A 72,089-nucleotide genomic window follows, 5' to 3' on the forward strand; every position below is an offset into this window, starting at 1 on the left:
ATGTAATGGACATCACAGCATTGTGCTGATGCTTGCACATCCACCTGCCATTACTGCCGCGCTCTCCCAGTGCACATTGAGACGACTGTACTTCTTAAAGCCAGCAATCCATTTCAGAAGATTCCTGGATTGAAGGGGGTAGTGTGAGGGGTATTGTCCCCTTACACATTCAATGAAGAGAAGTTATTAATCTTGCAGCACAACTCTTGCTAAGAGCTCAGAAAAGGTCCCTGATTCTGTCACCAATCAGATACGTCACAACAGTGGTGAAATGCAACATGGAAAGCACCACCAGCCATGGCAGGAGGATTCAAGTGAAAAGCTACCCTGATCACTCATAGTAGGTCTAAATATTACATTGTAGGTTATCACTGTATCCACATACTTAAGTCTCACAGTTGCTTCATTTCCAGAAGGTAGGCAGGACACAGGACTGAAAGTAACCTCCTGGATCATCACGTCCAGTCCCCTGCTATTACAGGCAACACCGTCATATAATCCCAGGATTATTCAAATTAGCTGTTGACAACACCCGGCTCAGTTTTTCTCTTGGGGATTCCACATACCACATAAGATATTACAGAGCACACCAAGAATTCACAGTACACTTAACTAGTGACACTGATTCAGCCTCATGAGTAGTTATTCCCTGAGCTACTGCCTTCTTGTTGTTTGGAATGTCTCTTTCATTATGAGTGGAGTGTTTGCAATTATTTGTATTGAAACGTATTGTAAGTGTCCAGCTCCAAAGGATTGTCTTTTGCCGCTTACTAAAGTAACAATAATGTAGAGTAATCATCCCAGAGTGCCTCCTCATGGCAAGACCCAGCATTGCAGCCCCTCTGTCTGACCCTCCTCCTGCGGACTTTGGTGGTCTGTCCAGTGACTTAGCCCTCCAGTCACATCTCTCTATATGTAAGTCTAAATTGGTGTGCATGCCCCTGACGAGGATTGTGTCCATGCGGTCTCAAGCCAGGCAAACCCACCCCAAGAGTCCACATTTGCTGTGCTGGTCATGCATAGAACCCTGTGTCCTGCATCCACACTGCTGCTCCAAATATGCAGTTTTGGGGCTATGGTTTCAGGGGGAATATCCCAGAGTTCTTTGTGTCAGATGGAACCTCCCTAGGAACTGGTTTGTGGTGTGTTGTTGGTAGCACGTTCCTGTCCTTTCTGGACCTCTGTGCAGAAGAGAGACTTCCCCCACCTTCACGCTGGCCAGTGACTCTTCCAGATCAGGTCTCCCCTCACTTCTGTCTGTTCAAAACTGGGTCACAGCCATGGGATCCATTGAATGAGCTGATCCTGCTCTTTCTTGCAGGTGAAATGTTTGTGTAGTGGAGTATAAGCGTGGTAAGATGCTGGATTGTATTTCAGAAGCATTTTCTGAGCTGTTGAAGGCAGCAGGACCTGGGGGATGAGGACCATTAATTCATGGAAGACTGGACAGACACGATGAATACTGCTGTTGCCATGTGATACCCTTGGGTTTACTCTCACTGCTGGTGCGGGTGAACTAGCACAGTGTGGTGGGATCACATTGTTCTGCAGACTTAGGATGATTAGTAGGGGCTCCAGAATTTCTGCATGAGGAAACGGACCATCATGGATCTTCATGAGGAGCTTGCCCCAAGCCTCGGCTGCTAGAAAACTCAACTGAGGAATGCATTAGCGGTACAGAAGCAGGTTGCTATTTCCCTCTGGGGGTTGGCTACTCCAGAGAGCTACAGGCTCATAGCTGACCGGGACCATGGTGCTTGAACCCTGCTCTAGAGGGCTCTTTAGAGCTAGTAAGTTCCAAACTGCCATCTGCTAACAGTTGTCAGAATAGTTCTGAACTCTGACAGAGGACCCCAGTCCTGGTAGTTGATTGGCAGAACACTGGCAGTCCTGATTGGTTCACAGCTTCTATTTAAATCAAGCACAAGAACAGGACATTGTCCTGTTCTCCCTGCTTAGGATTGCTTTCCCTGCAATAGCTGCTCTTACTGCCGATCTTCTGGTAACCTGACCCTGGCTGACACACAACTCTCCGATTTCTCCCTGGCCTGCTGCAAACTCTGACCTCCTGTTATCTAACCCGGCCTGAGTCCCGAGCCCTGCTCTGACCACTAGATCAGACCACTCATGTCCCGGTCATGACAGTAGCACACCACTTTGGTGCTGGCAAGTCCACTGTTGGGGTCATGGTAGTGAAGGTTTGTGAGGCAATTAACCCTGTGATTTACACACAGGTGGTTGACATAAGAAATGTGCCTGAAATATTCCCTGGCTTTCAAAGGATGGGGTTCCCAAACTGCACTGCGGTCATAGTTTGCCAGTCAGAATGGGCACGTGAGTTTGTGAACCACAATGGATATCATCACATCATTCTTCAGGGCATGGCTGACCACAGAGGCAGGTTCATAAACACAGAAATGGAAAGCACAGGAAAAGTTCATGATGCAAAGGTTCTGAGGAGATCTGCCATGTACCTGAAGTGGGAAGCGGGGACTTTATTTCCCAACAAATGATCTTCTGCTGAAGATCTGCTACCATCTTCTCTGAGACAGGAGGAGCAGTGCCTCCAGTTCTGAAAGATTCACGTGAACCCCATTCAGCTGAATTTCCTGGGTGCAAAGAGGTAAAAATATGGTAAATCTTAAGGTGGTCTGAGTTACTGCCACAGGACAGCTGAACAAGGGAGGTTTCCTAACTGGGACAGAGACAGTCTCTGCTTGTTTGCTTTAAAAGAAAGTGAATGTACCATATGGGCAGCAATACTCCTTCCCTTTATGGATTAAGGTCCCATTGGGATTATGGCATGGTTAGAATTAAGCACATGCTTAAGTGCTGTGTAGACTCAGAGCCCAGGATGGATAGTTTATAATGTTTGACATTGTGTGTAGTCCTTGTGAGGCTCCCTGGAGCCTTCCTCCCATTGCTAAGAACACTCCAATCTCTGCCCAGCATCTCTCGCTACTTTTAGAAACCCTCCCTTCCCCCCTGCCCCTTTGCAAAAGATTTTCGGATCACAGTTAACAGGACATACTCCCATATATGTCAGGAACCTGCTACCATCAGACAGGCCTCCCCTATTGTAAACTGTAGCCCAGACAGGGTTTGGTAAGGTCGGATGACTTTTTGAATCAGCACTTCATTCCTTCTGATCTAAAATTAGGCTCCTTATCTACAATATAGAAGCTACACTATGATACTTACATAATGACCTGCGTTTGAGAGACTGTTTCAGGGAGGTCAAAGACAAATATGAATGAAAGGAATCTGAAAGAAATCCCCAGATATACTGATTTTTAAGGACATAAACATTTCTACCTACATAGAGGAGATTAGCTATATAAATGGACCCATTTCCACTGAGAAACTGACAGTTCCAAAACTGTTTTCATGAATGGATGTCAAAGGGTTTCAGGTAACAGCTGTTCTGCCTGCTGGTAGCCAGTGTGAGGCAGGGTAAACTTGTTTTTTCAGAAAGCTGTTGACTTGCAAGCTGCCAGAAGCCATTTTAAATATCCATTCTCGGAAACTGTTTCAGAAGGTGAGCACTTGAGTCGAAGCACTTGCCTACCTGCACTCGCGTTAGGGCACTAACCAGCAGGTACCTGGAGTCGAAAGAGGAAAGATACATCTGAAATACTGAGAAATGGTGAGTAACAAGCAGTTTTGCTGAGCGATATTTGGAAATCTGGGATTCTCTGGATAGCACCAGTAGCTTAAGTATTTGAGGAAAATATTCAGCTTGCACATTCCCACCTCATTTGGTGTTGTACAGGATTAACTGCTGCATGTTTATGTTAATACCACAACAGGTGTGTGCCTTCAGAAGTTGTTAACAATGGCAAATTTATATGAACAAGGAGCGTGAAAGGCAGACGATAGCGTCATAAGACAAATATAGTACGGTGTTTTCATATAGCTTTCTATTCCAGAATCTCAAAGTACTTAATGCATAATTATGCCTCACAGCCTTCCTGTAATATAGGTAATTATGGCTGCCAACACCCCAGTACAGGTAGGGAAAATGAAGCACAGATGTTAAGTAAATTGCTCAAGATCCAGTGGAACGGCCAAGGATAGAATTCAACTCTCCTGACTGTCTTCTGCTCTCATCACTAATCAATGCTCCCTCCCTATTGAAAAGGCAGCACTGAGAATAGAAAGTGCTGGAACACATTTACATTTTAATTCAGGTGTGCCACAGCTTGAATAACCCCATTTCCGCTCCCTGAAAGCCTGTCAGCACCAGCAAAGAGGAGAAAACTAACCTTTCTCTTGGCAAATCTCCAGGCACAGATTTCTCAAGCCCAGAGCAGTTCCTGGCAAAAGATGCCTTAGCCAAAGACCTTGTTTAGATGGGAAGTGAGAATATTTCCTGTGCTGACTAACACCATTCACATCATTTTCTCCATTGACTCTGCCACAATGATAGCCCTAAGAAGTGTAGAAATAAACAAGAATACCTCTATCGTTGGACTTTTTGCCCAAAGGGTCACCATAGAATCAGAGTGTTCTCAGACATTATTTCTTAATATTCCCTGTTAGAATATTACTTCCACTTACTTCCCTGGTCCTTCTCGCATGAACAGAGAGCAACAATACCCGAAGTCCAAAGGTGCAAACAATTCGATGTTTATTGGGGTGAACTTCCAGCAAGCATGATTCCAGTTTCCTTCCTTAGTGTCCCCCTTCCCAGCTCTGAAACCACAGAGCCTTACACCTGTGTCCCTGTTCCCATTCCACCCCCCCTTAGCAAAACATGATTCCAATTTCCCCACCCCCATTCCCTGTTCCCATTTCTTCCCCTTACTTTCTGATTGATGGCAGACTATATAGTGACAGGTTTCAGAGTAACAGCCGTGTTAGTCTGTATCCGCAAAAAGAAAAGGAGGACTTGTGGCACCTTAGAGACTAACCAATTTATTTGAACATAAGCTTTTGTGAGCTACAGCTCACTTCATCGTGTTGCATCCCGATGAAGTGAACTGTAGCTCATGAAAGCTTATGCTCAGATAAATTGGTTAGACTATATAGTAAAACTTGAGTTCTGCTTAGCTATACGTTAACCAATCATTTTCCTGAAATTTAACTAACCCATCCTGACATATTGTAACATGATTAGCCAACCAATTATATCCCACCACCTTAATTAGTTTACACCCAGCAAAATTAATTATACAGCAGACAGAAACAATCACAGAACCAGACAGAGACCATGCAAATAAACAATAGCAAAGTGGAAACTATAATGACAAAACAATACAGAAGTGAGGATTTCACAACTACATCTGTAAAGACATAAGGGTTTCCCAGCTGTGTCTATTGATAAGTGAGTTCTTACCGAACAGAAAACTATCAAACTAAACTTCCTTTTACATCCTCTAGGCTCTTCCCTTTCTCTGGAGGCGATAGGCACTATCAGGACAGGACTGTATTCCTACCAGCCCAATATTACCTTATTTCAGTGTGACTTGTTTGGAATGTGAGAATGTGACCGTTCACTTCCCAGCTTATGGCTGGCTCTGCTGCTTAGCCAAAGGCCTTGGCCTAAGAAGAGGGCCTCAGGCTGTCACAGTAAGAGAAGGCCCTTACACCAGCAGACAGTGATTTTGATTCTTTCTTTTATACCTCTATAACTAGCTAAGTGATAAGAATACGCCTAAATTAGAGTATAGGCCTTTACAGACAGGCCTAAATATCTATATCCTAACATTCACCATTAAATATATTTAACAATAATGTTACTTAGACCGCATAGCACTTGACAAAAGTAAAGTATCGCAGTCCCCATTCTATAGATGGGAAACTGAGGCAGAAAGTGCCTTTGCCCAAGGTCAAAAAGCAGTTCAGTGGCAGACCCAGGACTAGCACACAAGTCCCCTGACTGCTGGGCAGTGTCCTAGCTTCTAGACCATACTGCCAACATTACTAGCTCCTGTACATTTAAAACATACCAGTGACAGCTGGGTCCAAACCGAAACCTCAAATATGGACTTTCCTCCAACAAGTCTGGGTGAGGATGTCAAACCAGCCACAAAAATGAACCCCTCCTCCAACCTACATTTCAGAGTGCTGCTGTCAGATTTGAATTCCTGGTCCCAAACCCACCTATTGGTTTTGGTTTTGGGTTGGGTCAAAACCAGATGGGCCCTTCATTGACACTTCAGTAGGAATGTGGCTCAAGATGGCACAAATATCTTGAACAGATGATTGTGAGAGATTTATATCATTTGAAGCCAAGATCTCAAAGGAACTGCTCAAGATCTTGGAACCATCAAGCCACCACACTGGCTCATGTTAGTCCTCTAACCCAAACCTAAAGTTTGGCAGCTGGTGCTCACAAGGCACTTTTTACAGCACATCTACACTATAAACTTAAGTTGATCTATGTTAGGTTGACTTACAGGCACTGCAGCAGTTACTGCGGTGGTTCATGTCCACGCTGTCCTCCCTTCTGTTGGTGGTGTGCGTCCTCACCAGGGGTGCTTCCATTGACTTAAAAGGGGCAGTGGGGGACTGAGAGCCAGGGCTTTCAGCTCCATGCACAGATCCCCACCGGGAGCTGAGCTACCCCACACCTTCAGCTCCCCGCTGGGAACAGGGCATCCACACTGAGCTTCTCGGCTCCCCTCTGGGAACGGGGCAGCCAAATGGACGCCAGGCACAGATTTCCCTGCTGGAAGCCTGGCTCTTTCCGCTCCGGCTCTCAGCTCCTTGCTTCCCGCTGGGAGCATGGCAGCCAACTGGAATCTGGGTGCAGAGCTACCTGATGGACTCAGCCATGCTCCTAGTGGGGAGCAGGGAACCGAGAGCCCGGGGAGGTAGCCGGGCTCCCGGCGGGGAGATCCACGCCAAGTGTCTGGTCAGGTGCCCTGTTCATGGAGGGGAGCAGGAAGCTGAGAAGCCCAGTGTGGCTGTCCCATTCCTGGTGGGGACCAGGGAGCAGAGAGATCAAGGGGGCAGCTGGGCTCTTCATGGGAAAATCCTCACCCAGAGTCCAGTCAGCTGCCATGCTCCCAGCGGGTAGTGGGGAGCCAAGGGCCTGTGTGGCAGCCCGGCTGGGAATGGGGAGCTAGGACTCCAGGGGGGCATCAGGGCTCCTCTTGGGGAGTGGGGAGTCTCAGCAGCAGCCTGAGTCGGGAGCCTGGGTTGCAGCCTGGCTTGGAGTGGAGACTGGGCAGCAGCCCACCTGGGAAGCCGGGAGCCAGCTTTCTTGTCAATTTCTCCAGCAGAATTACAAGAATGACATCCAATAGATGTAAGTAGCGCAGTATCTATCGGGACACTGTGTTGCCCTAACTACACCGACATAAGCCCTATGCCTCTTGTGGAGGTGGAGTTATAATGTCAGTGAAGTAGGGCACTTACACTTGCCGGTAGCAAGGCTGTAGTGTAGACACTGACATAATTAGGTTGACATAAGTTGCTTGTGCAGTGATGGGAGGCGGGGCACAGACACATTCCATTACTGAGGGTGTGGGGTGGGGGCTGACTGAAAAAGTATGATGAGCACTACTGGGTTAGAGGGAAAGAAACCCTGACTGCAGGTCAATATTTAGGTACTGCGTTGCCGAAGGAATATTGATAGCTCTGTGCTCTGACTCATTTTGGATAAAATGCAAAGCAGTTTCAAGAACTGGTTCCATCGCCTACTCCTCTTAAAGCGAGAGATCACATTCCCTCAGTCACCCATCTCACAAAGATCCCGTTGAGCTACCAGCTGCTTTCTTTCAGACACTTGACACTGCCACTTCCTTTTGGCTCCAACTTCCCAGTCTCGTCCTGCAGGCACTAACGCTCCCTCCTGAACAAAGTACCCCCTTTTCACGCAGGTACGACTGGCTGATCGGCTGTTTCTCCTCACAGTCTAGGTTCCATCAATCAGACTGAAACTGAAAAACCATCAGATAACAGTACACCCCATACACACCTATACTTCTGGCCCAAAGACACAAAAATATGACCACAGGGTCTCTTGGCACACCTACCTCAATAAATTCACCAGGGCCCTCCATATTCTGTTGCCCTTGTCTGCTCCCACTCCATCCTAGCCAATAGGCTCCATTTCTCTTAGGATCTCTGAAGCAATGACCAGTTCAGCATCTGTGAACAATGCAGGGCACACTAGATAGTGGCCAAGCGTCCCACGTCAATGTATCCAGCTGAGGCATTCCCATTAACAGATTTTTTTGGGAGGCGGGGGAAATGGAGGTGTTTGGAAGGGGATACAACAATTGACCTCTCCTGTTGTATGTGGTTGGCTGTAGGATTCCATTGTTAAATCTGATTTTATGGTGTCCAGGAAGTTGATGCTGGTGGAGGAGTGTTCCAGAGAGAGTTTAATGGATGGGTGATGGTTGTTGAAGTTGTGGTAGGAATCTATGAAGGAGTTTAAGCCATCTGTCCAGAGAATAAAAATATCATGGATGTATCTCAGGTATATCATTGGTTTTGTGATGCATTTGTCCAGAAATTCTTCTTCAAGGCAGCTGTGGGGGGGCTCCCTGGACCCCGCACATCCAGTCCCACTGTCTGTTGTTTACCCTCTCTTCTCCTCTGGTTGGCAGTGCTTGAGGGAGCTTTGTCAGGGAAGCCACCCATAGGCAGAGGGTAGCTCCTCCTCATCTCTTCCCCTTGCAAGAGGGGAGGATCTGGCCGGCACAAAGACCAGTCTCCCAGGAAGCCCCCAGAGATTCAACTCTAAGGGCTCAGTCTCTCAGAGTCCATTGCCCTTAGCTGGGTTTACCTTCTACCCCTCTTCCTGGGACATATTGCTTTGTTGTCAGTAAGGACGGCTTCAGGAGTGGTGTGTCTCGCAGCTATCTCCTCCTCAGCTGGACTACCTCTGTTACCAGCAGTCTCTGGGTGGAGCAGCTTCTTCCTGTTCACCACTCTTTCCCTCTTTTAAGCTCCCCGCTCTCCAGGCTGAACAAATCTTGCAAGTGCATCTCATTAGCATGGAGCAGGTCCAAAGGAGCCCATGGAACAGACCCAAAGGAGCCCTTCACAATGGCCCATGAAGAGGATGGCATATTGGGGAGCCATTCTAGTACCCAGGGCTGTTCCCGTGGTTTGGACAAAGCGTTTGTTGTTGAATGTAAAATTGTTATGGGAGGATGAACTGGATGAGTTTGGTGATGTGTTTGGGGTGAATAGCAGAGGGTTGTCCATTGTCTTGTAAGTATTTGAGGCAGGCAGTGATGCTGTCATTGTGATGGATGTTGGTGTATAGGGAGGTGACATCCATGGTGACAAGGATGGTGTTCTGAGGGAGGTTGTTGATAATGTTGTGGGGTTTGTGGAGGAAGTCGGTTGTGTCCTAAAGGAAGCTGGCCCTTTGTGTGATGAGTGGTTTGAGAGTGGTTTCTATCAGTCCCGATGTTCCTTCAGTGCCATGGCCAGCAGGGCTGGCTCTACCCTTTTTGCCACCCCAAGCAGTGGGCCCAATTGCCGCCACTGCGAGTGGCTGAAGAAATAGAAGCTGCCGCCGAATTGCCGCGAGCGGCTGAAGAGATAGAAGCTGCTGCAGAGGATTGCCGCCGCTGCAAGCGGCTCAGGATAGAAGCTGCAGCCGAGGGCGGCTGAAGAGAGAGGCTGCTGCAGAACTGGCGCCGCCGTGGAAACGCCCTAACGGACCGCCGCCCCTCTTGCAGACTGCCGCCCCAAGCACCTGCTTGGAACGCTGGTGCCTGGAGCCGGCCCTGATGGCCAGCTATGATGGGTCTGCCTGGGTTCCCTTGTTTGTGTATCTTGGGAAGCATGTGGAAGGTCCCTGGGATGGGTCCGGGAAGTTTGTAGAATTTATCTTGGAGTTGTTAGGGAAGGAATTGATGATATCCTTAAGTTCCTGGGTAAATTGTGGTGAAGGGTCTTCTTTGAGTTCTTTATAGTTGGTGGCGTCAGAGTGTTGGCAGTTAGCCTTGGTAATGGCGTCGTCACAGTGGAGGACTACAATGGTGCCCCCTTCGTCTGCTGCTTTGATCTCTATCTGGTAGTTAGATTTCAGGGACTGTATGGCTATCCTCTCGGCAGTGGAGAGATTATGGTGGATGTGAGTAGACATTCAAAATCTTGTAAGGAAATGGGTGTCTTGCTGAGTTTCTGTGAACCCACCAAGTGACCGAGTTACCCTCTTCTGAACAGAATAGAGCAACTGTTCGATGGGTTTGGTCATGTGGGCAAATTCCCATGTGGATTAAATTGATTCCAGACTTTTTTCTGTTTGTGATATATGATAAGATCAATCCATGTATCCAGAGGAAAAAGGCTAGTACATTAACTCAGCTCCCTATACCCTCTATGGAAAAGCTGGTTTAGTGTACAGTAGTTTTTCCAGTTCGACCTGCTTTTGGAACTATTCCATAGATTCAACTACAGGGCTGCACTTATGTTGTTTTTATGCAGTTAAACCCCTCCAGTTATTTAAGACTCAGAAAGTGAGTGTGTTTCCAAATCAGATTCTAAGATCTGTGAAACAGGGACCATGGCTAGCCATGTGTTAGCATGTGACTTTAGTCTGCAATCAAAAAACAACCTGACTGTACATGCATTGGCATCCTAGAATTTGTTCATAGGCAGCTGGATTCATACAGGACTTAAATTAGCTCAGCTCTTGGAAAACCCCAGTGGGGAAATAAAATTATCTATCACTGGTAATCCACCTAATTAAACATGCTTAACCAGAAATCTTAGACACATCCCAATGAATAAGTGTATTGAAATAAGAGAGCACTTATTCTTTTATAAGTAGCTTATTGACTCTGGAATGTCATAAGAGGAACTTCATAACAAACCTGAGCATAGTCACACAGCAATGGTACCAGTTTCTTGCCTACACCATAATGGGTATAAAAAAGATGTTTGGTGATACAGATACAGATGGTTGGTTATCTTGCATTTCCTATATTTTTGAAGGGGAAGTGATTCATTTTCTTGCAGAAAATGCAAAAATCAGTCAATCTTGCTTGCATTCATTACAGGACATATCACATTTGTAGGATCTTGGCCATTAGAATGTAGATATCAGGACTAGCTCTGTGTGTGTAGAAGTGATCAGCGAACCTCAAAGTTTGCCGTTCAGATTTGGGTAAGGATCCAAAAGCTTATCCAAAGCTTATAAGATGGTTTATCCTCTGAACCCACTTGAGCTTGCAAAATGAGGCAGGAAATCTCATCGGAAGAAGCTCTCTTTCAGATTTCCAGAATCTCTCTCTCAGACAAATCCACAGCTGGTGTAAATAGGTGCCACTCCGCTGAAATCAATTGAACTACATTGATTTTACAGACTAACAAACAGATCCCATAAGCTAAGATAATTTAGATCCTTTCATTCATTTGCTCATGAAACAGTGAAGGATACCACTGAATGTACGCCTATGCCTATTTGCACCAACTGAGGATCAAGCCCTCCCTCTCTTCAGTTCTTCTGCAGCATCTATCATTTTAGCATCTAGAACCTTTGCTTTTGGCCAGAAACAGAAAAACTGCGGCAGTTGCTGCCCTGTCTCCTGGTCCTGTGATGCTGGTGGAGGAGATGAGAACTCTCTCTGAATACAACAAAGCTTTACAAAAGGTTCAGTGCAAATTTGGGTCTGGAATGACTCGAGAGGCTGCTTCACATTCCTGAGCCAGTGCTTTCAACCCATTATCTGCATTAGTCCCACGTGGAGATCCACCTCTAATCTTGTGTGTATGCCCCTGTATACTGCATGGAAAGCATTATCCAGGAGGTAGGCACTTTGCACTGGAAAGTTGCAGGTGGCAAACTGGCAGAAATGGCATATTTGAGTGCTCACTCCACATCCAAGTTCATCAATTGTAAGCAGCGGCCTCTCTGCAATTTAACTCGCAGAACTGGACCTTTAATGTCTACACTGCAACACCCATGGCTGACCCTGGTCAGCTGACATGGGCTTGTGGGACTCAACCTGCAAAGCTATAAATTGCAATGTAGATGTTCAGGCTCAGAGCCCAGACTCTGAGACCTTGTGAGGCCGGAGAGTCCAGGCTCCAGCCTAGGTTGGAATATCTTGTATTGCCCACAACCCAAGCTCTTGAGCCCAAGTCAGCTGACCTGAACCAGCCACAGCTGTGCCGTGAGTCTTTTACTGCAGTGTAGACATACCCAAAATTGCATACAGGTGCAGCTGCCTAATGACACTCAAATGAGTGCAGCAGCTGGGCAGAGAACAATGAACAGGAGACAGATTGGTAGAAGAAGGGGAAAACACCCAGGCTTTTCTTCACTTCTTCCACAAACCCTGTGTATCAGAGTTAGACTAAGCTTTTGGGGGCTGGGAAACAGTCATCTGCAAAGTTACACATTCTGCAAAGCTCCAGGTGCTATATGAATAATAAATGTGCTAAAATCTGACTTGAACTGAATCTTAAATGAATCCACATGTTTCATAGAATCTCTATGGATAGTAATTCCATGCTCTAACAAGAATATAACAGTAGGGATCTATTATCGACCAACTGACCAGGATAGTGATAGTGACGATGAAATGCTAAGGGAGATTAGAGAGGCTATCAAAATAAAGAACTCAATAATAGTGGGGGATTTCAATTATCCCCATATTGACAGGGTACATGTCACCTCAGGAAGAAATGCAGAGACAAAATTTCTTGATACTTTAGCTGACTGCTTCGGGGAGCAGCTGGTACAGGAACCCACAAGGGGAGAAGCAATTCTTGATCTAGTCCTGAGTGGAGCACAGGATCTGGTCCAAGAGGTAACTATAACAGGACTGCTTGGAAATAGTGACCATAATATAATAACATTTAACATTCCTGTGGTGGGAAGAACATCTCAATGGTCCAACACCGTGGCATTTAATTTCGGAAAGGGGAACTATGCAAAAATGAGGAGGTCAGTTAAACAAAAATTAAAAGGTACAGTGACTAGAGTGAAATCCCTGCAAGCTGCATGGACATTTTTCAAAGACACCATTATAGAGGCCCAACTTAAATCTTTACCCCAAATTAAAAAACACAGTAAAAGAACTAAAAAAGAGCCACCGTGGGTTAACAACCATGTAAAAGAAGCAGTGAGAGATAAAAAAGCATCTTCTAAAAAGTAGAAGTCAAATCCTAGTGAGGTAAATAGAAAGGAGCATAAACACTGCCAAATTAAGTGTAAAAATGTAATAAGAAAAGCCAAAAAGGAGTTTGAAGAACAGCTAGCCAAAAACTCCAAAGGTAATAACAAAATGTTTTTTAAGTACATCAGAAGCAGGAAGCCTGCTAAACAACCAGTGGGGCCCCTGGACGATCGAGATACAAAAGGAGCACTTAAAGACGATAAAGAGAAACTAAATGAATTCTTTGCTTCAGTCTTCACAACTGAGGATGTTAGGGAAATTCCCAAACCTGAGCCGGCTTTTGTAGGTGACAAATCTGAGGAATTGTCACAGATTGAAGTGTCACTAGAGGAGGTTTTGGAATTAATTGAGAAACTTAACAGTAACAAGTCACCCAAGAGTTCTGAAAGAACTCAAATGTGAAATTGCGGAACTATTAACGATGGTTTGTAATCTGTTCTTTAAATCAGTTTATGTACCTAATGACTGGAGGATAGCTAATGTAACGCCAATATTTAAAAAGGGCTCTAGAGGTGATCCCAGCAATTACAGACCGGTAAGTCTAATGTCAGTACCGGGCAAATTAGTTGAAACAATAGTAAAGAATAAAATTGTCAGACACATAGAAGAATATAAATTGTTGGGCAAAAGTCGACATGGCTTCTGTAAAGGGAAATCATGTCTTACTAATCTTTTAGAGTTCTTTGAAGGGGTCAACAAACGGGTGGACAAGGGGGATCTAGTGAATATAGTATACTTAGATTTTCAGAAAGCCTTTGACAAGGTCCCTCACAAAAGACTCTTATGTAAATTAAGTTGTCATGGGATAAGAGGGAAGTTACTTTCATAGATCGAGAACTGGTTAAAAAACAGGGAACAAAAGGTAGGAATAAATGGTAAATTTTCAGAATGGAGAGGGGTAACTAGTGGTGTTCCCCAAGGGTCAGTCCTAGCACCAATCCTATTCAACTTATTCATAAATGATCTGGAGAAAGGGGTAAACATTGAGGTGGCAAAGTTTGCAGATGATACTAAACTGCTCAAGATAGTTAAGACCAAAGCAGACTGTGAAGAACTTCAAAAAGATCTCACAAAACTAAGTGATTGGGCAGCAAAATGGCAAATGAAATTTAACGTGGATAAATGTAAAGTAATGCACATTGGAAAAAATAACCCCAACTATACATACAAGAGATAGAGAATAAGATGGAGAATATCTTATTGCCTTTATATAAATCCATGGTACGCCCACATCTTGAATACTGCATACAGATGTGGTCCCCTCAGCTCAAAAAAGATATACTGGCATTAGAAAAGGTTCAGAAAAGGGCAACTTTAAAATGATTAGGGGTTTGGAACGGGTCCCATATGAGGAGAGATTAAAGAGGCTAGGACTTTTCAGCTTGGAAAAGAGGAGATTAAGGGGGGATATGTAAGAGGTATACAAAAATCATGAGTGGTGTGGAGAAAGTGAATAAGGAAAAGTTATTTACTTGTTCCCATGATATAAGAACTAGGTGCCACCAAATGAAATGAATGGGTAGCAGGTTTAAAACAAATAAAAGGAAGTTCTTCTTTACACAGTGCACAGTCAACCTGTGGAACTCCTTGCCTGAGGAGGTTGGGAAGGCTAGGACTATAACAGGTTTTAAAAGAGAACTGGATAAATTCATGGAGGTTAAGTCCATTAATGGCTATTAGCCAGGATGGATAAGGAATGGTGATCCTAGCCTCTGTTTGTCAGAGGGTGGAGATGGATGGCAGGAGAGAGATCACTTGATCATTACCTCAAGTATCAGAGGGGTAGCTGTGTTAGTCTGGATCTGTAAAAGTGGCAAAGAGTCATGTTGCACCTTATAGACTAACAGACGTATTGGAGCATAAGCTTTCATGGGTGAATACCCACTTTGTCGGATGATCATTACCTGTTAGGTTCACTCCCTCTGGGGCACCTGGCATTGGCCACTGTTGGTAGACATGATACTGGGCTGGATGGACCTTTGGTCTGACCCAGTGTGGCCATTCTTATAATAGAATCATAGAATATCAGGGTTGGAAGGGACCTCAGGAGGTCATCTAGTCCAACCCTCTCCTCAAAGCAGGACCAATCCCCAATTTTTGCCCCAGATCCCTAAATGGCCCCCTCAAGGATTGAAATCACAACCCTGGGTTTTGCAGGCCAATGCTCAAACCACTGAGCTATATCCCCCCCAAGCACATTAGTCCTTTCTGGTGGCCTGTCATGGTACTCAGACCAAAAGCATTGTTGTCTGCCCCCAGCCCCTCATGGCTTCCTCTGAGCAAAGTGGGATGGAGGGAGGGGGCACAAAACTGGCAACAATAACTGTCATAGCCCATTCCTCCTCCATCCATTTCCTTCTGCTTGCATGTAGAACAGGACAGACAGAGGTGTGAAACAGCAGGAGACCCCATCTGGCAGGGCCAGAGGATCACGTCAGGCCAAAGGACAGAGCATGGGGACTCCAGGTCTTCCCCACTTCAAGAAGTCTCCAATTGGGTTGGTGCTTAGGAAAGCGGAAAAGCAACAAATGGATGTTATTAATCCCCTTGAGCACCCATCTGCCTTTCCCCCCTTGTTCCTCCTATGGGGCTTAATATACCTTCAGCCACCTCTCAGCTGTACCTCCTTTAGTCCTAAAGTTACCTACATTCCACACAAGGATCGCGTCCACCTACATTTGGAGGATAGATCCATGAATGACTATTAGCCAAGGTGGTCAGGGATGCAACTCTGTGCTCTGGGTGTCCCTAGCCTCTGATTGCCAGAAACTGGGACTAGACAATAGGGGATGGATCTCTCGATAACTGCCCTGTTTGGTTCCCTCTGGAGCATCTGGCATTGGTCACTGTTGGGTGACAGGATAGTGGGCTAGATGGACCATTGGTCTGACTCTTTCTTATCTTCTTCTGTACAAATTTGGTGCCACCTATTTAAGTTTATTTATCCCAACAATGTAGAATCCTGAGGCTGAGGTGGAGAGTGGAGAGTCATTTACACTGGGGATGGGGTGGGGATGACCCCAAATCGTAAGTTTCCTGCATAGATGGTATTGTTACATGTAAGGGGATACCAGCTCGATATGAAGTTCTCCTGGAATTATCTTCTCTATCAGCTGAGTGCCTTTGGTGCTCGCTGGACCCTTCTCTGCTCCGGGGCCCTGAAGATACGCACAACACTGTGAGAAAGTTGGGGGCCTGTTTTCCCAGCATGGGGCCCTGGACTGAGGAAGGGAGAAACTAACCAAACTATCTTTCCCGTCTGGACTCCCGCTTGCTGGGGAACGGCGTATGATGGGGCCCCATCGCCGCCCAAAGGTGCAGGGGGCGTGCGGGGCCAGCCACCCCCCAGGGAGCGGCAGAGGGGCCCCGCGGGCGGCTGCCCGCTGTTCTCTGCGGACAGGGTTATTTTTAGCCTAGTGCATCACTGTGATTTTCATCCCAAGGAAGATTTCTTATTTCTGAAACCTTTAATGTGATATTTTACATGGAACAGGATGAACAAAAAATGCCATTGAATGTTTTGAAAATTGTCCACTGCCTACCTTGGTAGCAATGGCAGGCAGGTGGGGGCACTGGGAAACCACTTACCCAGAAACTCACAGGTTTCAGAGTAACAGCCGTGTTAGTCTGTATTCGCAAAAAGAAAAGGAGTACTTGTGGACCTTAGAGACTAACCAATTTATTTGAGCATAAGCTTTCGTGAGCTACAGCTCACTTCATCGGATGCATACTGTGGAAAGTGTAGAAGATCTTTTTATATACACACAACGCATGAAAAAATACCTCCTCCCACCCCACTCTCCTGCTGGTAATAGCTTATCTAAAGTGATCACTCTCCTTACAATGTGTATGATAATCAAGTGGGCCATTTCCAGCACAAAACCATGCTTTGTGTGTATATAAAAAGATCTTCTACACTTTCCACAGTATGCATCCGATGAAGTGAGCTGTAGCTCACCAAAGCTTATGCTCAGATAAATTGGTTAGTCTCTAAGGTGCCACAAGTCCTCCTTTTCTTTTTACCCAGCAACTGTGAACTCTGGTGGTTGAGCGGAATCAGCATGTCCCAAGAGAAAGCACAGTAGGGCATGAAACCAGCCCGTGCACGTGGACCATGTAATTCCTTTTGCGGGAGAGAGGGTTCGTTTGTTTTTGTTTTAAGTTACTATGTAACTATTTGGGGAGGGAGCCATGGAGAAAGGGAGGCCGATGCTGGAGGGAGACGGACATCGTTCCACAGGGATATCGCCCATAAGGGACCCTAGCAAGGCAGGGAGGAAGGAGCTTTGGCTGTGTCTTGAGTGGGAATTTACACCGAGCGATGACAGCCTTGTGGCTAGGATATCACAACCAATTGCCCAGCGGATCAATCAGAATTCCGCTTTGGACAATCCGCGGCGATGACCTCACGGGGAGTATTGACCAATCCGTTTTGCCAGGTCCCCTCCTGTGTGGTACGCTCCGGTGCCTTGCAAGTGAGGATGAGAGTTTCGGGCAGCCGCCGGAGCCCAGCCCTGCTCCTGTCATGCAGCCCCACCTCCTGGCCTCTGCCCCGCGAGCCCCCGCTCCCCGGCGCGCGGAAATTCCGGGCTCCCCCTTCCCGCACCCCTCCGCTCTGGCCCAGCTGCGGGCGGAGTTCCCCAGCCAGTGGCCCGGTCCGCCCCCGCCCCCCATGCGCTGCTCGCTATATAGCCGCAGCACCGAGCTCCTCCAGCAGCGGTGGAGCAGAGTCACCCGCGGCAGGAGCGAGCGCGCGCGCCAGAGCCCCGCGAGCCAGCCTGGGACTGCAGGACAGAGTAAGTCACCCAGCGCGCCTTGTGCCTTCCAGCTGATCTAGCCCCCACTAGTGGGGTCGGGGTCTTCTCCAGGGTGCCCGGGCTCCAGCAATATTCAGGGCCCGGGGGCCCGGCTCCAACAATGTTTGGGGCCGGGTCTCCCCGCCTGCCGCCGCTCCCCCGGATGTCCCCTGGCCCCCACTTGCTGCCCCCGCTCACCTGCCCTGGCCCCGGAGCCTGCAGCTCACGCTGACTCTGCTCTGCCGGCTCCCCGCATCAACTGCTACCGTAGGGTCCTAGTGCCGCCCTTCACTAGTGGCAGGGCAGGCTGCCCTTCAGCTGTCCTTCTGCCCTAGCCCTGAGCCTCTCCAACGCCCCAAACCCCTCATCCCCAGCCAGAGCCCTCATCCCCCCACACCCTAATCCTCTGTCGCAGCCCTGAGCCCCTCCCAAACCCCTCATCCCCAGCCCCACAGCCCTCACCCCTGCACCTCCTTCTGCCCCCAAACTCCCTCCCAGAGCCTGCACCCCTGGCCCAGCCCGGAGCCTGCATCCAGCACCCAAACTCCCTCCCAGAGCCTGCACCCTGCACCCCTCCTGCACCCTAATCCCCAGGGATCCAACATGGGGCTCCAGATGGATTTTAGCAGTTTTGGTCCCGACTCTCAAATCATGCTAGGGAGAAAACAGTTCCTTCTAGTTCACTCCAAAAATCTGAACTGGTCCTGCCCTGCCGCATCGCAGCCCAATAACACTGGAAAGACATCCGGTGCCTGGATTCTGCCAGTTTTTATCCACAAAGGCCAGTTACGGTATTGCTGTATACTTCTGGACATACGCCAACACCTTGAACCTACCCCCTGATATTTTAGTCCCCTTTTGAAGGTGCAAAGGTAACTCCCATCCTGGAATTGCTCTACTTGGAGAGCCCATCTCACCCCAGAACATCTCCTATCTTGTGGAATCCCACCATATACCTAGGAAGTGATCCCTTCATCCCCTGCAATGGTTATCGGAGCAGTTAAGTGGATGATGTTTTCAACTCCAGCGTTAACTATCTTCTTAATGTTTGTAGAGAGGGCGTCTCCTTGATGCTGTTTAATGATCCTTTGATTAATGCATATGACTGAAAGTCACATCTGGTTCTGTTTCATCGTGCCCATGGAGAAATGGGGCACACATTTTATGGTCCAATGTTAAGAAATACTCATCACCCAGCAGCTCCTCTGGGATTCTCAATTAAGAGCTCAGCTCTTTTGAAAGTCTGGTCCCTTCATGTAAGGGTATGTCTTCAGTACCCACTGGATCAGCGGGCAGTGATTGATCCAGCAGGGATAGATTTATCGTGTCTAGTATAGATCGATTTCCCCCCCTTGGATAGCTGCTTCCAAGAGCTAAATTTTTTTGCAACAGGGTGAGCGATCCAGGCAAGGAAGATGCTGTGTAAGAACAAAGTATCGTTAGAACTCCATGTCTACATTAGAAGTTGCCTGTATCCTTCTCCCATTCTCTTTGTTTATTTCTTTTAATAAAAAGAAAAGGAGTACTTGTGGCACTTTAGAGACTAACAAATTTATTTGAGCATAAGCTTTGTGAGCTACAGCTCAGAATAAGTTTAGACAATGTTTCTAACTACATACTGAAGGAATGTCATGCAGATACACTAAGGAAGCTGTGTAGAAAAATAAAATGAATAATAATTTACCTTCTGCACACACACTGGTATTATTTATATAGAGTACTGAGTTATGGCAGGAGCCCAAAGTAAATCCATTACAGAAACCAATTTTTAAACAGCTAGCCAGTTGGCTAATATCCTGGGTCCAGATGGTGCTCACCGATATACATGTGCCTCTCCCACTAATGTCAATGGATTTGTGTTCAGGTCTGAGAGCACAATAATAGACTAGACACAATAAATCGATCTCCACCTGCCGAGCCAGACAGAAATCGATCCCTGCTGGATCGATCGCTGCCCGCCGATCCGGGCAGAAAGGGAGGTAGAAGAAATTTCAGCTACTACACTTTCCTGAGTCCCCTGGTACATTTTATGATTAATTTTTCTCCCCAATGCTTTTTGAAAAATCCTCATTAACAAGAGAAAGTGACTTAGATGCCTTAGTCACATACGGAAAAAATTTCAAAAGCACTTAAGTTCTATTTTCAGAGGTGATTTAGGAGCCCAAATCATTGGGACTTGCTCTCCTAAGTGCCTATGTCGCTTTTGAAAATAGGACTTAAGCACTTTGAGAACTTTACCCACAAGCTCCAATTCTGCAGTGAGATATGTGACACCTGCCATTTTGGTCGACATCAGGAAATGATCTGGGGACTTCCAGAGCTCAAGATTCCTAACTGGAACTGAGCAGATAAGTGATTTTTGGCTCGGTTGCGGAACCAAAAAATCCTGGGGGAAAAAATTAGGTTCGTTTCATATCAAAACTAGATGTTTCAGTTTTTCTGTTTCTGAGCAGATGGTCATTCCCAAATGTCACTTCAGTGAGAAAGTGTTGAAATGAACCATTTCAACTTTTCTTCTCCCCCCCAACTGAGTTTTTAATTCTGTTGAAACTATTTGCTGAGTTTGATCTGACTTTGCAAATAGTTTGGGTTGCCTCAAAACTGCATTTTTTCAGTAAATATATTAGTTACTGGAAAAGAATGTCACCCAGTTGTACTCACATCCTCTGTGGATCAGCAGATTTGGGGACCTGTAACACACACTCTCCAGGGGGTTGCACAGAGGTAAACAGACCCCTGTCCCTCTATGGAGCCCCATTGGAAGTTGACAGGAATACTTGCATGCTAAAACTTACATGTGTAAGTGCTTGTGAGATCGGGATCTGTCTACACTGCAGCAGTCAGCGAGCCTCCCAGCACAAGTAGACAGATGCACGCTAGCAGGACTTAAGCTAGCATGCTAATAGTAGTTGTCTGGCTATTGCGGTTTAGGCAGCAGCACGGGCTCCCAAGCCCACCTGAGCCCCTGGCTCTGAGTGTGGGTGGCTAGCGTGAGTCTGTGCCAGAACCACAACATGTACACTGAGCGTGCTAGTGTAACCCACACACCTTCTGGGTGTGGTGTTCATCCCATCTAGTGGCACTGAGACCCCTTAGAGAGAGAGAGTTAAATGAGTCTGCTCCACAGCCTTAGTTCAGAGCCAGCTGGCTTTTAGCTCATACACTAAGTTCCAGATGTCTCCGGTTCGATACTGCCTGCCGCCAACTGGGATCTGTTGGTGTTACTCTAGCTCAAACCACACTAGTGCCCATCTGTCTACTGGGGCTGGGAGGCTCCCTCCCAGCTGTAGTGTAGGTAATGAGCTAAGAGGTTATATTATAGGGGGGAAGTGAAACTGACTATACACAAAGTGCTGTTATATGCACAAAGGAAGCAGACAAATTGGATGGGATTTTCAAAAATGCTCAGCATTACTTTGACTCTGCTCCCACTAGAATTCATGGTAAAACTGATTTTGAGTTCAGGGGAAGCAGAGTCAGGCCAATGTTGAGTCTTTTTTTTTTTTTTTAATCCAACCTTCGTTGCAATGGAACAGAAAGTTGGTAGACAGCTTTTCAAAAGAGCTCAGCACCCAGCATGCTGAATTCTTCTCAAAGTGTCATGTGGCACTTGTATGTAAAACATGTCAGAGGTGTCTGCAGTGTTGTTGGTCCCAGGATATGAGAGACAACGTAAGTGAGGTAATAAATCTTGTTGGTCCAATGAAAGATATTATCTTACCTACCTTATCTCAGGCACATTTCAGACAGAAGGATACTAAGGCTGATGATGTCTCTTTTAAAGCCCAGAGTGTAGCAATATGGATTTGATAAATATGGTAGAGGTTAGAGGCACTGGGAAATTAATGCCCAGGCCAACTCACGAGAGAGGTCTTCAAACAAAAGCCTAACAAGATCCAATGGTTGGAAGATGTAGCTAGACAATTTCAGACTGGAAATAAGGAGCTAAGTTTTCACAGTGAGGGTAATTAACCACTGGAACAATTTACCCAGGATTGTGGTGGATTCTCCATCACTGAAAATTTCTTAATGAAGATTGGTGAGTATTTTTCTAAAAGATGCTTTAGTTCAAGCAAGAATTAATTCAAGGAAGTTCTATGGCCTATGCTATGCAGGAGGTCAGACTAGATCAGTGGTTTTCAACCAGAAGTACGCATACCCCTGGGGATACGCAGAGGTCTTCCAGAGGGTACATCACTTATCTAGATATTTGCCTAGTTTTACAACAGGCTACATAAAAAGTATGAGCAAAGTCCGTAAAAACTAAAATTTCATACAGACAATGACTTGTTTATACTGCTCTATATACTATACACTGAAATGTAAGTATGATATTTAATATTTGATTTAATGAGAAAGTAAGCTGTTTTTCAGTATTAGTGTACTCTGACACTTTTGTATTTTTATGTCTGATTTTGTAAGCAAGTAGGTTTTAAATGAAGTCAAACTTGGGAGTACGCAAGACAAATCAGACTCCTGGAAAGGTTGAGAGTCACTGGACTAGATGGTCACAATGGTCCCTTCTGGCCTTAGACTCTATGAATCGTTGGTGGTGGCTTCTAACGAAGCCGTGAAATCAGGTCTGAAGCTGTAGAGCTGGTCAACACTCAGGTTTGGCACCAATTTAACTAAAATCAATAGAAAAAGCAGTTTAGATGAAGGCTCGTTTACATGAGACTGGTTTCAGAGTAACAGCCGTGTTAGTCGGTATTCGCAAAAAGAAAAGGAGTACTTGTGGCACCTTAGAGACTAACCAATTTATTTGAGCATAAGCTTTCGTGAGCTACAGCTCACTTCATCGGATGCATACTGTGGAAAGTGTAGAAGATCTTTTTAAACACACAAAGCATGAAGAAATGGGTGTTTACCACTACAAAAGGTTTTCTCTCCCCCCACCCCACTCTCCTGCTGGTAATAGCTTATCTAAAGTGATCACTCTCCTTACAATGTGTATGATAATCAAGGTGGGCCATTTCCAGCACAAATCCAGGGTTTAACAAGAACGTCCGGGGGGGGGGGGGCATAGGAAAAAACAAGGGGAAATAGGTTACCTTGCATAATGACTTAGCCACTCCTAAGCCTAAGTTAATTGTATCCAATTTGCAAATGAATTCCAATTCAACAGTCTCTCGTGGGAGTCTGGTTTTGAAGTTTTTTTGTTGTAATATCGCAACTTTCATGTCTGTAATCGCGTGAGAGTCTGGTCACGCGATTACAGACATGAAAGTTGCGATATTACAACAAAAAAACTTCAAAACCAGACTCCCGTGAGAGACTGTTGAATTGGAATTCATTTGCAAATTGGATACAATTAACTTAGGCTTGGGAGTGGCTAAGTCATTATGCAAGGTAACCTATTTCCCCTTGTTTTTTCCTATGCCCCCCCCCCCCGGACGTTCTTGTTAAACCCTGGATTTGTGCTGGAAATGGCCCACCTTGATTATCATACACATTGTAAGGAGAGTGATCACTTTAGATAAGCTATTACCAGCAGGAGAGTGGGGTGGGGGGAGAGAAAACCTTTTGTAGTGGTAAACACCCATTTCTTCATGCTTTGTGTGTATATAAATCTCCTCACTGTATTTTCCACTTTATGCATCCGATGAAGTGAGCTGTAGCTCACGAAAGCTTATGCTCAAATAAATTGGTTAGTCTCTAAGGTGCCACAAGTACTCCTTTTCTTTTTACATGAGACTGTTTCACCAATTTAATTTAAGGTGAAAATCCAGTGAAAAAGGATTATTTTGGTTTAATAGTGGCTTACTTTGGTTTAAATCCATTAGGAACAGGATTAAGGTAAATAAGAGCATCTGTACAGCTTTTCCACCAGTTAAATTTTTTTTTTTTAAATCAATATCGTTAAACTGGTGCAATTTTCTCACGTAGACAAGACTTAAGCTGGTTTGAAGGGAAACCAGCTATACTCGTATAAACACTCTTATATTGGTAACTGCACCAACACTAGGGGATTGCACTGATTTAATTGTAACTGATTTTCTACTGATTTAGTTACATTGGTCAATATTCAGTTTTTGCACCAGCCCTTGACATGAATTCCTTAAAGTCAGGACTGTAAAGGAAAATGTAGATAGTCAGCAGAGTTTACTGTTGTAACTTATCTTGGGTTTCTGAACTCCTGTAGAATAGAGGTAAATGGATTTCTTTAAACAACAGAGATGCCATAAATCTCATCAAGCCTGTATCATCAATAGGCTGGAAGTAAACATGAAAATAAGACAAATTTGTGACAATACTTGCAGGCACCAATGTGGGAGGGGGGAAATAAGAAGGGGAGAGAGCCAAAAGAATCTTATAAGAAAACAAATCTTGCAGGCTTATTTTTCTGCTTACTAAGTCCTTTCTCTGGTTTGCCAGGGCTCATCCTAAATAAATGTGCTATAATAGCCATATGGCAGGAGTCAGATTACTAGTTTTCTGAAGGTTCTGTGTTTGTTTGGGTTGTTTTTTGGCAAGATAAAAGTGGTATAAGAGCCCTTTCCATGTGGTGTCCAGATCTTCAGAGTTTGTCCTCCGAGATCTATTTCAAGCATTTCCCCTGCCCTCCACTCACAACACACCACACCTCTTCCACTCCCCAAAACCTCAGTGTTGCTACGTTTCAGGAGCTGAGAAGTCTGAGGAACACAAAGCTATTTGCACAATCCAGAGAATCCAAACACTTTGATGATCAGTTGACTGTGTTCCTCAGCCACTAACACCAGTCAATAGCAATATTGATCCTAACCTTATTGTTACTTCATATGGAAAGGCAGAGGGTTCCATTTATGCTCCCGACTGTGATTCTGGCTATGATGGACCAAGTCAGAAATAATTATGCCCATGGATGTTTCCACGCATCACTGGGGCACCTTTTGAAATGGTGCCACTTGGAGATCTCTGTTACTAATGAAGTGGAGTCTATCTAGATTGCATGCTTCTAAGGGAAGTGGCATCAATTGCTGATTCCTGGGGTGGGAGAGAAGTTTGCTCCATTTCAGGGAAATGATTCAGTATTTCAGAACTTCTGTAGGTCGCTGGCTTTAGCCAGGAGGAGCTATAATACCACCAAATGCCACCTCACTGTTATACAATGCTTTTCAGCAGTGGACCTCTAACTGCTTTGCTAAAGAGGGAAACTGAGACACAGAGAGGAGAACTGACTTGCCCCAAGTTACCCCCAAACCAGTGGCAGAGCCAGGAACAGAACCCAAGTCTCCTAATGCCTAGTCTTGTGATATAGCCATTAATTTACACAGCTTCCCTTTGGTAAAGTGCAGTCAGGTGAAGTGTAACTGTGGTGCTGTATTTACTGAGCAGGGAAAACCAAACTACAGTGGAGAAGCAGGTGACAGTGTTCAGAGGCTCTTGGCTTGTCTGTTTAGCCTGGGGTAGGGGAGAGTGGAGTGGCCTGCATTCCAAGTTCACACAGGTGGCTGAGATGCCTTGGGGATTCCGGCAGCATAAATGAATGCAAAATCACTAAGAGCTGCACATTTTGATAACGACTGGGACTAGTGAAAGAGTCAAACATAATTGACTGTGCCCCCTAGCACTAAACAGTATTTACAAGTTTAGGGTAGACCTAGTTCTTGATATTTAATTACTTTTGTAATAATCATTTAGCCTTTTATAATCTTTAAAATCCCTGTATTTATATGGTTTATTCTGTATCACCCACTGCTGAAATGCAGCCCTCTGGGATAGAAGGCTGGAGCCGTAGGACTTTCCATTGTTTTGGTTTTTAACTTGGGCTTGTGCCCTTTTATGTTTGTTTATTATTTGTTGATTAGGTTTTTAAATTTTGCTTTTTTTTTTAACCTTAGAAATATCAGGAACATCAAGTCTGGTTCTCTCTGGAGGACTTGTTTATTGTCAGAACATTTTTCAGAGTAACAGCCGTGTTAGTCTGTATTCACAAAAAGAAAAGGAGTACTTGTGGCACCTTAGAGACTAACCAATTTATTTGAGCATGAGCTTTCGTGAGCTACAGCTCACTTCATCGGAACATTCTGCATGTTAGACCAAGCCCTTTAATTGAAGGACTGGAGAACTGCTAAATGTTTTCACAAGTCCACCCTTTATCCAAAATGCTGATTTGTCATTGAAGTTAAATATGTTATACAACCAAAGCTGTAGTCATTCTGACTACAAACTGTTCTCACATTTCCCTCTCTAGCCTTGTAATGCCATTTTGCTAGTTCTCAGCCCTCCGAGACAAAAGCAAGGTTTATTGTTGTCAAAACAAGTAAAATTATCTTCAAAATCTACCTTTCAAGTCTTCATCAAAACAATAAAAGTATAAGCCCCATTTTTTAATTTGCATGTCACCTTTGAGGACAGCAAATGGAGAAATGTCTTTATCCATTTAAAACAAGAGGACAGCTTGCTTGGAATGCCAGATGGGAGTGAGGTTACTCCTAACTAATTCTGCAGTTGAACAAACAGAAAAATACGTGTGTGTAAACCATATTTGTTCCTGATCTCATAGGAGGTATTAATTTGGCCCAGCAGATCTAGATACAAAGAAGTCTTTGTTCTGGAAAACAGAGAATAGGACAATAGCCTTCTGATAATATAACCACTGGGCATCTGTCTAGATTCTCTATTACAATGGCATCCTTTGAAATAAATGACAAATGAAAGGGGAAGATGTCTTACACCATAAAAACCATAAAATTGGAGTTGATGTACCTTATTGAGTCTAGCTATAGTGAATTGCAATGGTTATTTACCAAAAAATAAAAATTAAAAAAAATCCCCACGTTTCTTTTGATTCTAGAAGAGGAAATTGTATCTATTGTTTAAAGTCATAATTAGTATTATGTTAGCGATAATGACAACATCCTTAAGAGCCTGAGCATCAGACTTCCCATTTTCTCTCACTGTGTGAGTGATGCCACAACTGTCATGAAGACTGATTTGAAAGAACTCCTGTTCCAGCCCTCTGTTTCTGGCCATTGTGATGACATTCCTGCTGGCAGAAGAATCGGCAGATCTGCCCCTAGGATTTCCTAGAGTCATTCACTTATTCCTGTTCATTTGGAATGCTGCTCACCCGGCTTTAACTTTTAGCAAACCTTTGTGGTCACTTGCAAATGAATGAACCTGTTAAACAAGGTGTGCCTGGTAATTTTCATAAGCCAATTATCTTGGGTTGATTTCTGCATGTGTAGACTGGCAGTGGCACTGAATATAGCCAATGGGTTTTTTTCATTAATAAAATTATCATGTTTCTCGCATTCTCTAAAAGCAACCTGCATTATTTCTTCCAAATCCTGAATCTCGCCCCAGAGGTCAAAGCAGAGAAGGAATACTCCTCTGTAAAACCGAATGCTGTAAAGCTGCCCTTTCCCAAGTGCCTGTGAGTCATAAGCTTGTGTCATACAGTCACAGCAATCAATTTGACGTTCTAGAATAGTTATTTTTGGATGATGACAATGTCAGTTATCAGAATCAAAACAAAGCCATATTCTTCCAATTGACGTCCCTACACGTCAGTGCTTGTATCAATAGAAGCTGCATGTAGGGGGGTGATTACGCATATATCCAAGTATGTGGCCCTAAATCTTACAGCATAAACTGAAGAAGAGCATTGGGAGGGCTTGATATTATACGTTCATTTGTTAAGGGTGTGGTCTTAGGCAAATTCTTCCCCCACTTCTAACCATGCAGCTGCCCACTGTTCTGATGCTACAGTTTCACAGCATCACAGATGAAAAGTGGCCAGTCTGCCTATAGCAATGCATTAGCCATAACCTGCATGAGAGCCAAAGAGTGGTGTTGGTGGCAAGGGCTAGAAACTTAGCATTGGTTTGGGTTGCTGGTTTTTTTTAACTAATTATTTGTATTGCAGTAGTGTCTAGGAGCCCCAGTCAGGGACAAGGAACTTATTGTGCTAGGTGCTATACAAAAAGTTGATGGCTTTGGTGCCTCATTCACCAGAGAATGCTTCCTACTCACTGGTAGGGAGTGGATTTTTCAAATACTGGATATTTTACAGTACCAGACATTGCAGTGCTGATTCCAGTACCACTGGAAATTCCTGTATGGTTAGGGACCTGCCTATCTCAAGAAACTCCCCCTTTTCCCTGCCATAGGAGGATTCTCTCACTGTAGAAAATCCGAGTTGAATTTGCTTCCCATGCTATTTCAAGCTAGTGCCTGGAGGTCAGCATTTGTGCTATGTAAGGCCCATCTCTTCTGAGGGGGTGGGAGCTAGAGATTTGGTTTATTTGTGTGGGAATTTGACAACAGCCAAGCTGTATCTTTTTAGAGACTGTCACTGCACCAAGAGGCTTGCTGGAATGGAGGTCTTTTACATTCCAGAATACACTGAAAAGGGACCAAAATAGTCTATAGTGCATCAGTCATTGCAGGGATGGATCCTGCTCTGTTTGGACAGCATAGAGTACAAAGGGACCCTGACTCTGACCGGGGTCTTTGGTATTTAAGGGAGACTAGTAATAAATATTATCCTAATGCGGGAGAATTCATGCCCTGCAGACATTAATATTACTTGATAAGATTTTTTTCCCAGTACGTGCCTGAGTCTCCTATACATTATAAATGGGATTTTCAAAAAGCTCTCAACATGGGCTGAAGTCAGAGAGTTTTACTATTGACTTAATTGGGAGCAAAGTTGAACCTATCCCCGACTTCCCCCAACAAATGCATTTGCACACCTAGCTTGTCTGATTTTTATGATTGTGCTTACAAATCAGGTAACTGCATGTGCAAGCTGCCAGTGGCAACTGGTGTGTACCATCAAGAACAGATGTGCATGCATTTCTTTCTTCATAGAGATTAGAAGCAGGCCCAGATTAGGTGCAGGACTGGGCCCCAGGTGTCCCTATATTACAGACTGTGTGTACTAACCTCACTGAGTTCCTTGTTTCCACCACACTCTGGTGGAAAGACATGTACTTATGTATTTATACAGACTCCTGAAGATTTCCAATAAAGACAGCTCTGAATCATTGCTTTCAGGTTCCACAGGAGTAAATCCACCCACTTCGGTGTTATTAATGTCAACAAAGGTGTTGTCTTGGGCCCTATCTAATGTTCTGCAGATTGCCTGCTTCAATGCTCCCCCGCCTGGCGCATTCTTGGGCCATGTGCTCTAACTCTCTCAGTGCAGTCCACACATGTTTAACAGCAGATTACAGTAGCAATTTTCATTTAGGGGAATAGGCCTTAACTTTGTGTCACTGACGTGTTTGTTTGTTTTTTGTTTTTTATGCAAGCATTTGGACCTGACAACTCCTTACTCTAATTTACAGGCTTAAAAAAAGATGATAAAAATGATGCACTTTTTCAACAGCAGTCCTTTTGGGATGGATAAGATTTCTAAGGACTGCGTCACTGGAGTAAAGCTGCCTGGAAAACCTTCCACATCATCAGAATCCGAACCAGATATTGTGTCTATTGAATCAGCTGTGGAAGAGACCCAGCCAAAAGATCAGATGAAAACTGAAAGCCAAGGACAAGATTCTGCTCTCGGAGACTCACATGAACCTTCCACTGAAGCCAATGAGAGCTGTCCTCATTCATCTGAGTGCAGAGATAGTCCCAAAAAGAAAAAGAAGGGAATAAAGGGAAAACTAAAAGATGCCTTTTCCAATTTTTGGGGTGGTCAGAAGATAGAGAATCTAATAGAAAACGATGGAGTATTGACAGGTACAGTATGCCAGTTCTATCTACATATATGGCCACCCCACATCATTAGTGTATTTTATCCGCACAGTGCCCCTCAGGGGTGGGGAAGTATTATCCCCTTTTTACAGGTGAGGAATGGAGGCATAGGTCAGATTAAGTGACTTCCACTAGATTTCCTGTGAAGTCTGTGGTTGAGGCAGGAATTGGACCAAGGTCTCCCAAATCCACTAGACTATCCCTTCCTCCTTTTAAGCAATTAGTGTTGGGTAGTCTATCTCCAATGTAAATGTCCAACCCTGGTACAGATAACAAACAGGCTTGGCAAAATATGTGTGCGTCTGACCACCAGGATATATGTCTGGAGGCCAAGCAGGTAGGCTGGCCATTCTAGCATCCATACAGCCTCGAGGCTAGCTGGAAACCACCTGTTGTCAGCTGTTACTGGAAGCCACACCATCCCCAAAGCCAGGCTTCTGTAATGGATGTTGTAGCACTGGACAATGATGATTGACCTTTACTGGGAGGGGTATTCTAACATAGCGGCCTCTCCTGTCCAGAGTATAGTGCTTGAAGGAGGATTGGACACTTTGATGCTTACCTACTAGCACCAAGTATTTATATTCTCAGGGTTTGTCTATATGAACACTTAGTTTGTGGTGAGCTAGGGTGTAAATCTACCCCACACTAGCCTGCCATGTATGAAGTGTCTGTCTGCGTGGACCTTGCTAGTGTGCACTGTAAATTCCTTAATGCACATGCATTTTGACTTACCCCGCTTTGAAACGAGTGTCGATTCAAGCACATCCTGGAATTTTTAGTGTGCAGCAGCAGGGTCCACATGGACACTTAGTGCGCAGCAGCAGGAGAGATTTATACCTCAGCTTGCTGCACGCTCAGAGTTCTTGCAGACCAGCCTCAGGCATGGCATGGGATGAAAAATCAGTTTTCCCTGCGGTTTTTTGTTCTAGTGTCTGGCTCTTGGTACAACAGCGAGTACTAACAGCTGGACACTAGATTCTGTGTACTTGCCAACTGTTTCTATCCTTCTGATCCACAATCCTAGTGGAAATCTAAGTTCAGGAGCAACAACAGTTTGAATTTTTCTCTAATATTGGGACTTCATGTGCCAGGTTTTTTAGTTACTGTTGTATTCTGTTTGCTTATACTCGTTCTTCAAATGTCTTAGTATGCCCGTGATCCATGTGTCGAATTCCCAGTGACATCACTGGGTGTGACATGACTGGAATGAGCAGATTGCCTTCACTATTGGTCAGGGGTACTATTAATGGCCTTTGAATGATTTGTAGTCTTTCTGGTGACTAAGGTTTTGACATTTGTTCCCTCCAAAGTGATCTTTGAGGAGCAAGCGGACACGGGTGAGACCTGAGGATGTATTGTCTCGTTTCCACTCCTCCCCATCCCTTACACACACACACACACACTTTACAATAAAGAGCACAACTGGCTGAGCTTTTGGTGTGTCTGCATACACTTTCCCGTAATCGTCAGTGTTCCTGCTTTTAAGATGCAGGTACTGCTCAGTTTAGTAGCCTGGATCTTTTCTACTGCTAGATGGATGGCAGAGGGTAAAAAAAACTTCAAAACTCAACTGGGATATCTATATCTCTCTATCTATAAGCCCTTAGTAGAACCTCTAGTATTTTAGCATAAAACGGTTGGCAGCACATCCAACCCCTGGATTTGTAATACGTTGGCACAGCCTGAGTCACAGTCATGTCTTGCGAGAGAGATGGCAGGAATATTCAGAGATCTCTAAAAGTCACCTGAATGACGCTTTGCAGTGAAGTCTAAGAATCTGCATTAAAAGGGCTGTATAACTGAATGCACTGTAGTATTGTGGGGCCATTTTTGTAAAGAAGATGGGAGCCTCTGTCATAAAGCATTTGGGTACAAAAATTGTTCTTCTTTTGACAGCTGAACAAATCAGAGAGCACCTTGAAAGTGACCATTTCTTCGATGCCACACAACAGCTGATTGCTCTGGAGTGGGCCCTCTACAGCAACTTAAGTGGCAAGAGTGAAGAGGAATTGACAAGGGAGCAAAGTGAAGTGGAATCACTCTATGAACTACTGAGGTGTAAAGTCTTCAGCATCATAAAGAATTCGATAATCCTAGCACCAGCTAATCCAAAGTTACTACGGCATGCTGTGTACGCAATAGAAGAGCAGGAGGTGGAGGATGAGAAATACAAGTCAGAGAAGCCACCTGACAAGATCATGAGTTACAGACCCAGAAAATGGAGGGAGGTTTGGATGGACACAGTGAAGCAGTCTGTAGCTGATCGTATGAAAGACATCCAGCGCACTAGCTGTGCTGAGAACCTGTCTACAACTGCTCATTGCCTCCTGCACATGGGAAGGACAATGAAAGAGGATATGACAACAGTGGTGGAATGCATTAAACAACATTACCATGCGCAGTTTAACGTGTGCAGCACATATGCAGAATGTTACCACAGCTATTTCTCTTCTCAGCTGCAGCAGATTGCTGACTTTGAACTGGGAGAGAAGGACACATATCTCCTCCTCACTTGGGTGCAGAACCTTTATCCAAAGTAAGTGGTGATTATATCTATATGTTTCTCACTAGAGTTGACTGATCTGCATTCATGTATTCCCAGATCATACATGGATGGGGCCTATCATCACTTAGTCCATTATCTTTGGTGGTTTTGCCAATAGCAGATTTTGGATAGTAGATTCCAGAACTAGTCAGTAAAGGTGATTTCTCTCTCTGGACGTTTAGAGATGGTGTCTGAGCAAAGTGCATCCTAAGAAGAGAACACTTAGGCTTGGTTTAAACTTAAAAGTTATGTCAACACAGCTGAATCTGACAGGAGTGTGAAAAAACCACACTCCTCACCAACATAGCTATGCTGACAAAACCCCTATGTAGATTGAGCTATGTTGACAGAAGATGGCTTCTGTCGAGGCAGCGAACATTGTGCAGGGAGGTGGTATTCCTATACCAACCGAAAAAGTCCTTTAGTCCGTGTAGGCTGGGTGTACATGAGAGGGCTTTGCTGACACAGGCTGCATGGTGTAGACATAGCCATAGAATAGGGGATATTTATGGCAAAATCCTTCCCTTGCTGTAAGCAGGCACACGGGGAAGTGGGTATGTCTTAGGAATCCATCTGAAGGTGTATGAGCCATCCTGCCAGCGCAGGATGGGCAACGGCGGCTGGGAGACACACTACAGCATAATTTACTGCTGGTCCCAGAAAGGAGCAGGGTTCACCCACCTCTAGAGCAGGCTCCATGTTGCAGCATGTGTACAAGACACCTAGGGGTTACATCACACCCCATGCTAGCAGACCATACCGCTCTGCAGGCTGGTGAGAACTGGCAGGTGGGCCCTCTCCTAGTGCCTTGTGGCAAGTGCTGCCATATGGATGTGTGCACCCTCACGTGCCCCCATCAGTCACACCCGCATGGCCCAGGGCAGGAGTTTGCCTGCAGTGATTAGCAATGTACAGCATCAAGTACAATTTTTACAGTATCCAATTCAGAGAGTAATTTTGAAACTCAAACACCTCTTGGCTATCTTGACAGCCATGCCAGGTTATACACTGTAACTTAACAGCCTGCAGGTCACAGAAGATGCCTCTCTGTCTATGCTCTGTAGTGGATCATTTGCCACCATGTACAGTTACACTTTAACACCATGCTCCTGTGCACTGAGTCATGCCAATTACACTCCATTGCTCTTCAGCCGATTCAGCGGGCGTCTAAGTAGTCAGGGAGTCCCCTCACCTGTCCCTGTAGCTTAAATACATAGGATGGTATTTCCCAGGTCTTGTACTGTGTGGTCCTTGGGCCTGACACTCCACTGATGTAAATCAGCATAGCTCTGTTGGCTCCAACGATGCCCACATATTTATGTGTAAATTGGCTTCGCTCCACTGATGTCAAGTACATGGCTGATTTTTGGAATCAATGGTGCTATGCTGTTTTACCCCAGCTGAGGACCTGGCCTGAAATCAACACCTGCCGTTTATTCTAATCCCGTGGGGAGGATTTTTCACTTCCCCTCAGAGTGCCACAACAGCAATCTTTCAGCCCAGTGGGGCTGGAAGGGGGTCAAGTCCAGTGCTGCCACTGTTTAATCAAATAGCTCACTGCATCCAAAAGCCTGGAAAGGCTCCCTGTCCTGATCACCCCTCCAGCTGTGCGACTGAACTCTTCCAGATTCTCCTTCTCCAGCCCAGTCACCTCCTCCTGGGGCAGTGAAGGACCTCTTTTCCTTGTGGTCCCTCATTCAACTGCAGGCCTGTGCTCCTGAGAAACACTATGTGAAGTCATCTGGGAGGGTGGAGCATGTTGCTTAGGCATTACCTACAATCCCTGTGTACCTCCAGAGGGTATGTCTACACCGCAGCTGGGAGATGTAATACACAGCTCGGGTAGACATACATGGGCTAGCTCTGCTCGAACGAGCACCTAAAAGTAGCAGTGTGGCCGCAGCAGTGTGGGCAGTGGCTCAGATTAGCCACCTGAGTACAAGCCCACCCGGCCCCGGGGGTACAGCGCAGGCAGCTAGCCCATGCCACTGTTTGTGCCACCCTGGCCCCCGTGCTATTTTTAGCATACTAGCTTGAACAGCTTGTGCATGTGTGTCTAGCCACACTGGGAATCGCATCACCCAGCTACTTTGTAGACACTCCCTGAGTTAGGAGGGCAAGGACTGGAACCCAAGTCCAGCAGAGCATTAGCCAAAGGACTGTTATCAGGTCAAACCACCCCATGTTTTGTAAAACTCAACTCCTCTATAGCATTAGACAAACCAGTTGCTCTGCTGTTAGATATGTTTTGTGAAGAAGTCTTGTTTCTTATCACAAACTGTAAATACAAAAGCTGTGTTACTTTATTTTAAAACCCAAAAGTCTTTTCTTCCTAAGTGCTGCTTTGCTGTAAGATGATTGAATTGAGGTTGATTTTAGCATTTTTCCAAAAGCGCTGCTACACTCGGGCTCGAAATGTTGATAGGCTAGCCACGTTTTAACTACTTTCATAAGGTGCAACGTGTGATTAAATTGGTATTGCTAAATATGGATGAGAGACTTTGCAGACACCTTCCCTAAGACTGCAGAGACGGTCAGTGTTTCACGTCCAGCCTAACCTACTTCCCATGTTAAACACACCAACCGTGCAGTGGGGGAGGGTACACTGCGCAAGGCGCTTACCTACCACTGGTAAATGAGGATATGTGATGTCCCTGGGCATTTCCTAGAACACCACAGGATATGTACACCAGGGATGAATTTACCCCAGTGGGTTGAAATTCTAAAAGCAAGTCCGTTTTTCCATACACAAAACCCTCACCGTGTCCTATCACTCTGAGTGACTTTATTTGAATATATGGAGATGTAAACCAGATGACTGTAGATTTCCTCTGTGAAAGATTCTCCTCAAACCATGCCTCTCACCTAACAGCCTGAGTGAAACGTAGTGGTCACCTTTAGCAGAGGGCAGGCTTCTGGGCCCAGAGCCTGAGCTGATTCTAAGGAGTGCTCCGTGCAGCTGAGGAGAAGGAAGATGTAGACAGTTGGCCTTAAAGTCATCATTGTGCCTCCCCTCCCCCATGATTCTGGACACTGGTTGCTCCCCTCACAAAAGAGGTTTAAGTTAGTTGCCTATGGCCCCAAGGGGCCATTTCACCTGTCAGGGAACAGCAGAGTGGAGAGAATCCTTGGCCAGGCCTCCTGCAGCAGGCAATAGGAGATGCAGCAGCACGGGGAACCACAACAGTGATTCATGTTGCCTCGGGTTCCCCTTGCACTGGGTGAACCCTCCTGCAGCTGGCTACACAAGTTTTAGGGCAACTTTGCAACAGGGAAGCAGCACAGCTCTGATCCCTAGACGTTTAAAGGTGCAGCACACAGTGGGGGAAAAGAACAAACCATGCAAGCCTCCCTCAGCATATTGCATTCAGAAAAGTTCTGGCATAAGCCAAAATACGTGGCTTTGTTTTGAAAACCGATTGGGTGGTTTCAGGAGTAATTTGGGGAGGGGAGAATCAGACAATGTTGTTTCGGTGCTCCAAACCACTGGATTAGGGTAGTTATCTAGAACACTGGCTATTTTCTTATACAAATGCCCTATGAAGGATAAACCGTAGAACTGAGTGTACGTTTTTGACTGAACTTTTTTCAACAAAAAATGCAGATTCTGCACCTTGGTCATCTTCCCCACTCAGCTGTGCCTGACACAGCACTACTGCTGCTAAAGATCTGGCAACAAGTTTCTGAAGTTGTAGAAAAGCAGCCCATGGATTGTTGCTAGTGGTATTTGTGAAATGATGGTTCATCTATAAATGTGGACGTTGGGTAAATCACTAACATTACTCACTGCAGTTCAAAAGGGTAACGCCCAATTTGCAAAACCTGCCCTAAGTGTAAGTCTCCTTTGAGGCTGATGGAGTCATTCCACATTGACACCAGGGTAGCAGCCTATTTCTGCCTCCATGTCAAGCCATCAGTCCTCCCTTCAATAGGTATTTCACAGAAAGAATAATAGCAGGATATGAGACACCAAAAGCCAATCTTTTAGAGATTGAATTTTTAAAAACAACTGCTTGTCCAACATTACTTAATCACTAAAACCCAGTGTCCCATCAGATAATTCAGCTATTGAAGGAGGAAGGGTTGCTTTTATTTTCACTGCTTTGAATTCTCCCTTTCCCACCAGACCTCAACTGCTGGCACAAAACTCAACTCCTGGTTCCATTTAGGCTAGAACACTTCTGCACTGTTTGAATTCCCACAGCAAGCTGTGCCAGTGTCCGTTATTGTTTAGTGGCACGAACAAACTATAACTAGAAACTTGGGCTACAAAGCCTGGGCGCTGCCTCCTTTCCTCCAAGGCCTGCCTGCGTTTAACGGCAACACATTTTTACATCTGGTTTTCACTGATTTCTTTAGCAACGTTAGATTTATGTAAACCAACTGTCTTTAATTACACTGACTCTACGAAATGTGGTTGTTTGTTTGTTTGGCTTTTTCATTCCAGTGACATAAGAAAAAATTCCATTTTAGTGAAAGAGTTGGATGAAGCCAAACTGGGGAGCCTTTTGCCACCCAAAATGATCAAACAGCTTGAAGCTACATACTTGTATAATGAAGCGGTGAGAGTCTGTTCATTCCTTTCTTACCTTTATTTCTGTGACACACCTTAGTGAAGCTTTATTTTGTCCAGGGCACAGTTACTGTGCATTGCTCTGCTCTCTGCATCATTTTACATACCTTTCAAGATCAGACATGTTAGCTCAACCTCGCTAAGCGGGTGGGAAATGAATCATGTTCTCTCTTGCACAAAGACCTACATAACAAAATGCTATTGTCTTCATGCTCAGCCCAGCCTACGAGCCTTGGGGGCTGCATGGCTATTTACACAGTAAAACAATTATCCTAGCTCTGAAAGCCTTACCATAAGAGGGAATAAACAGTCAAAGATTTTTTTGGACCCAGTTTTAAGTAAAGCATGGAGAGAGGGCTCAGTTCTCCTCTCCTAGCCACGTATGTCCAGTGTAGCTCTAGTGGCATTACTCCTGACTTATGTGCTGTTCTCAGAGGAGACTCGTACCCACAGCATTTGTGAAAGCAGGTTGGGTGCATGCAAAGGTGTGCAACTGTGCAGACCTGCTTTTTGAAAACCTGGCCCTTAACTGTACTGAAGAATCTTTGCAGAAATGGCAGAGAGGCTGTTATTCTTAGGTTGTCCCCCCGCCCTCCCAAAAGACCTCAAATGGTGACCATTCTAGTAATCACAGTGCTTAGAACCTTTTGATCAGTCAAAAACATCAGGCTAGAATTCCTGGAGACTTGTAAGTAGAAAGGAAGTTCAGTCTGGAGTTCCAGTCTATAATCCCTTCCAGATGTGAGCTGGGACAGGCAAGTTGTTGAGCAAACAGAATGCAGCAGTAGCCTCTCGGTGCTAATTACTGTATGCACTGTGCAGCTCTGCAGTTATCCATGTCAGGAGCAGGAAGGGTCAGCGCTGAGAAGCAGCCACTATATGCAGCATGCTTCTCCTCCCAAACTGGCAGCTAGTCAGGTGCAGATGTGCCCAGAAGACTGTGCTGCTTTTTGTAGCATTAACTTCTGCACTCTGGGTGGTAGAGGAGCCATGAGGGAGACTGAGCAGGACCCACAGCACTGGAGCTTCCATTTCCCATTCCCCCGGGAATTGGGGGCAATATCCTGTACACCCTCCAAGCCTCTCCCTGACGAAACATTAATTGGAAACACTGCAATAATCTTCACGTTCCAGAGTTCTTGGATGCCCTCCCCTGAGCTAAGCACAGGAGGGTACAATATAGTCTTGAATAAAGACGGCAGGATTGGGCCTTACGGGTATAGGGTTTTTACATGGTACCGTCTGAGAGACTCGTGTAACTGGCAGAGAGTAGAGTTTCAAGTTCCTAGCAGGATTTGATGTAAAATTCCGTTAGGCCAGACAAATTACATGACTGACCAGTAAAATGTAGCCCACGAACTGTGAGCACTAAAAACCATGTACATGGGCTGTGGTAAATGTTGTTTCTTTTCCTTCATTCTGTCAAGGCTTCTGTCAAGAACTGGCTGGCCAAGAGTTTAGAAATGGAAGTAAAGAGGTGGACAGAAGAGAAAGAACCGGAAAAACTGGATGGACGTTTTCATAGTGAATTAGCCATAGATGTCATCCAGGTAACAGAAATGCACTGAAGTGCATTGTTTTACTTGATCCAGGATATATTTAAAATTAAATAACTGTCATGAAGGTATTAGGATTTGAAACTAAGTACAATCCAGTCAAGAAGCTCTAGATATCCAAATAAAGGGAAGACCATGTAATCCTATGGAAAAAATCTCTCTAGGTATTTATGACATAATTATAGTATCTCTGCACGTCCTAACTATCAATAGATTTTTATCCTCAATACCCCTGTGAGGTAGGGAAGTGCTGTTATCCCCATTTGACAGATGGGGACTGGAGGTACAGGGAGACTAAGTGAGTTGCCCAAGGTCTCACAGGGAGGCTATACCTGAGCAGGGAATTGAACCCAGCTCTCCCACAGCCCAGACCAATGTCCTATCCACTAGGCTTGCCTCAGTAAGAGGCTGTGGGTTGATTGCATGGGTGGTTATCCATTAGGGACTAGCGGGTCCCTCTGCTCTGCAGTCCTGGGAAACTCCTCTTCCCCACACCTCAAACATGTTGAGGGGGAAAATCCTGCCGTTGTTTGACATGACAAAAGGGAATGCATGTGTGTAACCAAAACTGAACCAGTAGGACCTCTTGTACACAAATGAGCAAAATAGCAGTTATTTGTTGAGGAACTTGGCTGAGTTTCAGGTTGTGTTAGACAAATCAACTCTTGTCCTTCATCTTTTCTTGGGTAAGACTCTCTCTCCCCCCCCACCCCCCCAGAGATGATTAGAAGATATTTTTCAAAAAGTGTGTGTGTGTGTGTATTATTTTTTATATATATATAAAAAATATCATTTGACACTCTGTTCACACTTTTTCTTCCTCTGAATTGCTATTTAGTGTCTCCTTCCTCTTCATCTATGTTTTTGATTGAAATCAGAGGGTGCAAATATTGCATTATTGTCCAAAATAAGTACAGTTCCATTGCTTATTCCTAGGACTGGCAGTGTGGTCCAGCAGCTAGGACCCTGTGCTGGGACTCAGGAGAGACCAGCATTCTGTTCCAAGCTCTGTTGTGTGACTTTGGACAAGTCACGGCACCTCTCCCACTTCTCCACCATCTTTAGTTATAGGCAGCTAAAGCAGGCAGCTGCCACTGGCTCTTGCTTTGTGTTTGTGCAGTGCCTATCGCATTGAGAACTAAACTCTTCTAACACCAATGACTAATAAGAAATCCGCATCAGCCACCTTAGCAACTCTCCTGTGGGTTGTTTTTGGCGGGAGAGGGTTGTTGTAGAAGTTTGAAGTTGACCAATGTTCAATTTTATGTCTTAGACTATTCATGGAGGACAAAAGCGAGCTGCAGAAATTACACCTGAACTGGGCAACCAACTGTCCATTGTACTGTTGGTGGAGCTGTCAACATTTTTGAAAAGGTACAATAACAAGCTGTTGCAGGATACAGCTTTCTAAGCGCAAGAGTGACATCCAGTTGCAAAGTTACTGATCATGATTTCTTCTTTCAATCTCTCCCTTTAGCTACAAGAAAGCCTTAGAAGAATTTAAAGAGAAAAACAAGCAGCATGGCTATTTCAAGGCTATGATAATTGCAAATATTAACAACTGCATGAATTTTAGGTAAGAGTCACAATGAAAATGCTTAACTTGTTGCTTTGTAATTAATCCGGGTGACTGTAGCTTTTGGAGGTAAAGAGCATTACAGCAGCAAACACACTGAAACCTTTAATTGTATTTAATATTTATATACAGATTTAGAGAGAGAGAAGCTACAGTGCAACTTCCAGTAGCTAATATCCAAAATGCTTAATCAAATATTTACATTATATACTTGTCACCCTAATTATTTAGCTAGTGTAAATTAGCATTGCTCTAGGGAACTCATTCATGTGTCATTTTGGAGCAGCTGAGAACCCCACCCAAAGATTTTCGGCTCATAAAATAGTCCTATTATTCCAGATTTCAAATGTTCCTACTGAGTGCAAATTCTGACAACATAGGGGTCATGGAATCAGAATACCAGGGTTTCATTCTTTGTTCTTATACTGATTGATCATGGACAAGTCATGAGTCTCCAAGTACCCATCTGTAGAACAGATATGCACTTGGGTTAAAAGAAAAGTGCCATTTGATTATTTAGGAACAAGCAGTTTCATGCTATTAGTTTCCACAACTGCATTTTCCTTTATCCAAGCTGTGCATCATTAAATATTTTGCTACAAAACTAAGGTACCTTCTGGCTCTCCTAACAGAGTGGAGATATTATCTGTTATTTTCATGAAATAACTGAAAAACAATAGACTGAATCCTGCGTGAGAGGTCAGAGCCTGAGTCAAACTGTTCAAAAGGCATAAGGACATAGGTGCCGAGTTTCTATTCTGCTGGGGGATGCTGCCCCTGGCTCCGCCCAGGCCCTGCCCCCACTCCACTCCTTCCACCAATGCCCCACCCCTGCCCTGCCTCTTCCCACCCAGTTCTGCCCCCTCCGCAAGCGCACTGCACCCTGGCTCCTCTCCCCTCCCCGCCAGTATCTCCCAACGCCACAAAACAGCTGATCTGTGGGAGGTGCTGATCTGTGAAGCTGCAGGTGGATGGGAGGCGCTGGGGGAAGGAGAGGTGTCGATTGGGGGGGCTGCCAGTGAGTGCTAAGCCCTCACCATTTTTTCCCCCAGGGGTGCTCCAGCCCCAGAGCATCCATGGAATCGGCACCTATGCACAAGGCTGAGGAACTGAATCCTACGGCCCAGCCTGTAGTAGCCAGTGTCCACCAGGGCCACAGGAAGGAGCATCAGATATTGCCTGTTGCCACTCATTTCATGAGGGTTTGAGTCCATGTATCTGCACTGTGTGCCCCATGAACCTGCTACAGCTCAGCTCACCCACAACTTCATTCCTGCACTCCTATGCCAAGAACTGCCATCAAGCTGGCAAGGAGGTATGGAGTTCCTGCAGTGGCCAAGTCCCATGTAGCAGGGGATGTCATTTCCACTGCAGTTTGGCCTTTACGTGGGGCAATGGCAGGGCTTGTTGAATCTGCCCTTTTGCCATCCACATATGCAGTGATAATTTACATGCACATCCAATAATAGAACAATTGCCAGACAGACAAATTAAAAAGTCATCATCATGTAATCAGTATCCCTCCCACTAACACTGACCATCACTTCTACTCTAAAACATAGAAGCCACTCAGAATTCTAGTTTACTTTTTGGGTAATGACAAAAACTTGATGTCCTGGTGCTAAGTTGCATTTACAGACCTATTAACATCTGCTTCTCCCACTAGCGTTCCTCTTTTTGTGTAACGAATCTCTTCCTGCATCTTGTTTCAGAGACCACACGGAGAAAACCACGACATCAGCACAAGACAGCACCAGATTGAAAATACTTGCTACGCTTCGTGAAATAGAGAACAGTGGCTATGATGAACTGCTTCAAGATTTGTTTCTGGAGTTAAAGGTAACCTGTGTGAAGTACATGAATAAATACCAAGCATCTAGGGATGTAATTGTCTCCTATGAAATAGTCCTGTAGAGGAAAAGTCTAATATGGTACTGATTTGATTTGGGACAAAAGTAGGGTCAACATAATTTTCCCAGAATACTTTTTTTGGGGGGGATGGAGGGAGGGAGGGGTGTGAAACACACGGCAACCCAGTATTCCAGGGTTTGTACTGCACATCAGAGTATCTGAGCACATTACTTCGCTGAGGTCGTCATCATCATGCTGTCTTTATCAAAGCAATGAATACACACCAGGTTGGTTGATTTAACTGAATGGGAAGTTTACAGTCTAAAGAAAAATCTGAGCTTTTCTCAGCTATTAGAGGGGGTCCACAACCGATCACGCCCAAACTTGGGAAGAGATCAGAGCCAGATCTGAACTTCAAGTCTCAGCCCCCACCTTCATTATTTAAAACTCAGTTGGTTCCCAGTGTTTTAGTTCTCAATCCCGAAAACAAATGTAACTTAACGAGCCTGAGTACTGTAGTCCCATTGAACTAACGGGGATTCCTCACATGTGCAACATTACTTACATACTTGTCTGCAGCAGCAGGGCCTTTTCCTGTAAATTCCTGGGGATAGGACACATATCTAAAGATGATCTGTGAAGCATTTAAAATTGGACTTATTCACTTTTTGGCTTCTGGGCTCTTCCTTTCTTTGAAATAAAAGGCTTTTCTCCACTTCTTGTTTCTAATTAAAGAAACATCAGAATTGTCAAATCTCATCTTCCCTGCTTTTCCTCAATGACCTCTTGGGAGGTCTCAGGGATGTTCATTGTGAACTCAAACCTTAACTGAGAGGACCAAGGAGGGTGGACTCTTAAGGAAGACAACCTCTCTCCAGTGTCATTATTGGTTTTTTTTTTGGGGGGTAAATATCTATTTAACTTCCAACAAAATACAATTTCTGATTAAAATCTCTTCCCTCAACTTTCATTCCCTTGGAACTCAATGTCATCAGTCCTTATCAGTCATCATAGAGTAGACAAGATGCAAAATTCTAATTTAAGAAATGGAAACAGAAAGATTGTTTTTAATTTAAGCCCTTTAGGACCTCTATCCTGTTCATCAGAAGGAAGCAAAGAAGGGCACAAGTCCCATTCACCTCTTCTCCTTTAGCAGGCCATCTTTAATTTCTCTGTACAGCACCATGCACACCTGTTGTATAAGATGTTAAATCTCTACGTACATATTTGCATTTAGACTTTGCTTTGCAGAAGCTGAACAGCATGTTTTTTCCTCAGCCTATTTTTAGAAAGTTCACACAAAGTAAATGGCTTTCGTGCAGTGAAACGATGGATGAAATCATTCAGGTCACCAGCAACCACCTTTCAGAATTCAAGACTCTCCTCGACCCCTTTTACCAGGTAAGGTCAAAGGGAGACATTGAAAGAATTCGAGGAAATCCAAGCTTGGCTTGTCAACTAGGGACCATTGTGACGCTCAGCTATATGGACTCACTTCGGTTTGGCAAGGGGACTGGGTGGGCATGTTGGCAAGTGCCAGCTTAACCCCATTTAAACTGGAGAGTTTTCACAATTGCGAATCCCACCCCCAAGGAGGGATTTCCATTACTGTGCAGATTACCTAAATCATGCCAACTCCTATCCATCAAAGCCAGATTCACGTAGCTCCTTCTTACCCTGGTTTCTTCAGCATGATGGCCAAACACATTAGAGAGGCTTCAGTGTTCAGGCAGCTCTTCAGAATAAGGCCTTGTCTACACCAAGGATCTTGGCTGTTGGTCCTCCAGCCCCAGCATGGCTGCACATGTGCAAATTAGTTTAGAGTGGCTTTGATAATCCTAAGTATTTGCAGGGATGATTGCAACAGGAGCCAATCTCAAGAACAGGCCAGGTCTAGATGCTGTGATTTGCAGTGCAAGCTTCTATCCTCAGCCACATCCAAGGCAATTTTAAGTGTCCAAGTCCATATTTCTTGTGGTTATTCAGCAAGCCTCAAATAGGACTATGTACAGTCCCCATGTAAGAATTCTGTTTCCTGCTTTTGTCTCACTAATATCTGAACAAATTCAGTAATATATGTAATCAAATAGGGGACCAGGAGGAGTTGAGGCATATTCCTGTTTCCCTACGATATTTCTACCTCTCATGCTTCATTTTTCAAGCATCACTCATTGCCAATAGGAAATCCCCATTCTGGGAAAGAGCCAATTCCCAGACATCATTGGCTTTGCTTACGAGGGGCTGGGAGGGTTTGTGCACTGGGTAGAACAGGACTCTAGACCAGCCAGTAATAGGGAGGTGAGTGAGTACTTCGGAACTAATGAGACTCCAGCATGGCTGTCCAGGTGTAACTGAGGGTGGGAATTTGGCACACCGTGTTTTAGCATCGGGACCATATTGCCTTCGATCCACATGTACAAACAGGGGCTTAACGCTGTTCAAAGGTGTCGCAAACAAAAATTCGAAACAGACCCCACCCTTTCCCAGGTTCACCTATGCTAAAAATTCAAAACAGATCCCACCCTTTCCCTGAGTTCCCTTATGCTAGCCCAGGCCATCCTCTCGTCCTGTGGTGAATGTCCCCTCCATTCCCTTTCTTTCCTCCCCTAACTCATCCAGTTCCAAGACTGCTCTTGGCTGTTCCTTGGTGGCTGGCCTTAGAAAGAGGCTGCACATCTGCAAGTCCTCTGGGTGAGTGGGCAGGAGATGTTACCTTCTCCAGGTGTTCGCCTCCTGCATCAGCTCCACCAGGGACAACTGTAGAACTTAGGACTGGGAGCAACCGAAAAGAAATTCCCCAAGGTTGTCCTCTCTGTGACAACAGTGGGAGCAAGTCTATTAGAGGTGAGGGAGGATTGTCCCTCTGTTGCTACTCTTTGGAACCATCTGAGTCTCTATTCCCTGCCCATTCCTCCTGTCAAGTCAAAGGCGAGTGCTTGGTGCTTCATTGTAACTCCACTTCTTCCCCAGTTGCAGGGCTCAGCCCCTGTGTCCCCACCCCTCACCAGCACTGGACTTGGATACACAATAGGAGGGGGCTATGGGGCCCTGTATGTAAGTGCCATTGAGATAAGGGGCAACTCTATGCCAGATGTCAGACATCTGGCATAATCTGTAGCCCTCGCAGTGGGTTCCATGCATATGATCCTACTGAATTAATTCCCATTTCCCCTCCCCAACAGGGCATTATGGAGAAGATTCATAGTCACTTGGTGAGAGAATACATTGTGAGGCTAATGAAGAAGAAAGTCAGCTTGAAAACCCCAGAACTACAGCAAAACTTGTCAAAACTCATTTCAGCTCATGCCTCCCACTTGCAGAGCTTCTGCAAAGAAAAGGTTAGTGTTGGCTCATCATGTCCACTTTAGAACTTAGTCCTATGAACTTCTGAAAGGAGTTTTCTTCAGCCTCTAGAATTAATTCTTCAAATGCTATTTAGTTTTTGCAAGTGGATGTTAGACTGAAGGGGAGTTTTCCGAGACTAGGGGTGGGTCAAGTTGGAATATATGCCTGGGGACTGAAGGTCACACAGTTTACAAGGAGCAGCAAAAGGGCTGCCAAGTACAATGCTGATTTCCCACTTTCTCCTGATTTCATGCAATTGGTTCCTTTCCTGTTATGCTCAGTTTACACAGATTTAAGTTTCTTTATCTAATAGTTCTCTATTGTAATACCAAGGTGCTTCAGTTCTGTGGCATAAATACATACACTGGGTATGTTTTGCATGCAACTTTCCCCTTTATTTCCCTGGACTCTGTTGCTTTTAGTCTAGGCTGGGTCTGGAAATGCCAGTATTTGTTTTCAGAACAGTGTATTGGGTAAGGGAATTAATGATCAACTCACACTTGTTTAATCTCAATCCTATCCCTCCTTTCATGGCTCTGCAGTGAACCCAGGTGGCAGGGGGGATGGTGACTATGAAAAGCAGGTGGTGTGGGAGGGAGGTCCAGACTCTTCATAGGTAGGGTTTCCAGCAACTGGAAAGCAGGTCTGCTTCGGGCTTTTTTTTCCAGGGGAATAAGGGAAGGGGTTTAGCAGATAGTAGAGAAGTCAAAGATCTGGCATACATCCACGGATGCAACATGCATCTGCCACGTAGGTTAGGTCACTGCATATCTCCAAGGGTAACCAGCAGATTAAGTAGCTGAGAAGAAAATCATACTGGGGAGTAGCAGGTAGGCCAGCAGCTAGGGAAGAGTGATCTGAGTACAGCTTAGAGAACAAAAATCTAGCTAAATAAGTTTTTCAGAGTCTGGGCACGGCTAAATCCAGTTTAGAACAATGTCTCTGAAAACTATAGGGCATCATTTCTAATTACTGCTTAGTTCCTTCCTTGATAGCCAACCCAACTGTGTTAGAAACTGGTTTAGCTGGTTTAGCATATTTAAACAGCGTTTCTTGATTATGTCCCCATCCCATGCAGATGAGGTTTTGTATTCCCAATGGACCTGTATTACAGACTGTTTACTCTAGTTACTTTTTTCTAATAGGGGTCTAAGGCCACATGGTTGGATTCTGCACTCCCAAAACTGGCTGAAATAATCATACTTCAGGATTCAAGTGCCATTAAAATAGAAGTTGCTATACTTGCTAATACATACCCAGATATCAGGTAAGAGGTACTGAAGAATATTTGTGAACATTAATAGGAACGTCCACAGTAGTTCCATGAAGATACTTGAGTATTAGATGAAAAGCAGCTAGTTTGTGAGTACCAGCTTTTCTAGATCAGGTTCAAGCACTTCAAGGCCTGCTACAAAGAGAGCAGAGAGTTCATCATCCATGCTGAGTGCCTAGGAACACCACTGTACGTTGGGTAACAACTCCCCTTTTTAGCAAGGTACAGTTCAGAGATCTTGATAGGAGGTATTTTTTTCCCCCTAAATGTTCCTGATCTCTTTTCCAAAAGACAGATCCAAGTTCCATAATTCAGCGGTGCCACCACTGATTTTATAGGTCCGACTAGGTGTCCTCCACTCCACCCTTCAACATGTAATTTTTTGTGACTGTTTGTTTGGCTGGTGACCCATCAGCTGAAATAAGCTGCGTTAAGCAAGACACCATCTAGAATCTACACATTCTGAGCCAGGTATCTGGGGGGGTAGCCGTGTTAGTCTGTATCCACAAAAAACAACAAGGAGTCCTCTGCCACTTTAAAGACTAACAGATTTATTTGGGCATATCTGAAGAAGTGAGGTTTTTACCCACAAAAGCTTATGCCCAAATAAATCTGTTAGTCTTTAAGGTGCCACCAGACTCCTTGCTGATTCTGAGCCAGGTCTCTCCTCTTCGTGTCAGCTGAGGGTGGGGGATGGTGCAGTGGTCAGGGTGCTAGCCTGGGACTTGGGAGACCTGGATTATATTCCCTGCTCTGCCACAGACTTCCTGTGTAACCTTGGGCAAGTCACTTAGCTTCTCCATGTCTCAGTTACGATCTACAGAATTGAGATTGAATTATTTGTATTACCGTAGTACTTAGAAGTCTCACTCATGGAGCAGAACCGCATTTTGCTAGGTGCTGTATAAACACAGAACAAAAAGACAGGCCAGCACTTCCCCTACCACACAGAGGTATTATGAGGATAAGGACAAAGGACATTAAAGACTTTTAGGTGCTCAGATGATGGGGCCACATAAAAACCTAAGATAGTGCCACTCTGTGTATCTAACACTGGATCTTTTCTGTTCCCTAGCAAAAAGCACCTTGCTGCCATCTTGTACATCAAGGGAAACTTGCCGAACAGTGAAGTAAGAAGCATCCTGAGCATCCTGGATATCAGCACAAAGTCCACCACTTCCTGTGAACCACTGTTCTCAGCTATAAGGATTTCCTAGGCTTGATCCCAGCACTCATACTCTATGGGACTATTTGCTAAACTAGTAAAAGTCACAGCATGGGGCCAGATTCAGCAGGCCTCATGCATGGGCCATGCAGCTAACCAGTGCATCAGCATTTCTCTGCTGAAGTCCTTTTTTGTCATTGTAAGACTGACTCCCCTGTGGGAAGAGATTTGCTCTGTGCTTAGCTACAAAGGGATGGAATCTGATAGAGGGGTTGTGGCCTAGTTCTCTGAACAGCAAACAGAGCTCTCAAATCGGACACTGACTCCCTCTGAGGTCTCAGGCATATCCCACTATGCCTCAGTTTCCCCCTGGGTACAGTAGTACTCCACTCACTTCCCAGGAGCATTGCAAGTATTACCTAGCTAACTAATTATTTAGATAAGATCTATAAAGCATGGCTTGTCCTCTGTGGAGGAAGAGGCTCTTTACATTTCATTTTTTTCTTCCAAAAACTTAGCAAAGTGATTGGGAAAAAAATAATTTCAGAGCATGCTCAGTAGACATCTGCTAGGTTTTCTTTTTAATCAGAGGCTACGAAGCTGCATTTTCTATTAGATCAGTAAGATGTGGTGAAGGGGTCAGGAAGGAACAAAGTCTGTCCTCAGGCTAGCTTGCAGGAACAGTTTGGATAAGGAAAGTTTTAAAGGGTCTCATTGAAAGTTGTGACTGCATGTGTTTCAAAAAGTGAAATTGCCTTATCATGGACAAGAGAAAAGTCACAGCACAGAAAGCTGCCAATCTTGGGACTTCAGGAGCTTTCTGCATTTTGTAAAATCCAAATTTTAATTTTTTTAAAAATCTAGGTTTCTGCACCTTCCTTTTGTGAGGCTACAGTCAGCACAGTGTAAACTGATGGGCTGCTTCCCAGCTAAGCAAGCCTTGCAGAAAGCATTCCCTAGCTACACCATAGCAGCCAGCCAAAGGTGGGACTTTATCACTCCTATACCCCATTCACCTCCATGAGGTGTGAATTTCTAAGCCTGCTTGGCAAATTAGCATCCAGTCCTGCAAGTGCTTTGCACGCAGAGCTCCTATCCGAGTTCTGCATAGGATTGGGATTTTAAGTGCTCACATTTCTGACTTTCTCCTGTTTATATTCAGTAGTTTTCCAGTGCTATAGATTAAGGGTTTCTATAGCTAATTATACATTGTAATAGTTGTAGCCTAAGGCCCCCATTCAGCAAAGCACTTACCTTGCTTACATCCACAACATTCAGCAAAGCATGCATTTCAGTTCTGTTGCTTTCAATGGGATTTGAACATGTGCTTTAAGTGTTCAGGGGCCTAACTGCATAAATGCAACACACATTTTGTGTTGTTTTATATAAAATCTCTCTCTCTCAGTTGCCCTCTATCCTGCTGTTGTTGGTCTAGACTAGATCTGGAGATACTAATCTTGAGTATGTTTTGAAAGCAAGTTTGTTTTCAAGACAATCTTTTAGCCAGAGAATTACCTAAATATCCAAGTTGTTGAATCCCAAGACCTTTACCCTCTGTAGCAAACTGTAGAAAGCTCATCTGCGAGGAGGATGAATGACTATGGAAACTGTGAAATGGCAGTTGCAGACAAAGCATACTAGCATTAACGTCCCTATAAAACCACCTTTAAATGTGACCACAATTTGTGTATGCCGCATGTAAGCTTCTGCTTTCTAACCCTGAGGTTGTATTCCCACAGGTGCTTGTAGGTCACTGGTGTATTTTAGAATCCAATTTTACTTTCTCTAATTAGTTATCTTTGTATGTAATATTTATATTTAAACAATTTTAAAATTATGCTGGAAATGTAGCTGACTTACCTCTGGTTGTGTGTATGTACCATAGGCATGGGTAACCCTATGGTATTCCTTCAGAGATGATTCCCCTACTACTTGCACCCTGATGAATGTTAGGTTAGGGTTGCCAACTTTCTAATTGCAGAAAATCCCACCCCTTCTCAGAGGCCCCGCCCGTACTCAATCCCTGCTTCCTCTGTCACTCGCTCTCCCCCACCATCACTCGCTGGCTCATTTTCACCAGGCTGGAGCAAGGGTGTGGGAGGGGGTAAGAGTTCTGGCTGGAGGTGCAGGCTCTGAGGTGGGGCCAGGGAAGAGGGATTCAGAATGCAGGAGGAGGATTGGGGCTGGGGTAAGGGTGCAGGAGGGGGTGTGGGGTGCAGGTTCTGGGCCGCGCTGACCTCAGGTGGCCCCAGCATTTCCCAGTGATGGAGGAAGTACACGTGGCTCCTGGTAAGCAGTGGCATGTCTCTCCAGCTCCTAGGCAGATGGGCAGCCAGGAGGCTGTACACCGCCCCCACCCACAGGCACTGCCCCAAGTGCCGGCTCTACAGCTCCCATTGGCCATGGTGTTCCTGGCCAATGGCAGCTGTGGAGCTGATGGTCGGGGCAGCACACAGAGCCCCCTTCACCGCCCCTCCACCTAGGAGCCAGAGGCACATACCGGCCACTTCCTGGGAGCCACGCAGAGCCAGGCACGGAGCCTGCCTGCTCAGGGTACCCAACCAGACTTTTAGCGTCCCTGTCAGCTGTGCTGACTGGAGTTGCCAGCATTCCTTTTCGACCGGGCATTCCGGTCAAAAACCGGATGCCTGGCAACCCTATGTTGGAGTCAAGTGCCTAGTACATTGAGGGTACTACTGGAATACAAATAAAAGAAGCTGGTATTGCAGGGCCACATGCTATGTGTGTGTATTGTTAGTGCATACTCTGCCTTATTCATTTGATACCGTAGCCTGGCTTCCTATGGTCTTGGGAGTAGGGACTGTCATTTCCTGTATGTTTGTGTAGGACCTAGCACAGTGGTGCCCAGCCTAGGTGTAACTGAACTATAAGCGTTGAATAATAAAGACAGATCAGTATATTTTCTGAGGATACATTTGTGACAGGTTGGACCCCCTTAAGATGCCACCTGATATGCTGAGATAGCACTGAGCCTGCCTCTTATGCCAGCTTGGGCACCCTTTTTACCTGTCTTGCTGAGCTAGGCTATTAAGCCTCCTCCAGCAAACACACAGGCAGGGCCACACCCAACTACAGAACGAAACAAACAGTTCTGGGAAGGATCATCTTAAGGGACTTGCCTCAGCACACAGGTGTCCACCTCCCTGGGAATGCAGACCCAAAGATATATTATGAAATCTGCCCCCTCCCTCAGTGTGGAGGAAGGTATGCACAACTTCTCGTGTCCCCCCCTGGTTAGACATCACACAAACTGGGTTTAATAATAAACAAAAACAATTTTAACTGTAAAAGGCAGATTTTTAAGTGGTTAAAGAGATAGCAAACAGAACAAAGCAGATTACTAAGCAAATGAAACCAAACACGCAAACTAAACTAGTTTCACTAAAGAAATTGGTTACCAATAATATTTCTCACCCTAGATATTGTTGCAGGCAGATTACAGAAAGTCTTGAAAGGCAGCTGCACTGGTCTCCCTCTTGAGACCTCAGGTATTATTACTCACAAGCTAGGTGCCCTTCCAGCTTGGGTTCAACCCTTCTCCCCTCAGTTCAGTTTTTGCTTCCAGGTCTTTTTCAGTGTCTCTTTTGCAGGGGGGGAGGCAGAGGAGAACCATGATGATGTCACTCCTCTGCCTTATATAGCTCTTGTGTAAGGCGGGATCCCTTTGTCTTCTAGTGGAAAACCACTGGCATTCCAAAAGGGGAGGAGGGGTATCCAGGACCAGGTGACTTGGACCCTGGTCTCTGCATGGCTGTGGCAGCCATTGCTTGTAGGCTGTCTCCACTGTCCACAGGAAGACTAAGCTCTTTCACAGTCCATTGTCTCTGCTAATTGCCCATGAGCCCTGTCTGGCTTTTCCATTGTTGTACCTGAAGTGGTAGCAGTGGGCATCACGCAAAGTACAATCGTTGAAATAGAGATACATAATCAATATTCCTAACTTCAGATACAGAAATGATACAGACATACAAATTGGATAATCAAATTCAGTAAATTATAACCTTTCCAATGATACCTTACAAGACCCATCTTGCATAAAGTACATTTCAGTTATGTCATATCATAAGCACATTTTCATAAAAAATATGGAGGGAAACATCACAACACTTAATTCTTGTTATTCATGCACCCCCATATTTCCAATTTGTATTCTTGTGTGGCTGAAAGTACAGTTCACCACATATTGACAGGTTTCAGAGTAGCAGCCGTGTTAGTCTGTATTCGCAAAAAGAAAAGTACTTGTGGCACCTTAGAGACTAACCAATTTATCTGAGCATAAGCTTTTGTGAGCTACAGCCCACAAAAGCTTATGCTCAAATAAATTGGTTAGTCTCTAAGGTGCCATTAGTACTTCTTTTCTTTTCACCACATATTGTCATTTGTGCTCCTAGGCCCAACCTCCATGCTGAGGTTGCTAAACTTCCATGGAAGCAGTCTCTGACTCCCTAGTTACTGTCAAAAAGAAGATACACTGAAAGATGAAAAGTTGGCTAGAGGGATCAGCCACCATTTCACTGCCACAATTTACAACTGCCCCTCCCTAGAGATGGCAGTCACGTGCCTGACTGATCCTAAAGGACTAAACACCATGGGTCAATCAGGCTCTCAGTAACAGACACAATTCCAATTGAAACCGATGGGAGTTATATCCATTTTAATAGCAAACATCAGGTCCCAGAGAGCTGGACCAGCCATTACTGAATGTTGTTAACATGGCTGAAAAAGCAACACCATAAAAAATTTCAAATGCTGTGACAGTTTTTGGGGCAGTCAGGACTGTCACCCCCTGCCACCAGTGTGCGGGAGTCTTGCCTGGGCCTGGCTGGGTGTCAGCTCCCTACTACCAGCACCCTTTTGGCTACTCAAACACTCTCCTCTGGGCTATGCTATCCCTGTCTTCACCTTGCAGGTTAACAATAGATGCCCCCCCATCCCTGAGTCCCTTTGAATCATTCCCCTGTGAACTCCATCCCCTGACACTGGCTACTCACAGAAGTACCAGCTCCTGCACACCCAAAGGTGCAGTTTACCCCAATTCACAGTTTTATCTTAAACCACCACTCCTGTAAACTACATAGCACTTACAATCAAACCAAAGTAGGTTTATTTAAGACAATGTAAAGATTTAACTAGAATTGAGAGTAAGTCATGGAAACAAATGGTTACAATACAAGGCAAAAAATCAAAGACTGTGAATCTGGATCTACACTTATCAATAGTTCCCTTTCCTACCTCATAAAGTACGGTGTTTCCCTCCTCCCCCAAAGTTCAGGCTGTTGAAAAGTTGGCTGGTTTCCCAAGAAGCAGGATATTCATGAAACACCGCCCCTCCACAAGGGGGTTTCTCAGTGAAGAGTGCTTCGCCCACCTCTACGTTATACTGAAAACAGCCTTTTGTTTCTATTCACAGACAGGGTGAACCCTTGGCTTACTGTAAAGTTCCCTTTTTAGCTTCAGATGGTTTTGGTTGTTTGCATTTACCTCTGATGGTCTCCTAGGAAAGTCCTAGTACTGTGCAAGGCGAAACATTGAGCCTTGCACTGCATCACCAACCAACCAGGGTGATAACTCCAAACGTGATGGAATGGACCATCACTAAGACACATTATCCCTGGTGACTATTTTTACTCCAAGTGCATAAAACATACTTTCAATATAAATACATTATTTCTTAACTATTACCTGTACATATGTTCACAATTATTACAAATCTTGACAAGTTATGAGCTTTCTGTAGATACCTTGCATATTACTCTTTATGCATAAATATCCTGTAAGATGTATTTGGTGAAATGAGTTTATCAGGTCTGAGGTGAGAGTTGATTGCAACTCAATGTACCTACTTACATATCAAAATCTGGGTGCAGTACTGACTTTTTAACATTCAAGCACGAATGCTCATAGCATCTATTAGCCGTTATATGGAAGTTTATACCCCACTTAGCCAAAGAATGTTTTACTTGATGTAAACAATTTTTTGCAGTGCTTGATGCTGTCCAAGTTTTGGTTTACAGCTCTGTTAGTAACTAACAAACATGTCAACTGTTATGTTGGCCTTAAAAGTAAATATTCCACTTAAATAAATGCTTAAAGGAAAATAACAAATCTAAACATCTGAAGGGAAGGAACAAATGATCTCTCGCACACATTTCATATGGCATGAGCAATTGCCTTGTACGAGTCCCCTTATAAAAAACTTCATTTTCACCTTTAGCGAGCCCAGGAACAAAAGAGTCTTTTAATCTTATTGTCTGACCTGATACTTATAATGGCATTATTTATATGTAGCATACTTCATACACATTTTTCAAGGCACACTTATGAGGATAGGTGAGTGGCTTGATTAGATATTATCACAAATAAACCAGCGCTCTTATAAGCTAAATAAAATCAACTTCTGTGGTCAGTAACGTGGCTTGTTTAATTACCATAGGAGTCTATTGATACTGGCATCTACCCACACTTGGACATATCAGTTGATCATTAAGATTAGATAAAGTAGCATTTCTCTTCTGAAAAACTGACTGGGGGAAAAAGTATGTTCCTTGACCCATGGCACTGTATTCCCATGCCACAGATTCTCCTAAGGCAGAGGGAAGAAATGAAAAAACATGCTTAAGAAGGAGTGGGCTGGGGAGAACTCAACCTTTGTGGAAGTACGGGCAGACACTGGGAGACACCCAAGGGAAAAGAAACTTGGAGCAGATTAAATGCCGGTTTTATTATTTCACATTGTTAACAGTATCATTTACAATGATTTCTTGTTAAAAAGCATAAATCATAGATGAGGAGGGAAGCACTGCCTGTTCTCTGGAGCTCCTAAGTAGTGAGATCTAAACACCAACCTTGATCCAGAGCCTAATACATTCCTCACTAGATCCTACTGAACATGGGACATGCAGAAACATTTAAAAAAATACAACAGCTCAATTCAACAGGCCTCTATAAGCAACGCTCACATTAAAATCAATGGGAGTTCTGCTAAAATAAAGATCATTGACTCTGGCCCCAACTGGTTCCTGACTCTTAGAAAGTCTCTCCAAAGCTAAGGAAAGTCAGCAAGGTCTCTGGAGCTGCTGCCAAATCTAAGAAGTTTGTGATGAAATTAACGATTGTGTGTTTGAGATTTCTGGGTAGCTGAACAATGAGTTGTTAAAGCATGTTTCTGATGAGAAGGCATAAAAAAAAAATAGAGAATGCTTTGTCAGATCCAGTCAAGGCACTTATGGGCTCTGGAGCCTAGAAATAATGGTTAGAAGCCAGAACCTTTGAATTTTCCCATCACCAGACTAGACTGCTTTGCCAAGTTTCGTTATGACTTGGTAGGATTCTCTCTTGCCAGATTTAAGTCTATATGATTTATTCAGATATAACCCTAAGCTTACTACCAGGCAAATTGGTTGAAATTTAGTAAAGAACAGAATTATCAGATACCTAGATAAACAGGATACGTTGGAGAAGTGTCAACACGACTTTTGTAAAGGGAAATCATGCCTCACCAATCTATTAGAATTCTTTGAAGGTGTCAACAAGCAGTGGCCAGGAGTGACCCAGTTGATATCATGTACCTGGACTTTCAGGAAGCCTTCACCAAAGGCTCTTAAGCAAAGTAAGCAGTCATGGGATAAAAGGAAAGGTCCTCTCATAGATCAGTAACTGGTTAAAAGATAGGAAACAAAGGGTAGAAATAAATGGTCATTTTTCAGAATGGAGAGAGGTTAAATAGCCGGGGGGAGAAAAAAAAAAGGGGGGGGGGAAGTCCCTCCATGATCTGCACTGGGACCAGCGCAGTTCAACATGTTTATAAATGACCTGGAAAAAGGGACAAACAGTGAGGTGACAAGTTTGCAGACGATGCTAAATTACTCAGGATAGTGAAGTCCAAAGCGGACTATAAAGAGATGTAAAGGGACCTCACAAAACTGGGTGACTGGGCAACAAAATGGTAGAAGAAATTTAATGTTGATAAGTGCAAAATAATGCACATTGGAAAACATAATCCCAACAATACAAACTGATGGGGTCTAAATCAGCTGTTACCACATAGTGGAGTCATAGTGGATAGTTCTCTGAAAAGGAGCATTCATAAAAGCTAACAGAATGTAAGGAACCATTAGAAAAGGGATAGATAATAAGACAGAAAATATCATAATGCTGCTATATAAATCCGTGGTATTCCCACACCTTGAATACTGCATGTATTTCTGTTCACCCCATCTCAAAAAGGATATATTAGAATTGGAAAAGGAACAGAGAAGGGCAAGAAAAATGATTGAGGGTATGGAACGGCTTCCATATGAGGAGAGATTAAAAAGAGTGGGACTATTCAGCTTGGAAAAGAGACGACTAAGGGTGGGGATCTGACATCAGTCTAGAAATCATGGAGCGTGGGGAGAAAGTGACGAAGGAAGTGCTATTCACCCTTTCACATAACACAAGAACCAGAGGTCACCCGATGAAATTAATAGGCAGCAGGATTAAAACAAACAAAAGGAAGTACTTCTTCATACAACGCTCAGTCAACCTGTGGAACTTGTTGCTAGGGGATGTTGTGAAGGCCAAAAGTATTACTCAGTCAAAAAAAGAACTAGATAAGTTCATGGAGGGTCGGTCCATCAATGGCTATTAGCTAAGATGATCAGGGATGCAACCCCATGCTCTGGGTTTCCCTAGCTTCTGACTGCCAGAAGCTGGGAGTGGATGACAGGGGATGGATCACTCAATAATTGCTCTGTTCTGTTCATTCCCTCTAAGCATCTAGCACCAGCCATTGTCAGAAGACAGGATCCTGGGCTAGACGGACCATTGTGTGACACACTATGGCCTTTCTTATGTTCTAAAATTAAAAAATGAGTGTGGCACTGGCAAACAAGGTGCCTGCTCATGCCAAGCTCCCCACGTCTCACTTGCATACTGAACACCACATAGCTGGAATCAGTCAGGTTCACCTACGTATTAGTACTGCCAAAACAGGCATAAGCAGCGAGTTATATGGGCCCGGGGTGCCCGGCTCCAGCAATATTCAGAGCCCGGGGGCGCAGCTCCACCAATGTTCAGGGCTGGGTCTCTCCCCTGGCCCCACCTGCCGCCCCCCCTGCACCTCCCCCGAGTGTCCCCCGGCCTCCCCTTGCTGCCCTGGATCCCCAGGAGTGCAGCATCCCTGTCTCTCCCCAGCACCTCCATGCTGCCTCCCTGCATTAACTATCGCCGCAGGGTCCTAGTGCCCAGCACCCAAAACTGCCAGAACAGACTGACCCTGAGCCTGCCCTTCCCCCGCGGACTCTTTCATTTTCCAACGGGACCCTCCACTAGCACAGGGGGCCCCTCCACCCACAGTCACCGCTCCTGCCCCATGCTGGACAAGGGGCAGCCCCACCCCCAGTGAAGCTACAGTGAAGGGCAGCAGCAGGGGAGGAGATGCACATGTGATGGCAGCCCCCACCCCCATGACAAGAAAGGGGGCTTCCTGTACCTGAGAGGGGGCCTAGGAGCACGTGCAATGGCAGTGGTGCGAGGTGAGTGTGGTGCAAGGGGGATGTGGGGGGGGGGGCTCCCTCAGAGCTCACTGCTGCCTGCGGGGAGAGGGCTGGGGGAATCCTCCTCTCTAGCCCTCTCTGGCCCTTGCCCCGGGGCAGCCTGTCTGCACCCCAAACCCCTCATCCCCAGCCCTGTCCCACCCCAGAGCCCTCATCCCCTGCATCCCAACCCTCTGTCCTAGCCCTGAGCCCTCTCCCACACTACAAACCCCTCATCCAGATCCCTCACCCCTGCACCCCAACCCTCTGCCTGAGCCCCCCACACCCCAAACCCCTCATCACCAGCCCCACCCCAGAGCCCTCACATTTTTACATTATTTTAAAAAATATACAGTAACTCCTCAATGTTGTAGTTATGTTCCCGAAAAATGCTACTTTAGGTGAAACGATGTTAAGTGAACCCATTACTTGGGTTACTTAACAAACGATGTTAAGTGAAGAATTAATGTAAATGGAGGGTTAGGTTCCAGGGAATTTTTTTTTTTTGCCAGACAAAAGACTATATATATTCACACACACACTATAAGTTTTAAACAAACAGTTTAATACTGTACGCAGCAGTGATGATTGTGAAGCTTGGTTGAGGTGGTGGAGTCAGAGGGTGGAAGAGGGTGGGATATTTCCCAGGGAATGCCTTGCTGCTAAATGATGAACCAGCACTCGGCTGAGCCCCCAAGGGTTAACACATTGTTGTTAATGCAGCCTCACTCTATAAGGCAGCAGGAATGGAGGGGGGAAGACAGCATGGCAGAGAGAGAGACAGAGACACACACCCTCTGTGTGAGAGAGACTTTGAGACAGAGTTGTTGCCAGCAAGCTCCCTCCATTCTGAGCCCTGCCGTGTCCCCCACTGCTCTGTGGAGATGGAGGGCAGGAATGGGGGAGGGGGACACCCTGACAGCAACACCCCTCTTTCCCCTCCCCACCTGCACATAGGGTGACCAGACAGCAAGTGTGAAAAATCAGGACGGGGGTCGGGTGTTATAGGATCCTATATATGAAAGAGACCCAAAAATCAGGACTGTCCCTATAAAATAGGAGGCAAGCAGGAGGCTCCCGGAGCAGCTCCAAGGTAGAGGGCAGGAACAGCACACGGCAGTGGGGGGAGGGACAGCTGAACTGCCAACAATTGATAGCCTGCTGGGCGGCTGCCGCACAGGGAACTTAGGGGAACTGATGGGGGGCTGTCGGCCCACCCTGGTTCGAAGCCCCCACCAGCTGGCGCCAACGGGCTGCTCTTTCTGCAAGCAGTGGACAGAGCAGGCGGCCGCCAAACAACGTTATAAGGGAGCACTGGGCAATTTTAAATGATCATGTTCTCTAATTCAGAGGTGGTCTGCGGATAGTTCCCTCTGAGGTGCGTGCCTGGGTGACCGCACATGAGAGAATGAAGGGCCACCCACCTAATTAGTAGAGCTGTGCAGGCGTGGCTCCTCTAATTAGGTGCCTGGACCCTGGACAAGATGCACATGTAAGGGGAGGTGGTGGCCTTGGGAGGAATAGGGGGTAGGTAGGTAGGAGGGAGCAGTGGTGTGAGAAGAGGGGGTGGGGGAATTTGGGATGTGCAGGGCTATGGCGGCCAGAGAAAGAGGCTCCAGGACTGCGGCTGCTGGGGAGAGACCCCCTTCCTTCCCAGCTTCAGCTCTGTGGCTGCTGTGGCAGGGGAGAGACCCTCCTCCTTCCAGCCAGAGCTCAGGAGCTGCTGCAGTGGAGGAGAGTGGGAAAGAGACTCCCCCCTTCTTCCCAGTCACAGCTTGGGGGCTGCTGCGGCAGGGGAGAGAGGGAGAGACACCCCCCCACTCCTTCCCAGCCCCAGCTTGGGGGCTGCTGCGGTGGGGGAGAGAGGGCACATCCATCACATTAGAAACGTTATGGCTACTGATATTAAAATATGAGTTGGGTGCTTTTATGTGTAGAACAAAAAAAGTTAATTATTATTTAGGGGTTTTTTTAATATCGCACTTTTATCCAAAGCGCTTTAAAATAGTTAGCTAATGGTACAAACAACATTTGAAAAGATCATTAAGTGGTCCGCCAAGACCCTCAGCAATTTTCAAGTGGTCCGCGGAAAAAAAGTTTGAGAGCCACTGCTCTAACTGATCCGCAACGTAACAAGAAAGTTAACTGGGACGACTTTAAGTGAGGAGTTACTGTACATTGGCTTACAAGGCAGGTGTTGGGGCAGGGAGGGTGCGGGACTTGGACCTGTTCTGGGCACCACCAAAAATTATACAAACCTGCCGTCCCTGAAAACAAGTACTAGAGTTATAAAAATATGTTTAGATTGTATTGAATGTTTGTAAATTGCTACATGCATTACTCTCACTTATAACATCTGTAAACCATATTGTAAGGTAATATTTGAGCACTTGTATTGTAAGCTTCTGTAACTGTGTAAGTCACCAGACAGGAGAGAAGCATTAACTAGTGTGAAATGTTAGACTCCAACAGAAGGTGCTATGTCCTGCCTGACAATAAAGGCCCATCAACACCAAATGAGATATTGTGGAACATCAGGGAACAAAAGACTGTCAATTGCTTCTCTTCCCCCCACCCTCTCTGAAGAGAGACATGCAACTGAATTCCTCCCAACAGCTGAATCTGCAACTCAAAGCAGAACAGGGGAAGGAATAAAAAGCCCTAACAGGGAGAAAATGTATCTCTGGAAGGTGATAATAATAAGGTGGTAAACAACATCAACATGGATTTGTCAAGAAGAAATAATGTCAAACCAACCTAATAGCTTTCTTTAACAAGGTAACAACCCTTGTGGATGGAGGGACTGGTAGATGTAGTATATCTTGATTTTAGTAAGGCTTTTGATACTGTCTCACATGACCTTCTCATAAACCAACTAGGCAAATACAGCCTAGATGGAGCTACTATAAGGTGGTTGCACAAGTAGTTGGAAAACCATTCCCAGAGAACAGTTATCAATGGTTCACAGTCAAGCTGGAAGGGCATATCAAGTGGGGCCCCGAAGGGATCAGTTCTGGGTCTGGTTCTGTTCAATATCTTCATCAATGATTTAGATAACGGCATAGAGAGTACAATTCCCAAGTTTGCAGACAATACCAAGCTGGTAGGGGTTGCAAATGCTTTGGAGGATAGGATTAAAATTCAAAATGATCTGGATAAAGTGGAGAAATGGTCTGAAGTAAATAGGATGAAATTCAATAAGGACAAATGAAACATACTCCACTTAGGAAGGAACAATCAGTTGCACACGTACAAAATGGGAAATGACTGCCTAGGGATCTGGGGGTCATAGTGGCCCACAAGCTAAATATGAGTCAACAGTGTAACACTATGGCAAAAAAACAAACAAACAAAAACAAAAAAAAAACCCACCACACAAACATCATCCTGTATTAGGAGGAGTGTTGTAAGCAAGATACAAGTAGTAATTCTTCCACTCTACTAAATGCAGATAAGGCCTCAACTGGAGTATTGTATCCAGTTCTGGGTGCCACATTTCAGGAAGGATGTGGACAGATTGAGAAAACGTGATCTATGAGGAAAGATTGAAAAAATTGGGTTTGTTTGTTTAGTCTTGAGAAGAGAAGACTGAGAGGGGACATGTTAACAGTTTTCAAGTATGTAAAGGTTGTTACAAGGAGGGTGAAAAATTGTTCTTGTTAACCTCTGAAGATAGGACAAGAAGCAATGGGCTTAAACTGAGGTACAGGAAGTTTAGGTTGGACATTACAAGAGACTTCCTAACTGCCAAGGTGGTTAAGCACTGGAATAAATTGCCTGTCATTGGAAGTTTTTAAAAGGAGGTTAGATAAACAACTATCAGGGATGGTCTAATACTTAACCCTGCCTTGAGTGCTGGGGACTGACTAGGAGACCTCTCGAGGTCCCTTCCAGTGTTACACTTCTATGATTCTATGCTGCTTGGATTCTCAAGGGCAAGGTTTTCTAGGTAAAAGCAAGAGATCCCCAAAGTGTGGCCTGTGTTAGCTCTAAAGGACATATAGAGCTTGCTTGTTATAGAAGCTTTTATTATCTTTTGAAGCTCAAGACTGGAACTCATTTGTGTGTATATATGTTTACGTGCTTTTACCTTGTAAAAACTCTTATTTTGTTTCCTTGATAATAAATATTTAGATACAATAGTTTGTTATAGGAATGTCGACAGGTGTTGTCTTTGGTGCAAAATCTAAAGTGGGGCGAGTGACGGGTCCTTTGGGACTGGGAGTAGCCTGAATATTGCTGTGATCTTTGGTGTAATGGACCATCTGTCACAAAGGTAAGCTTACCTGGGTGGCAAGACAGATCAGAGTACCTAATGGGACTGCCTGTGACTCCATGTTTAGGCTGAGTGCCTGAGGAGTTAGATTTCACCAACCGATTATCAAGTGTAAGTATAGAACTCACAGCCAGTTTGGGGGTTTGTGACCTGTTTTCCAACCGTCTGTGCAGAGGCTGGCACCCACGCTCTGGAGCCACGGTAGCACAGCTTGACAGTGAGCATGCATGGACACAAGCTACTGGTGTCCTGACATTTAGGCCTTTCTGCATTCAAAGGTACACACCAGTTTAACATTAAATCAAGTGAGAGACCAGTCTAGTTAAAATGATGCAAAGCTATAGGTGGACATTCATCGAAATCTGGTTTATGTCAGTTCAATTCAGTTCTACATCAAGTTCAACTAAACCAAGCTAAACCAAATTAAGAGTGTCCACACAGGGTTTGGCACCATTTTAACTGGATTGGTTTAAAATTTCACCTTTAGTTAAACTGTGCAGGCTGCAATATAGACAAAGCCTAACTGTTACAATCCACTAGCAGCCTAGCAACTCTCACACAGCAGCCTAGCAACTCTCACACAATAAAGTAAATTAATTCAAATCAACCAACCAACCAAAGCAGCGGTTTAGTGCCAACAACTACTGCATGGATATTTTTTGCCCCGATGACTGTGTCCTAGGAAGTCTTCATGTCTCCTAGTTGCACAAACAGGCATAAATTCAGTTAATGTAAACAAGACATTATAGCAGCATTTGTGTGTCCCTCACTGTATTACCTAGTGGCACTTTACATAATTTAGATTCACAGCAAACACTTCGCAAACTCAGGGAGCAAATGACCTTATGACCTCACAATGCTAAACAGAGATGAAGAAAATTTCAGGAGCAGACTGGATGCTAGAGATTCCAGATGTGGCAGCTGGCAAAATCCTGATCAAAGTGGTGCCTCGGAACACTTTAGACAGAGGCGTTGGTGTGATGACTACATACGTGTTTCGTAAAGAGGATATGGCCACACCCTCTATTATGGCACTTTTAAAATATTGACTATATCTTGTGTAGTTAGCTGTAAGAGACGTGTCAAAATAGGCGGCAGCTTAATCCATCGCCTTTGTGAATAATTTAGCACTGCAGCTATTTGAACAAAGAACATTGCCCCCACCAAGTGAAGCAGTGATTCCACAAGTCTAAGAAAAGCTCTGAATCTTGCCAGCCCCATTGCTATGGAGATGAGAATGCACCTGTAGAAATGTGTTAGCATACAAATGCCAGTCTGATCACATGTGTCATCTGGGTGGTTGATTTGAAGGCTGGGTAATTACACTGTTTAAACAGATGAGCTCTAGAAATGTAAACATTCCTGATTATGTGTTACAGTCTCCCTGGGCTTTAGAAATTGGGTAACAATAAAAAATCCTTCTTTTTTTGATCAGCCTAGAGATCTCCTCATTGTTCCTATGACCCAGCCCATCAGTTCCTCCTCCACATACTTATGTATTACAGTAGGCCCTACGCACAGTAGGCTCCTGTACTTTGACTTTTGAAGCTCTCCATTTCCCTCAGTGCCTCTCCTCTCACTAGTCACTACTCTGCCCTTTTTCTCTCCTGTGTTGCTCTGCTTCTCTGTCTTCAGACAGACCCTTCTTGCTGATCATCCCTCTCTACAAACCCCTCCTCTCAGTCCTTGGTCCCGACCAGTGTGGTCCCCGCCCCTGTGGCTGCTCTGGCACTCCAGTATCACCCACCCTTTTGTCTCTCATGGCAAGCACCCCAACGCTTTCCCTCGTTCTCAGTTATCTGCCACCATTTCCTAGGGGAGCAGCTGACGTTTTCAGTCAAACCTCTCAGCTCAATAGCTCTAGTTTTCCTTGGCGCTCTTTGACCTTTCTCTACCTTGTTGCAATTCCCTCTGAATCTTTTAATTGCTTCTAGTGCCTACCCATAGCAGCAATTCTGGCCTGGGTCTCCCCGGGGATGTTTTTTGAATCCCTTCTTAGCATTCACGGGTAGTTCTTACCCCATGCATTCCCTCTGACCTTCCCAGTGCATTCTTGAACCATTCCCCCATTCAGCCAATGTATGCAATGCAGCAGAGCATGGAGTAAACTGTGTCCTAATACGCCATCTGCTTTAGGAGAAGGAATGAACCACAAGCTCCGATAATATTTATCTAACTAGGACAGAGCATTCAGACAAGAATAACTCCTGCTGGAGACTGACATGTTATTCAATCTTCAACAAGTAAAAAGAGTGAACTTGGAGCAAAATAGCTGAGCTCTCCGAGTTCTCATTAATGTTGGAATGCCTGTGAGAGAAAGGAGATTAACTGGGAAAGGGAGGAGATGCTGTAACTCAAACCATATGATAGAAAAAAATATTGATCCTGGAGTCTCCCAGAGTTGCCAGATACTATCCCACAGGCCCAACCCAACCCATAAACCCCACAGATGAGACTACTGAAGCTTGACAGCTCAGCCAAGAACAAGAATAAAAATGATTTTGTAAAGATAGCTTCATTGTCCTATTTAATAGGGACCTATTTCTGCTAGATTCTGTTCACTCAGTTCCATCATGATCCCACCTACTCACATATCTTCATTATTTTTCTGAACTATGCTTAGCACAATAGGGTCCTCGTTCTTGTCTGAGATTTCTAGGAGTTACTGTAATACATAGGAACATAAGGCATAGGATGGGAAGGGACCTTCTGAGTCACTGAATCCAGTCCCCTGCTATCACAGGCAAACCGGTCACATCCCATTCATAAATGTAGCAAGCTCCATCTTAGAATTAGTTCGATTGTTTGCGCCCCCCCCCCCCACCATTGGGAGGCTGTTCCACAACCTCACTGCTGTGATGGTTAAAAAACCTAATTTCCAGTCTAAATTTACTCCTAGCCAGTTTGTACCCATTTGTTCTTGTACCAGCTTAAATAGCTCTTCCCTCTCTCTGATGTTTGACCCCCCACTGTATTTATACAGAGCAAGCAGATCCCCTCTCAGCCTTCGTTTTGCTAGGCTAAACAAGCCAAGCTCTTTTCATCTCCTCTCTTAAGATAGGCCCTCCATTGCCCTGCTCATCCTAGTAGCCCAGCTCTGCACCTGTTCCAGGTACAATTCATCTTTTCTTGAGCATGGGTGACCACAATTATACACAGTATTCCAGATGAGGTCTAACCAGTGACTTGTAGAATGGCATTATTACTTTTCTACATCTACTGGAAATACCTCACCTGATACATCCTAGGATTGCATTTACTTTTTTCACAGCTGTATTTAATTGGCAGCTCAGACCTCCTGTGATCCATGAATACATATAATGTAAGTACATAACTTGCAATCCTCATCAGCCTCAGTTAAGTCTCCAGTGCTTTTTAAAGCTTCTGGTCCACTCTGAGCCTATTCTTCTAATTCCCACTTTTGTAATTCTAAGATTTACAAAGCCCAAAGGGAGGGAACTGAAATGTGGAAGATGAACAAGAGGAAGTGAAAGTGGTGGCCTAGCCCTAATGCTGCCCCTTTCTGTGCCTATCTCTTGGATCTGAATTCCAGCCCAGCTTTGACATTTCATCCCCAGCAAGCAGGGCTGTTATTTGCTGTGTATTCGGACAGCCAAACTTTACCAAACTGATGGCCACATGGCAACATGTCAGCAGCATGAAGGCAGCCCCAAACTTGCATGAAACAGACTAGGTTGAAATTGCCCTTAATTGCTGCAGCCCACAGAGATGCCATTAATTAGTGGCAGCTTCAACCTATTCTGTTTCATGCAAATGCTCCATCTTGGAGACATGTTCCATCTTGGATCCAGATCACAGACATTATTAGAACAAGTCCATCCTCCAGCACATGTAGGCTATAGTTCCCAGTTAGGAGCCAGGCATGCTGGGAGCAGCTGTCTCCAAAGGCTGCACCTAATTAAAGTGGGAGTGTCACTGTTTTTGACCCAGTTAATCATTTCCAAAGTTTTCAATATTTTCTCTCTACCCCTTTTCTAGCTCCTTCGCTGTCTGGTTCAAGCTGGGGGCTGCTGGTACTGATCTAATGGGGCCCAGTTCATCATTGTCCTGTGGTTCCCCTTGCATAAAAGGGATGTAAAGCAGGCATGACCCTCCCCCTCCTCCCCCCCAACCTGAGGAATATCCCCAGCATAGGGAACCTCTGCACCACTTCCAAAGGAGCCCTTGGTTCACAGGGCATTCAGGATTGGGCCAGAAAGTGGAAGGGGGAGATTGTTAGCAGGTAGGGACATGGCCAGAGTGAATCTGCATCCCTGTGGTTCTACAACCTGGCAATAGGAACCATTGTATCAGGGGAGCAAATTGGGGTAACCTTAGTAGCCACTGAGAGAGCTAAACCATCCCCTAGCAGTGTCTACTCTGGGCAGCTCATAAACAGGAGAAGCACTCCCCGCATCCCAGTGACTTTCCTAGGCTTCACTGGGAACAGGTGCAAACTAGAAGTTAGCAAAACACTATACGGCACTAGCAGCAAGCACAAAGACAGCCTTAGAAGTAAGGCAGTATGAAAAACGGAGGAGTTGCCCTAGAGAAACAGGGCTACATAAACAGAGAATGCATCAAAGGAAGTGCAGCCATCAAAGCTCTCACAGTGTTTATAGCTATGCTCAAAAGCCTTTTGTGGGTCTTTGTTTAACTGCCCAACTCAGGATCCCCTACTAATCTGTTAAAATATCACGAGGGCTAAAGTGATATTGTGGAATGTATGAACCATACATTCCCATTTTGTTTGATTTGATCTCCCCTAATAAAAACTCCCAAGGAGCTCAAATTGCTTTTATGCAGGGGAAACACTTCTCCAGATGAGCACGTACATGAAACCCACACGCATGAAACCCACGCATGAAACCCACAGCAAATTGGTTAAAGAGAGGTCAGACCCGTTCTTGCTCTAGAAGCTGAAGCTCGTGGTTCCAACTAGAAAGCCAGACTGGGAAAGTACTGTAATTAAAGATGTCAGCCCCAGTTCTCAGTTCCATTGTGACCCTCTTATGCTGGCTGGGCCTGCTACGGCCTGCAGAAAGGCTGGAGATATTTGTGGGCTACATGATTCAACAATGACGATCTATTTATTTATTAAAGATGAGAATTGGATAGATCTTTCCTGACACGCATCCCCCTGACGAGCTTGTCTGGATATCTGGGGCTGATGAATGGCCTAGAGTGCTTCCCCATTGCTAATGGAGGCTAAACCATTTTAAATTCCATTCCTGCCAAAAAGTTATTTATCATTTCTATGACTACTGTGTGCCCCTAGCTGATAATGGAGTAAATGCCCAGCAGAGCTTGGAGACGATACAGATTCTTATCAATGTGCACTCTCTGTTATCAGTGCACAAAAGGGAAAGCGTGTATTTATCTACTGTATGTTAACCAGTGAAGGAGCAAAGCTTCACTAAAGTTAAATCCTCCTTTCTAAATCAGACTGAAGCAAATTGTATGAAGTGTCTGTTTTTCAAAGGGAATTTGCTAGTTTACTAGCATTGTGGAAGAGCCTGGGAAGTCAAGAACACAGCTAGTAGATAGCATACGGCATTCAGCGCAATACTAGCCCCAGACTCTGAGTGTGCTAGGCAGCAGTGCACCCCTTGGGTACCTTTTGGAATACTGCCAGAATGCAGGCATAGGTGATGGAGGCACACAGTCTGTTCACATATGTTACATGCTGAAGGATGGGAGTAATGTGGCTGCACCATTATTAATCAGAAACTGACTGTGCCTCTTTTTGTTTTAAAGGCAAGGCTTCCCTTTGGTAAGGCCCCACAGGTCTAGAACTCAGGCCTGAAATGCTACTATGGAGTGGGCAGCTCCAGACTGCCACCTAGCAACAGCTGTAACCTGCTCACACACCACTGCCCACAACCCTCTGTGGACTCGGACCACGGGAAGTTCCGCCTCAAGGGGTCTGACAGGGATCAACCTCATGGCTGCTGATTGACTCCCCATCCTATATAAACCTAAGGGCATTCCAGGAAGTGTCCAGGCAACAGTGTGGATTTACTGTAGCTGTCATGGCCATTCCTTGTTCCCCAATTCCTGGCTTCGACCTCAGCTTGATTTGGGATTTGCCTTCTGACTCAGACCCTGACCCTTGATATGGGCCCTGGCCTGGAGCCTGATTACACTCTACTCCATGCCTCAGGGTTGCTCCTGCTCCAACCCTTGGTCCTGACTGCCTGCGTTGGGATCCTGACACCTTTAAGCCCAACCTAACATTGGTTGATTTTTTCTGTGTGTTTGATTTTTTGGAATGGCCAATGAAGTGCACAGTTCCCCACAGAGAGAATCAGGACACAGAAATCGGGGTTCTGAAAAGAGACTTTGGCAAACCCCCCCCCCCCACTGCACAGGGCCAAGATGTTATGCCTCATTGTGAAGTACCTCCACTACATTCGAGCCAGCCACTACAGACCTATTATATTCTATACAGGTTCTCATATGATGCATATCACCTCAATGATATTATTACCTCAACACCAACCAGCAGATTCAGGTTGCACAGTTGCAAAGCACAACAGGACCAAGTTTAGACATTCCCAAACCCAGACAGGCAGACAATCAAGGTCCTCTTTCAGCAACCTGCAGGGAACCTTCAGGGAGGAGCACAGGTTGCAGGAGGGAAGAGTTTGAAGGAGGCACCAAGAAGCCAGTCTGTGTGCAAGTGGCTGGAATGCTACCTGCAGTTACAGCACCTCTGTAAATAGTCCTCTTAACAAACAGCGTTAAGTTTTAGAAATATGGAGTCTTCATGTTACTACCCAACACATGGTACAAAAAACATGGTAGTAGTAGTGAGGCCCACACCAAGGAAGACTTTGATTTAGGACATTCTGCTACTTCTGGGAATGGTGTGGGCCCACCCCTGCCTGCATGACCTCATATGCACCGTCATGTCACACAGGGGAAATCATTTTGAAGAGCACACTGCTCCATCCCCGCGGGCATGATCTTACTTACACACACAATGCATGCGAGTTCAAGCTGGCGGGAATGGAACAGCACATGCTTCAAAATGGCATCTCCCATCCAATACCAAAAACTATGTCCATTCTGTTTCAGTACCACATGGGGAACAAATTGCCCAAAAAAAGAGAGCTGTCCAGTTCAAAAATCAGACAAGTGGTGTCTCTACTGTGATTAACATGCAAACAAAGCAACACCTAGAAACAGAGCAAACAGGCAGCATGGAGGGACTCCAAACACAAGGCTTGCTGAATTTGAAGACAAAATACTTTGGACAAGCATGGGAGCAGGGGAAGCAATAACTGAGTCTGTATGCAGAGCTGACCATGGGGGATAAAAAGGCTTGGCAGAATTCAATTTTACATTCTTTTAAATAATTGCGACAGAAAATATCAATGTTTATTTTGAAGCATTTTTCCCAAATTTGTATTGTTTTAAATTTTCAGTTGTGTGAAATTATGGTGGGGAGGGAGGGTCAACATCACACGTAAAAATATACAAAGTAAATATCTTCAAATCTAACTCTAATCAGTTCTCAAACAACATTTTTCTTACTCTGCCTATCTGTACATTTCTTTTATTATCAATGGAAATATTTTTTCCTCAACATTTATGATAAAAATCTAATCCTTCCAAGCATAGGGATAAAGAAGAAAAAATGAGGTAAAGCTTTTTTTACTATCTCTATAGAAAAACAGGGCAAGAAGTGAGAACCATTGCCAGGAATAACGCCCAAAACTCTGGAACAGCCAGTAGAGGTGTTTGAGGAGTACTGTGACACCAGACAAAAATGAGACTGTGGAGAGATATTGGGGTGTTTTTTAAAAAAAAAAACACAATACCAACAAACAGAACGGAGAACAGATACTTACATTGCAGAGTGGAGAACTCTGTCGTCCACATGTAACTCTGGAAACATAAAAGATTCCCTGATTAGGGGACAGGATAATATGTGGGACACTTGATTCCAGCTTCCATGAGAGAACCAGATCTAACCCCAGAAAAATGCTTCCAAATAGCAAGGGCAGATGAACTGCCTGGGGAAGTATCAAAACAGCAATAGCTACGAGTGCAGAATAGGTACACAAGCTCAACCTAAAGGAGCCCAATAAGCAGGACAGAGATGGAGTGACTGAAAATGTGAACATCATGGTCCAGTGTACGTACTGCAGAAGGCAACACAAAAGGCAGAAAGAAAAATGCCCAGTTTATGGACACGGGGGTACAGGGTGTGGAAAATAGAAGCATTGTCTGTTCCAGTGCTAAAGCTACCCCAGGAAGATGGGAAAAAGCAGCAGTATGTGCAGTGATTGAGGATGTAGAGACTTCTAGCGAAGAGGAGGATATCTGCAGTGTGACTTGGAGCCTCTTTGGGATCTGCTAATATACACGCACTAGGCTGCCAGTCATTTAATTGCCATATTTATAGCTATGCTAGCAGAACAATGACTAATTCAATCCCAGATGGATTGCTGAGCCAGCTGCAGAGTAATCCCAACAACACTGATAAACAATATTATACTGCAGAAATGTGACCATGTGCTGGTGATGTAGAAGAAAACCATTCTGAGGCTGGTGGGCAAGTACACAGTGTTGAAAAGAAACCCACAAAACAAGAGATTATCTCTAGGAGTTTATAGTAGCTGACACATAGGAGTATCTCTCACAGCTAGGCAGTGCAAACCATGGATTTGGTTGCAATACAGCACCAGAATATCCCCAGCTTGAGAGAAGAGGGAGAACAGTCACCGTGGGCCCTGTCCAGCTTTCTCATAGAAAATATGGACAGAGAGCCTCAGCTAGCTGGTAACCTGATGTAGGAGAGGCAGAAGAAATGAGGTGCACATGCAACACAAAGGACAAACAGGACACCACCCAACAGGACGAAGGCAGCAACAGGATGGAAGCAATCCTGCAATAACAATCATGACACAAACAAGTGGGATAGTGGTTTAAAGCCTATGAAGCTTAGCAGGCTGCAATGGGTTGGTGGTAAAGGCCATGAACTAGTAACTTCTGGCCCCAAGTCAGTAAATCCTGTCACAAAAGACAGAGCAGAAATTGTTAAAAGGAAAGATGAATGTAGCAACCTGCATGGAATTTGGAGGGAGGAACACAGGCTGCAGGAGGGAAGAGTTTGAAGAAGACACCAGGAAGGCAGTCTCCTGTATTTACATGGCTAGAATATTAGCTGCAGTTCCAACATCTTTATACACAATTTTCTTAATAAAGAGTCAGTTTAGTTTTAGAAATATGGAATCCTCTCCTGTTATTACCTAGCATGTAGTACATGAAACATATTTTAAGTTCCAGGCTTAGTCATAGATAAGGCTGCGAGTCTGTCACAGAGGTCACGGATTCCGTGACTTTCCGTAAATTCCGTGACTTCTGCAGCAGCCGGTGCTGGCTCAGGGGCTGCCTGGCTCAGGCAGCCCTTGAGTCAGCAGCAACAGTTTGGGTGTGTGGGAGGGGGCTCAGGGCTGGGGTGGAGGGTTGGCGTGTGGGGCAGCACTTACCTTGGGGTGGGGGGCTCCCCAGGTCCCACTGGCATGGCCCTGCGGCTCCTAGGTGGCAGAGGGGTCGGGGAGCTCTGTGCGCGGCCTGCAGGCCCCACCCCCACAGCTCCCACTGGCATGGTTCCCAGCCAATGGGAACTGCGTAGATGGTGCTTGTGGGGGGAACAATGCACAGAGCCCCTGAGCTCCTCCACCGCCTAGGAGCTGCAGGGTTACGTGGGGCCAGGTACGGAGCCTGCCAGCCGCACCAACCCTCCCCGCCTCAGCACCAGTGGGGGTCCTGGGCCACGCGCTGCCTCCCGGCTTCCCCTCCCCTGCCTGAGCACCAGTGGGGGTCCTAGGACACGTGCTGCCACCTGGCTTCCCCCGCCCGCCCCAGCGTGGGTCCTGGACCATCTTCTTCAGCACCCATGGCACCCCCAGACCAACCTCCCCCAGAATACCCCAGCCCCTCACACCCAGACCACCCCCCCAGACCACCCCAGCTCCCCACCCAAGTTTTAGTTAGGTTTAGTTTAATTTAGTTTTAGTAAAAGTCATGGACAGGTCACGGTCCGTGAATTTTTGTTTACTGTCCATGACCAGTCCATGATTTTTACTAAAAATACCTGTGACTAAAACATAGCCTTAGTCATAGACCACAAATAATCTCTGGGTAGTGCTTTACAAGCCCCTGCATAGTCGCTCACCAATTTAATTTCATAATGCTCATTTGCGTGGTCCCAAAGGGCCACATGTTCAAGAGTCTAATCTGGCACACTCAGAAACCAGGATGTGGATGCATGTGGCCCGAGCCACTGTTAAACATGGGCCTGAGCTGCAAAATTCATACCTGAGCACAGACGCCAAACCCATCCCTAGCTCCCAGTAAAAGAATTTGGGGTGTTTGTCCACTAGAGGAGGGAAGATGAGCCACAAAATCCCAGTCTGGATCCGATCAGCATCTGCCTCAGTTTGGAGGTAGGAAGATGCCAGGTGTCTGCCTGGTATTCTTCTCCAGTTTCCACACTCCGTTCAGGCAGCTAGGCTGACTACGCACCCTGTACACAGATACCAGCTGGGCACCACATCTGCCCTCTCCACAGAGGCCAGGCTGTGGTCAAATATTGAAATAGCAGCAGACACCGGCACAGTCCAAACAAGCTGCAGTCCAAGCTGACAGAGCCAGTTTAACTCTGCAGCAGCGAGCAGAGGTAGGACATCTTCTGCCATTAAGCTGTCACGGCACAGGGTTTGGGAATCCCAACTGCAGATTTACAAGTTCATCTCAAACATGCTATATAGACCCCAGTACCAGGAAGAA

At 45.2% G+C, this 72,089-nt stretch overlaps 1 protein-coding gene across 3 annotated transcripts; it reads left to right on the forward strand.

Moving 5' to 3' along the window:
• Nucleotides 1-3,522: 3,522 nt before the first annotated feature.
• Nucleotides 3,523-50,392, forward strand: TNFAIP2 (TNF alpha induced protein 2). 3 transcript variants are annotated; one of them, XM_084631343.1, is made up of 12 exons: nt 3,523-3,646; nt 29,176-29,572; nt 31,487-32,126; nt 36,583-36,697; nt 38,136-38,258; nt 39,538-39,638; nt 39,742-39,840; nt 41,553-41,679; nt 42,970-43,092; nt 44,874-45,029; nt 46,182-46,303; nt 47,385-50,392. In XM_084631343.1, the coding sequence occupies exons 2-12, from the start codon at nt 29,188-29,190 to the stop codon at nt 47,524-47,526; spliced, it is 2,133 nt and encodes a 710-aa protein (XP_084487469.1). In that variant the 5' UTR covers nt 3,523-3,646; nt 29,176-29,187; the 3' UTR covers nt 47,527-50,392. The 3 variants fall into 3 exon arrangements, with proteins under 3 accessions (XP_084487469.1, XP_084487470.1, XP_084487468.1); XM_084631344.1 differs by lacking the exon at nt 3,523-3,646 and adding an exon at nt 17,797-17,896 and having other exon boundaries at nt 29,217-29,572; XM_084631342.1 differs by lacking the exon at nt 3,523-3,646 and adding an exon at nt 17,798-17,896.
• The last annotated feature ends 21,697 nt before the right edge of the window (nt 50,393-72,089 follow it).

The sequence above is a fragment of the Lepidochelys olivacea genome (assembly GCF_965140295.1).
Source record: "Lepidochelys olivacea isolate rLepOli2 genome assembly, chromosome: 6".
Taxonomy (NCBI): domain Eukaryota; kingdom Metazoa; phylum Chordata; order Testudines; family Cheloniidae; genus Lepidochelys; species Lepidochelys olivacea.

What these genes read in the sequence shown, in the direction of transcription:
- TNFAIP2 (XM_084631343.1), top strand. Translation starts at nt 29,188, where the DNA reads ATGATAAAAATGATGCACTTTTTCAACAGCAGTCCTTTTGGGATGGAT. An exon ending in GTGCAGAACCTTTATCCAAA is followed by an intron (nt 32,127 to 36,582) that starts GTAAGTGGTGAT and finishes TTTTCATTCCAG; the next exon opens with TGACATAAGAAAAAATTCCA. An exon ending in AGAGCTTCTGCAAAGAAAAG is followed by an intron (nt 45,030 to 46,181) that starts GTTAGTGTTGGC and finishes TTTTTCTAATAG; the next exon opens with GGGTCTAAGGCCACATGGTT.